The 62,278-nt window shown below is 46.9% G+C and overlaps 1 protein-coding gene across 1 annotated transcript; it reads left to right on the forward strand.

The window, feature by feature from the left end:
• Positions 1 to 28,647: 28,647 nt before the first annotated feature.
• Positions 28,648 to 37,718, forward strand: LOC149438018 (cystatin-like). Its single transcript, XM_089660336.1, has 3 exons — positions 28,648 to 28,851; positions 33,560 to 33,664; positions 37,380 to 37,718. The coding sequence occupies exons 1-3, from the start codon at positions 28,648 to 28,650 to the stop codon at positions 37,467 to 37,469; spliced, it is 399 nt and encodes a 132-aa protein (XP_089516462.1). The 3' UTR covers positions 37,470 to 37,718.
• The last annotated feature ends 24,560 nt before the right edge of the window (positions 37,719 to 62,278 follow it).

The raw sequence follows: 62,278 nt of genomic DNA on the forward strand, positions 1-62,278 counted from the left end.
CTGTACTAGGTACATTACATACTCCTGACCCCTGTACCATGTACATTACATATGTCTGATGCCTGTACTATGTACGTTACATACCACTGACCCCTGTACCATGTACATTACATACTCCTGACCCCTGTACTATGTATATTACATTCACCTGACCCCTGTACCATGTACATTACATACTGCTGACCCCTGTACCATGTACATTACATATGTCTGATGCCTGTACCATGTACATTACATACTCCTGACCCCTGTACTATGTATATTACATTCACCTGACCCCTGTACCATGTACATTACATACTGCTGACCCCTGTACCATGTACATTACATATGTCTGATGCCTGTACCATGTACATTACATACTCATGACCCCTGTACTATGTATATTACATACACCTGACCCCTGTACCATGTACATTATATATGTCTCATTCCTGTACCATGTACATTACATACTCCTGACCCCTGGACTATGTACATTACATACTCATGACCCCAGTACCATGTACATTACATACTCCTGACCCCTGTACCATGTACATTACATACTCCTGACCCCTGTATAATGTATATTACATACACCTGACCCCTGTACCATGTACATTACATATGTCTGATGCCTGTACCATGTACATTACATACTCCTGACCCCTGTACCATGTACATTACATACTCCTGACCCCTGTACCATGTACATTACATATGTCTGATTCCTGTACTATTTACATTACATACACCTGACCCCTGTACCATGTACATTACATATGTCTGATTCCTGTACTATGTACATTACATACTCCTGACCCCTGTACCATGTACATTACATATGTCTGATTCCTGTACTATTTACATTACATACTCCTGACCCCTGTACCATGTACATTACATACTCCTGACCCCTGTACCATGTACATTACATATGTCTGATTCCTGTACTATGTACATTACATACTGCTGACCCCTGTACCATGTACATTACATATGTCTGATTCCTGTACTATGTACATTACATACATTACATACTCCTGACCCCTGTACCATGTACATTACATATGTCTGATTTCTATACTATGTACATTGCATACTCCTGACCCCTGTACCATGTACATTACATACTCCTGACCCCTGTACCATGTACATTACATACTCCTGACCCCTGTACTATGTATATTACATTCACCTGACCCCTGTACCATGTACATTACATAAGTCTGATGCCTGTACCATGTACATTACATACTCCTGACCCCTGTATTATGTATATTACATACACCTGACCCCTGTACCATGTACATTATATATGTCTGATTCCTGTACTATGTACATTACATACTCCTGACCCCTGTACTATGTACATTACATACTCCTGACCCCTGTACCATGTACATTACATACTCCTGATCCCTGTACTATGTACATTACATACTCCTGACCCCGTACCATGTACATTACATACTCCTGATCCCTGTACTATGTACATTACATACTCCTGACCCCTGTACCATGTACATTACATACTCCTGACCCCTGTACTATGTATATTACATACACCTGACCCCTGTACCATGTACATTACATATGTCTGATGCCTGTACCATGCACATTACATACTCCTGACCCCTGTACCATGTACATTACATACTCCTGACCCCTGTACCATGTACATTACATATGTCTGATTCCTGTACTATGTACATTACATACTGCTGACCCCTGTACCATGTACATTACATATGTCTGATTCCTGTACTATGTACATTACATACTCCTGACCCCTGTACCATGTACATTACATATGTCTGATTCCTGTACTATTTACATTACATACTCCTGACCCCTGTACCATGTACATTACATACTCCTGACCCCTGTACCATGTACATTACATATGTCTGATTCCTGTACTATGTACATTACATACTCCTGACCCCTGTACCATGTACATTACATATGTCTGATTCCTGTACTATGTACATTACATACTCCTGACCCCTGTACGATGTACATTACATACTCCTGATCCCTGTACTATGTACATTACATACTTCTGACCCCGTACCATGTACATTACATACTCCTGCCCCCTGTACTATGTATATTACATACACCTGACCCCTGTACCATGTACATTACATATGTCTGATGCCTGTACCATGTACATTACATACTCCTGACCCCTGTACCATGTACATTACATACTCCTGACCCCTGTACCATGTACATTACATATGTCTGATTCCTGTACTATGTACATTACATACTGCTGACCCCTGTACCATGTACATTACATATGTCTGATTCCTGTACTATGTACATTACATACTCCTGACCCCTGTACCATGTACATTACATATGTCTGATTCCTATACTATTTACATTACATACTCCTGACCCCTGTACCATGTACATTACATACTCCTGACCCCTGTACCATGTACATTACATATGTCTGATTCCTGTACTATGTACATTACATACTGCTGACCCCTGTACCATGTACATTACATATGTCTGATTCCTGTACTATGTACATTACATACTCCTGACCCCTGTACCATGTACATTACATATGTCTGATTTCTATACTATGTACATTACATACTCCTGACCCCTGTACCATGTACATTACATACTGCTGACCCCTGTAATATGTAAATTATATATGCTGACCCCTGTAATATGTACATTACATACTGCTGATCCCTGTACCATGTACATTACATACTCATGACCCCTGTAATATACGTACATTACATACTCCTGACTCCTGTACCATGTACATTATATACTCCTGACCCCTGTACCATGTACATTACATATGTCTGATTCCTGTACTAGGTACATTACATACTCCTGACCCCTGTACCATGTACATTACATATGTCTGATGCCTGTACTATGTACGTTACATACTACTGACCCCTGTACCATGTACATTACATACTCCTGACCCCTGTACCATGTATATTACATTCACCTGACCCCTGTACCATGTACATTACATACTGCTGACCCCTGTACCATGTACATTACATATGTCTGATGCCTGTACCATGTACATTACATACTCATGACCCCTGTACTATGTATATTACATACACCTGACCCCTGTACCATGTACATTATATATGTCTCATTCCTGTACCATGTACATTACGTACTCCTGACCCCTGTACTATGTACATTACATACTCATGACCCCAGTACCATGTACATTACATACTCCTGACCCCTGTACCATGTACATTACATACTCCTGACCCCTGTACTATGTATATTACATACACCTGGCCCCTGTATCATGTACATTACATATGTCTGATGCCTGTACCATGTACATTACATACTCCTGACCCCTGTACCATGTACATTACATATGTCTGATTCCTGTACTATTTACATTACATACACCTGACCCCTGTACCATGTACATTACATATGTCTGATTCCTGTACTATGTACATTACATACTCCTGACCCCTGTACCATGTACATTACAGATGTCTGATTCCTGTACTATTTACATTACATACTCCTGACCCCTGTACCATGTACATTACATACTCCTGACCCCTGTACCATGTACATTACATATGTCTGATGCCTGTACCATGTACATTACATACTCCTGACCCCTGTACTATGTATATTACATACACCTGACCCCTGTACCATGTACATTATATATGTCTGATTCCTGTACTATGTACATTACATACTCCTGACCCCTGTACTATGTACATTACATACTCCTGACCCCTGTACCATGTACATTACATACTCCTGATCCCTGTACTATGTACATTACATACTCCTGACCCCGTACCATGTACATTACATACTCCTGACCCCTGTACTATGTATATTAAATACACCTGACCCCTGTACCATGTGCATTACATATGTCTGATGCCTGTACCATGTACATTACATACTCCTGACCCCTGTACCATGTACATTAAATACTCCTGACCCCTGTACCATGTACATTACATATGTCTGATTCCTGTACTATGTACATTACATACTGCTGACCCCTGTACCATGTACATTACATATGTCTAATTCCTGTACTATGTACATTACATACTCCTGACCCTGTACCATGTACATTACATATGTCTGATTCCTGTACTATTTACATTACATACTCCTGACCCCTGTACCATGTACATTACATACTCCTGACCCCTGTACCATGTACATTACATATGTCTGATTCCTGTACTATGTACATTACATACTGCTGACCCCTGTACCATGTACATTACATATGTCTGATTCCTGTACTATGTACATTACATACTCCTGACCCCTGTACGATGTACATTACATACTCCTGATCCCTGTACTATGTACATTACATACTTCTGACCCCGTACCATGTACATTACATACTCCTGCCCCCTGTACTATGTATATTACATATACCTGACCCCTGTACCATGTACATTACATATGTCTGATGCCTGTACCATGTACATTACATTCTCCTGACCCCTGTACCATGTACATTACATACTCCTGACCCCTGTACCATGTACATTACATATGTCTGATTCCTGTACTATGTACATTACATACTGCTGACCCCTGTACCATGTGCATTACATATGTCTGATTCCTGTACTATGTACATTACATACTCCTGACCCCTGTACCATGTACATTACATATGTCTGATTCCTGTACTATTTACATTACATACTCCTGACCCCTGTACCATGTACATTACATACTCCTGACCCCTGTACCATGTACATTACATATGTTTGATTCCTGTACTATGTACATTACATACTGCTGACCCCTGTACCATGTACATTACATATGTCTGATTCCTGTACTATGTACATTACATACTCCTGACCCCTGTACGATGTACATTACATACTCCTGATCCCTGTACTATGTACATTACATACTTCTGACCCCGTACCATGTACATTACATACTCCTGCCCCCTGTACTATGTATATTACATACACCTGACCCCTGTACCATGTACATTACATATGTCTGATGCCTGTACCATGTACATTACATACTCCTGACCCCTGTACCATGTACATTACATACTCCTGACCCCTGTACCATGTACATTACATACTCCTGACCCCTGTACCATGTACATTACATATGTCTGATTCCTGTACTATGTACATTACATACTGCTGACCCCTGTACCATGTACATTACATATGTCTGATTCCTGTACTATGTACATTACATACTCCTGACCCCTGTACCATGTACATTACATATGTCTGATTTCTATACTATGTACATTACATACTCCTGACCCCTGTACCATGTACATTACATACTGCTGACCCCTGTAATATGTAAATTATATATGCTGACCCCTGTAATATGTACATTACATACTGCTGATCCCTGTACCATGTACATTACATACTCATGACCCCTGTAATATACGTACATTACATACTCCTGACTCCTGTACCATGTACATTATATACTCCTGACCCCTGTACCATGTACATTACATATGTCTGATTCCTGTACTAGGTACATTACATACTCCTGACCCCTGTACCATGTACATTACATATGTCTGATGCCTGTACTATGTACGTTACATACTACTGACCCCTGTACCATGTACATTACATACTCCTGACCCCTGTACCATGTATATTACATTCACCTGACCCCTGTACCATGTACATTACATACTGCTGACCCCTGTACCATGTACATTACATATGTCTGATGCCTGTACCATGTACATTACATACTCATGACCCCTGTACTATGTATATTACATACACCTGACCCCTGTACCATGTACATTATATATGTCTCATTCCTGTACCATGTACATTACATACTCCTGACCCCTGTACTATGTACATTACATACTCATGACCCCAGTACCATGTACATTACATACTCCTGACCCCTGTATCATGTACATTACATTCTCCTGACCCCTGTACCATGTACATTACATACTCCTGACCCCTGTACCATGTAGATTACATATGTCTGATTCCTGTACTATGTACATTTCATACTGCTGACCCCTGTACCATGTACATTACATATGTCTGATTCCTGTACTATTTACATTACATACTCCTGACCCCTGTACCATGTACATTACATACTCCTGACCCTGTACCATGTACATTACATATGTCTGATTCCTGTACTATGTACATTACATACTGCTGACCCCTGTACCATGTACATTACATATGTCTGATTCCTGTACTATGTACATTACATACTCCTGACCCCTGTACCATGTACATTACATATGTCTGATTTCTATACTATGTACATTACATACTCCTGACCCCTGTACCATGTACATTACATACTGCTGACCCCTGTAATATGTAAATTACATATGCTGACCCCTGTAATATGTACATTACATACTGCTGATCCCTGTACCATGTACATTACATACTCATGACCCCTGTAATATACGTACATTACATACTCCTGACTCCTGTACCATGTACATTATATACTCCTGACCCCTGTACCATGTACATTACATATGTCTGATTCCTGTACTAGGTACATTACATACTCCTGACCCCTGTACCATGTACATTACATATGTCTGATGCCTGTACTATGTACGTTACATACTACTGACCCCTGTACCATGTACATTACATACTCCTGACCCCTGTACTATGTATATTACATTCACCTGACCCCTGTACCATGTACATTACATACTGCTGACCCCTGTACCATGTACATTACATATGTCTGATGCCTGTACCATGTACATTACATACTCATGACCCCTGTACTATGTATATTACATTCACCTGACCCCTGTACCATGTACATTACATACTGCTGACCCCTGTACCATGTACATTACATATGTCTGATGCCTGTACCATGTACATTACATACTCATGACCCCTGTACTATGTATATTACATTCATCTGACCCCTGTACCATGTACATTACATATGTCTGATGCCTGTATCATGTACATTACATACTCATGACCCCTGTACTATGTATATTACATACACCTGACCCCTGTACCATGTACATTATATATGTCTCATTCCTGTACCATGTACATTACATACTCCTGACCCCTGTGCTATGTACATTACATACTCATGACCCCAGTACCATGTACATTACATACTCCTGACCCCTGTACTATGTATATTACATACACCTGACCTCTTTACCATGTACATTACATATGTCTGATGCCTGTACCATGTACATTACATACTCCTGACTAGAGATGAGCGAATCGAAGTAGGCGAAGTGGAATTCGAGTGGAATATTGGAAAATTTTCGATTCGCGCCGAATCCGAAATATAGCCTACTTCGGACGCGCGAATCGAAATTTTTCCTAAAATGGCAGCGGACATGTGCGGCGACGGAGCGGGGATGTCTGGGAAGGCGCGCAGACAAGGCGCGCTGATCCATAATGCATTCCTTAATGACATGTGATCGCATTAGCCAATCAGCAGCCAGGCAGCCAGCACTGTGTAATGGTCGAGCTATAAATAGCGGCCATTTTAGAATTCTTCATTTGCCTCCAGTCATTCAAGAGAGGCAGACCGCTCTGTATTAGGGACAGAGTTAGGGCCACAGAAACGTTACTTAGGGACAGAGAAACGTTACTTAGGGACAGAGAAGCATTACTCAAAGACACAGAATTGTTAATGAGGGCCACAGAATCGTTACTTAGGGCCAAAGAAACGCTAGTTAGGGCCACAGAATTGTTACTCAGGGACAGACAGAATTGTTACTGAGTGCCAGAGAATTGTTACTTAGGGCCACAGAAACGTTAGTTAGGGCCACAGAATTGTTACTCAGGGACAGACACAGAATTGTTACTGAGGGCCAATGAACTGTTACTTAGGGCCACAGAAACGTTATTAGGGCCACAGAATTGTTACTCAGGGACAGACAGAATTGTTACTGAGTGCCAGAGAATTGTTACTTAGGGCCACAGAAACGTTAGTTAGGGCCACAGAATTGTTACTCAGGGACAGACACAGAATTGTTACTGAGGGCCAATGAACTGTTACTTAGGGCCACAGAAACGTTATTAGGGCCACAGAATTGTTACTCAGGGACAGACAGAATTGTTACTGAGTGCCAGAGAATTGTTACTTAGGGCCACAGAAACGTTAGTTAGGGCCACAGAATTGTTACTCAGGGACAGACACAGAATTGTTACTGAGGGCCACAGAACTGTTACTTAGGGCCACAGAAACGTTATTAGGGCCACAGAATTGTTACTCAGGGACAGACAGAATTGTTACTGAGTGCCAGAGAATTGTTACTTAGGGCCACAGAAACGTTAGTTAGGGCCACAGAATTGTTACTCAGGGACAGACACAGAATTGTTACTGAGGGCCACAGAACTGTTACTGAGGGCCACAGAAACGTTAGTTAGGGCCACAGAATTGTTACTCAGGGACAGACACAGAATTGTTACTGAGGGCCACAGAACTGTTACTTAGGGCCACAGAAATGTTAGTTAGGGCCACAGAATTGTTACTCAGGGACAGACACAGAATTGTTACTGAGGGCCACAGAATTGTTACTTAGGGCCACAGAATTGTTACTCAGGGACAGACAGAATTGTTACTGAGTGCCAGAGAATTGTTACTTAGGGCCACAGAAACGTTAGTTAGGGCCACAGAATTGTTACTCAGGGACAGACAGAATTGTTACTGAGTGCCAGAGAATTGTTACTTAGGGCCACAGAAACGTTAGTTAGGGCCACAGAATTGTTACTCAGGGACAGACACAGAATTGTTACTGAGGGCCACAGAATTGTTACTTAGGGCCACAGAAACGTTACTCAGGGACACAGAATTGTTACTGAGGGCCACAGAACTGTTACTTAGGGCCACAGAAACGTTAGTTAGGGCCACAGAATTGTTACTCAGGGACAGACACAGAATTGTTACTGAGGGCCACAGAATTGTTACTTAGGGCCACAGAAACGTTACTCAGGGACACAGAATTGTTACTGAGGGCCACAGAACCGTTACTTAGGGCCACAGAATTGTTACTCAGGGACAGACACAGAATTGTTACTCAGGGACACAGAATTGTTACTGAGGGCCACAGAACCGTTACTTAGGGCCACAGAAACGTTACTCAGGGACACAGAATTGTTACTGAGGGCCACATAACCGTTACTTAGGGCCACATAATTGTTACTCAGGGACAGACACAGAATTGTTACTGAGGGACACAGAATTGTTACTGAGGGCAACAACCGTTACTTAGGGCCACAGAATTGTTACTCAGGGACACAGAATTGTTACTGAGGGCCACAGAACCGTTACTTAGGGCCACAGAATTGTTACTCAGGGACACAGAATTGTTACTGAGGGCCACAGAACCGTTACTTAGGGCCACAGAATTGTTACTCAGGGACAGACACAGAATTGTTACTGAGGGACACAGAATTGTTACTGAGGGCCACAGAAACGTTAATCAGGGACACAGAATTGTTACTGAGGGCCACAGAACCGTTACTTAGGGCCACATAAAAGTTAATCAGGGACACAGAATTGTTACTGAGGGCCACAGAACCGTTACTTAGGGCCACAGAATTGTTACTCAGGGACAGACACAGAATTGTTACTGAGGGACACAGAATTGTTACTGAGGGACACAGAACCGTTACTTAGGGCCACAGAAACGTTAATCAGGGACACAGAATTGTTACTGAGGGCCACAGAACCGTTACTTAGGGCCACATAAACGTTAATCAGGGACACAGAATTGTTACTGAGGGCCACAGAACCGTTACTTAGGGCCACAGAATTGTTACTCACGGACAGACACAGAATTGTTTCTTGAGGGACACAGAATTGTTACTGAGGGCCACAGAACCGTTACTTAGGGCCACAGAAACGTTAATCAGGGACACAGAATTGTTACTGAGGGCCACAGAACCGTTACTTAGGGCCACGTAAACGTTAATCAGGGACAGACACAGAATTGTTACTGAGGGACACAGAATTGTTACTGAGGGACACAGAATTGTTACTGAGGGCCACAGAACCTTTACTTAGGGACACAGAATTGTTACTTAGGGACACAGAATTGTTACTGAGGGCCACAGAACCGTTACTTAGGGCCACAGATTTGTTACTTAGGGACACAGAATTGTTACTGAGGGCTACAGAACCGTTACTTAGGGCCACAGAATTGTTACTCGGACAGACACAGAATTGTTACTCAGGGACACAGAATTGTTACTGAGGGCCACAGAACTGTTAATTAGGGCCACAGAATTGTTACTCAGGGACACAGAATTGTTACTGAGGGCCACAGAACTGTTACTTAAGGCCACAGAATTGTTACTCAGGGACACTGAATTGTTACTGAGGGCCACAGAACTGTTACTTAGGGCCACAGAATTGTTACTCGGACAGACACAGAATTGTTACTCAGGGACACAGAATTGTTACTGAGGGCCACAGAACCGTTACTTAGGGCCACAGATTTGTTACTCAGGGACACAGAATTGTTACTGAGGGCCACAGAACTGTTACTTAGGGCCACAGAATTGTTACTCAGGGACACAGAATTGTTACTGAGGGCCACAGAACTGTTACTTAGGGCCACAGAAAGGTTACTCAGGGACACAGAATTGTTACTGAGGGCCACAGAACTGTTACTTAGGGCCACAGAATTGTTACTCGGACAGACACAGAATTGTTACTCAGGGACACAGAATTGTTACTGAGGGCCACAGAACCGTTACTTAGGGCCACATAAACGTTAATCAGGGACACAGAATTGTTACTGAGGGCCACAGAACCGTTACTTAGGGCCACATAATTGTTACTCAGGGACAGACACAGAATTGTTACTGAGGGACACAGAATTGTTACTGAGGGCCACAGAACCGTTACTTAGGGCCACAGAATTGTTACTCAGGGACAGACACAGAATTGTTACTCAGGGACACAGAATTGTTACTCAGGGACACAGAATCGTTGAATTAAAGAGTATGTCAGACAACATGCAGAGGAGTGGCAGAGGAGGCAATGTTTTAGGAGCGAGCAGACGTGGCAGCAGAGGAAGGGGTCGAGGCAGCACTATTCGGAGCCAGAGGCCAGTGCTCCCGGTGTCATCCAGCGGTCGTGTCTCCACCGACAACCCTGCCGTCGTCGATTGGTTGGCTCGGTCGTCTTCCTCTTCCCAGGTCACCTCTGACACCTACAGCCAACGGTCGGTGGGTACGTCAGACACAACCGTTAGTTGGCATGGCCCGGGACCAAGCCCACTGAAATCACGTGTCCTCTACCTGCCCCTGTCCTTTGGTGTTCCCTCACCAAGCGAAGTATCGCATGCTGTGGGCTCAGCCCCACTGTACAGTGAGGAAGAGCTAACAGAGGGAGGTCAGGAACGGGGAAAGACATCCGCCTTTTCAGCAGCCAGGCGAAGAAGTAGTGGCGAGGAGAGTGGCTCGGTAGCCGGTCTAGAGACAGGTCTGTCTCCTGACCCAGACGCAGCCGAGGGGGCTAGTAGTGAGGCGGAGACCCTACTTGATGATGAGGAGGTTGATCGCACTTGGCAGCCTCGTCGTCATCAGGCAATTTCTTCCGCATCATCAGGAGAAGAGGGTGGCAGCTTGGCAGCGAGCAAAACAGTCGGTGAGTTGCCCAGGAGACAGCAGCAGGGTCGCAGCAGTGTCAGTGGAGCCAAACGGCCACGGAGTAGAGCACCAGCTCCACTGCAGCCTACCACCACGGCCAGTAGTGGTGCCGGTGTGCACGGAGGAAGCAGCAGTCAGCCAGTGAGGAGTATCGGGGGCAAAGTTTCCTACTCGGCGGTGTGGCAATTTTTTGTCAAGCCGCCCGAGGAAGTAAACGTAGCCGTATGTCGACTATGTGGCCAGAAAGTCAAGCGTGGCCAGGGGGCCCATGTTGGGACTACAGCGTTGTGGCAGCATATGCAGCGTCGCCATTTGGTGGCCTGGGAAAACCGTGATAAAGATACGGCGGTTCTGCCCTCCCCAGCCCCCGCTCCATCACCCGCTCCGTTACTTGCTCCGTCACCCGACGTCAATCGCCCTCCATCAGCCAGTCAAGGCTCCAACACCTCTGCTGAGGGGAGTTGTCGCTCGTTGGCATCTTCCGCTCGTTCAGATGCTCCTTCTCCTGCTACTCCTCTTCACGGATTCCGTCAGCAGTCTTTCTTGGAATCCGTTTCCAAGAGACAACAGTTTGCGAGCACGCACCCGACGGTGCAAAAGCTGAACGTCCTCCTGTCCAAGTTGCTGGTGCTGCAGTCCCTCCCTTTCCAAGTGGTGGACTCAGCACCTTTCCGAGAAATGATGGCTTGTGCCGCGCCGCGGTGGAGAGTGCCAAGCCGTCATTTCTTCGCCAAAAAGGCAGTGCCAGCCCTGCATTCACATGTAGAAGAGATGGTGGGCCAGTCTTTGAGCATGTCGGTCTCTGCCAAAGTGCACGGCAGTGCCGACGTGTGGAGCTGTAACTACGGTCAGGGACAGTACATGTCATTTACGGCCCACTGGGTGAACGTGGTGCTGTCACAGCCGCACCAGCAACTTGGACAGGTCACGCCGCTTTTGCCTCCACGTTTGCACGTCCTTGGTCCGGCAAAGATGTCCGCCTCTACCACCTCTTCTTCCGCCGTGTCCTCAGCCGCCACCCCCGTGCCAAGTCCCATTACCCGACCGGCATATCACATGTGCAGGGCGCAACGGTGTCACGCTGTGCTGCACCTGGTATGCCTTGGCGAACGTAGTCACACAGGGGAGGAACTTCTCAGTGTAATGAACAGAGAAAGATGGCTGTCTCCGCGCAAACTCAAAATCGGAACCATGTTGACCGACAACGGAAAGAACATGTTGTCTGCTCTGCGTCAAGGAAGGTTGTGCCATGCGCCATGCATGGCTCACGTGTTCAATCTGGTTGTCAAGCGGTTCCTAAAATCCACCATCCCACTGCAAGACATCCTTAAAATGTCACGTAAACTTTGCATGCATTTCAGCCATTCCTACACCGCAAAGCACACCCTCCTTGAGCTGCAGCGGCAGAACGGAATTGCACAGCATCGCCTGATCTGCGACGTTGCAACAAGGTGGAATTCAACCCTACACATGTTAGACCGCCTTTACGAACAGCGAAAGGCCATCACCGATTTCCTGATGTTACAAGCGGATAAAGGTACTCCCCTGTGTAACTTCGATGTCAGCCATTGGCAGCTCATGCGTGACACCTGCCGCTTGCTCAGGCCCTTTGAGGAGGCCACGCTATTCGTGAGTCGGCAGGACTATGGGATGAACGACGTCATTCCTCTGTTGCACGTCCTGGAAAAAATGCTGTTAACAATGGCTGGTCAGGGTGCGGTAGACGTGGCGCACAGATCTCAACGCCACATGACCCCTGTGGGGGCAGGACAGGAAGAAGAGGAGGAGGTAGAGGAGGACATTTGTGCTCAGGAATTATTGAGTGAAATGGGTGGTTTTTCCACTCAGCGGAAAGGAGTGGAGGAGCAGGAGCATCTGGTAGAGGAGGAGGAGGAGGAGACCGAGGACCCAGACGCACCGTGGCAGTATGCTGTGGAGATGGAGGCAGGGAGTCCCTCGCATTCCTTGGCACAAATGGCCCATAGCATGCTCGGTTGCTTGCGTAGCGACAGCCGAATAATAACCATCAGACAGAGGGATGACTTTTGGCTGTCCACCTTGTTGGACCCTCGCTACCGTTCAAAAATGGTGGCCTTTTTCACACCTGCTGAGAGGGAGGCCAAAATAACGTACTATAAAAACCACCTATGTAGTCAGTTGGTCTCTGCCTTTGTGCGCCAACGTCCATCCTCAGACACTGTGGGCCCTGTGCGCTCGCGTTCCGCTGCCATGGCAGCAGGGGAGGGGAGGGGTGGGGTGGTAGGAGCAGTGGCAGCTCCACCAGCAGCGGCTGCCTCAGTCTGCAGTCGATGATGAGTAGCTTTCTTCACCAGCGCAGTGAGGAAACTACTAACCAGCCGCAGCAGCAGCAGCAGCAGCAGCAGGTGGACCTGGAGCAGGACCTCAAACAACAGGCTTGGGCCTACTTGGACAGCACCCTGCCAACCGAGGTAGACAATCCCCTTGACTACTGGGCAACGAAACTTGACCTTTGGCCCCAACTAGCTGAATTTGCCCTTGAAAGGCTGTCATGCCCGGCCAGTAGCGTGGCATCGGAGCGCGTGTTTAGTGCGGCAGGAGGTATTGTAACTCCGCGGAGGACACGACTGTCCACCCAAAGTGTGGAGAGACTCACGTTTGTGAAAATGAATCAGGCGTGGATTAGTCTGGATTTCAAACCACCAGTTCCTGACACAACTGACTAAATCCGCCATGAATCATGCCTCAAACATGTGCCACTTTCAGGTCTCCTCACACTGCTGGTGTGTTCCATTTTTTGTCATAGGGTGCTGGCAGATTACAGGCCTCCCATAGCTGCTGCCAGGCCCCTAATCTGCCATGGGCCCCTATACCGCCTCCTCATGCTGCTGCCAGGTCCACAGTCTCTTATGCCATGTGCCACTTTCAGGTCTCCTCACACTGCTGGTGTGTTCAATTTTTTGACATAGGGTGCTGGCAGATTACGGGCCTCCCATAGCTGCTGCCAGGCCCCTAATCTGCCATGGGCCCCTATATACCGCCTCCTCATGCTGCTGCCAAGTCCAGAGTCTGTCATGGGTCCCTGTACGGCCTCCCATTGCCGCTGTCTCCATCGCCACACTCTGCCATGTGCCACTTTCAGGTCTCCTCACACACTGCTGGTGTGTTGAATTTTTTGACATAGGGTGCTGGCAGATTACGGGCCTCCCATAGCTGCTGCCAGGCCCCTAATCTGCCATGGGCCCCTATATACCGCCTCCTCATGCTGCTGCCAAGTCCAGAGTCTGTCATGGGTCCCTGTACGGCCTCCCATTGCTGCTGTCTCCATCGCCACACTCTGCCATGTGCCACTTTCAGGTCTCCTCACACACTGCTGGTGTGTTGAATTTTTTGACATAGGGTGCTGGCAGATTACGGGCCTCCTATAGCTGCTGCCAGGCCCCTAATCTGCCATGGGCCCCTATATACCGCCTCCTCATGCTGCTGCCAAGTCCAGAGTCTGTCATGGGTCCCTGTACGGCCTCCCATTGCTGCTGTCTCCATCGCCACACTCTGCCATGTGCCACTTTCAGGTCTCCTCACACACTGCTGGTGTGTTGAATTTTTTGACATAGGGTGCTGGCAGATTACGGGCCTCCTATAGCTGCTGCCAGGCCCCTAATCTGCCATGGGCCCCTATATACCGCCTCCTCATGCTGCTGCCAAGTCCAGAGTCTGTCATGGGTCCCTGTACGGCCTCCCATTGCTGCTGTCTCCATCGCCACACTCTGCCATGTGCCACTTTCAGGTCTCCTCACACACTGCTGGTGTGTTGAATTTTTTGACATAGGGTGCTGGCAGATTACGGGCCTCCTATAGCTGCTGCCAGGTCCCTAATCTGCCATGGGCCCCTATATACCGCCTCCTCATGCTGCTGCCAAGTCCAGAGTCTGTCATGGGTCCCTGTACGGCCTCCCATTGCTGCTGTCTCCATCGCCACACTCTGCCATGTGCCACTTTCAGGTCTCCTCACACTGCTGGTGTGTTGAATTTTTTGACATAGGGTGCTGGCAGATTACGGGCCTCCTATAGCTGCAGCCAGGCCCCTAATCTGCCATGGGCCCCTATATACCGCCTCCTCATGCTGCTGCCAAGTCCAGAGTCTGTCATGGGTCCCTGTACGTCCTCCCATTGCTGCTGTCTCCATTGCCACACTCTGCCATGTGCCACTTTCAGGTCTCCTCACACACTGCTGGTGTGTTGAATTTTTTGACATAGGGTACTGGCAGATTACGGGCCTCCCATAGCTGCTGCCAGGCCCCTAATCTGCCATGGGCCCCTATATACCGCCTCCTCATGCTGCTGCCAAGTCCAGAGTCTGTCATGGGTCCCTGTACAGCCTCCCATTGCTGCTGTCTCCATCGCCACACTCTGCCATGTGCCACTTTCAGGTCTCCTCACACACTGCTGGTGTGTTGAATTTTTTGACATAGGGTGCTGGCAGATTACGGGCCTCCCATAGCTGCTGCCAGGCCCCTAATCTGCCATGGGCCCCTATATACCGCCTCCTCATGCTGCTGCCAAGTCCAGAGTCTGTCATGGGTCCCTGTACGGCCTCCCATTGCTGCTGTCTCCATCGCCACACTCTGCCATGTGCCACTTTCAGGTCTCCTCACACACTGCTGGTGTGTTGAATTTTTTGACATAGGGTGCTGGCAGATTACGGGCCTCCTATAGCTGCTGCCAGGCCCCTAATCTGCCATGGGCCCCTATATACCGCCTCCTCATGCTGCTGCCAAGTCCAGAGTCTGTCATGGGTCCCTGTACGGCCTAACATTGCTGCTGTCTCCATCGCCACACTCTGCCATGTGCCACTTTCAGGTCTCCTCACACTGCTGGTGTGTTGAATTTTTTGACATAGGGTGCTGGCAGATTACGGGCCTCCTATAGCTGCTGCCAGGCCCCTAATCTGCCATAGGCCCCTATATACCGCCTCCTCATGCTGCTGCCAAGTCCAGAGTCTGTCATGGGTCCCTGTACGGCCTCCCATTGCTGCTGTCTCCATCGCCACACTCTGCCATGTGCCACTTTCAGGTCTCCTCACACACTGCTGGTGTGTTGAATTTTTTGACATAGGGTGCTGGCAGATTACGGGCCTCCTATAGCTGCTGCCAGGCCCCTAATCTGCCATGGGCCCCTATATACCGCCTCCTCATGCTGCTGCCAAGTCCAGAGTCTGTCATGGGTCCCTGTACGGCCTCCCATTGCTGCTGTCTCCATCGCCACACTCTGCCATGTGCCACTTTCAGATCTCCTCACGCTGCTGGTGTGTTGAATTTTTTGACATAGGGTGCTGGCAGATTACGGGCCTCCTATAGCTGCTGCCAGGCCCCTAATCTGCCATGGGCGCCTATATACCGCCTCCTCATGCTGCTGCCAAGTCCAGAGTCTGTCATGGGTCCCTGTACGACCTCCCATTGCTGCTGTCTCCATCGCCACACTCTGCCATGCGCCACTTTCAGGTCTCCTCACACACTGCTGGTGTGTTGAATTTTTTGACATAGGGTGCTGGCAGATTACGGGCCTCCTATAGCTGCTGCCAGGCCCCTAATCTGCCATGGGCCCCTATATACCGCCTCCTCATGCTGCTGCCAAGTCCAGAGTCTGTCATGGGTCCCTGTACGGCCTCCCATTGCTGCTGTCTCCATCGCCACACTCTGCCATGTGCCACTTTCAGGTCTCCTCACACACTGCTGGTGTGTTGAATTTTTTGACATAGGGTGCTGGCAGATTACGGGCCTCCCATAGCTGCTGCCAGGCCCCTAATCTGCCATGGGCCCCTATATACCGCCTCCTCATGCCGCTGCCAAGTCTAGAGTCTGTCATGGGTCCCTGTACGGCCTCCCATTGCTGCTGTCTCCATCGCCACACTCTGCCATGTGCCACTTTCAGGTCTCCTCACACACTGCTGGTGTGTTGAATTTTTTGACATAGGGTGCTGGCAGATTACGGGCCTCCCATAGCTGCTGCCAGGCCCCTAATCTGCCATGGGCCCCTATATACCGCCTCCTCATGCTGCTGCCAGGTCCAGAGTCTGTCATGGGTCCCTGTACGGCCTCCCATTGCTGCTGTCTCCATCGCCACACTCTGCCATGTGCCACTTTCAGGTCTCCTCACACACTGCTGGTGTGTTGAATTTTTTGACATAGGGTGCTGGCAGATTACGGGCCTCCTATAGCTGCTGCCAGGCCCCTAATCTGCCATGGGCCCCTATATACCGCCTCCTCATGCTGCTGCCAAGTCCAGAGTCTGTCATGGGTCCCTGTACGGCCTCCCATTGCTGCTGTCTCCATCGCCACACTCTGCCATGTGCCACGTTCAGGTCTCCTCACACACTGCTGGTGTGTTGAATTTTTTGACATAGGGTGCTGGCAGATTACGAGCCTCCTATAGCTGCTGCCAGGCCCCTAATCTGCCATGGGCCCCTATATACCGCCTCCTCATGCTGCTGCCAAGTCCAGAGTCTGTCATGGGTCCCTGTACGGCCTCCCATTGCTGCTGTCTCCATCGCCACACTCTGCCATGTGCCACTTTCAGGTCTCCTCACACACTGCTGGTGTGTTGAATTTTTTGACATAGGGTGCTGGCAGATTACGGGCCTCCTATAGCTGCTGCCAGGCCCCTAATCTGCCATGGGCCCCTATATACCGCCTCCTCATGCTGCTGCCAAGTCCAGAGTCTGTCATGGGTCCCTGTACGGCCTCCCATTGCTGCTGTCTCCATCGCCACACTCTGCCATGTGCCACTTTCAGGTCTCCTCACACACTGCTGGTGTGTTGAATTTTTTGACATAGGGTGCTGGCAGATTACGGGCCTCCTATAGCTGCTGCCAGGCCCCTAATCTGCCATGGGCCCCTATATACCGCCTCCTCATGCTGCTGCCAAGTCCAGAGTCTGTCATGGGTCCCTGTACGGCCTCCCATTGCTGCTGTCTCCATCGCCACACTCTGCCATGTGCCACTTTCAGGTCTCCTCACACACTGCTGGTGTGTTGAATTTTTTGACATAGGGTGCTGGCAGATTACGGGCCTCCCATAGCTGCTGCCAGGCCCCTAATCTGCCATGGGCCCCTATATACCGCCTCCTCATGCTGCTGCCAAGTCCAGAGTCTGTCATGGGTCCCTGTACGGCCTCCCATTGCTGCTGTCTCCATCGCCACACTCTGCCATGTGCCACTTTCAGGTCTCCTCACACACTGCTGGTGTGTTGAATTTTTTGACATAGGGTGCTGGCAGATTACGGGCCTCCTATAGCTGCTGCCAGGCCCCTAATCTGCCATGGGCCCCTATATACCGCCTCCTCATGCTGCTGCCAAGTCCAGAGTCTGTCATGGGTCCCTGTACGGCCTCCCATTGCTGCTGTCTCCATCGCCACACTCTGCCATGTGCCACTTTCAGGTCTCCTCACACACTGCTGGTGTGTTGAATTTTTTGACATAGGGTGCTGGCAGATTACGGGCCTCCCATAGCTGCTGCCAGGCCCCTAATCTGCCATGGGCCCCTATATACCGCCTCCTCATGCTGCTGCCAAGTCCAGAGTCTGTCATGGGTCCCTGTACGGCCTCCCATTGCTGCTGTCTCCATCGCCACACTCTGCCATGTGCCACTTTCAGGTCTCCTCACACACTGCTGGTGTGTTGAATTCTTTGATATAGGGTGCTGGCAGATTACGGGCCTCCTATAGCTGCTGCCAGGCCCCTAATCTGCCATGGGCCCCTATATACCGCCTCCTCATGCTGCTGCCAAGTCCAGAGTCTGTCATGGGTCCCTGTACGGCCTCCCATTGCTGCTGTCTCCATCGCCACACTCTGCCATGTGCCACTTTCAGGTCTCCTCACACTGCTGGTGTGTTGAATTTTTTGACATAGGGTGCTGGCAGATTACGGGCCTCCTATAGCTGCTGCCAGGCCCCTAATCTGCCATGGGCCCCTATATACCGCCTCCTCATGCTGCTGCCAAGTCCAGAGTCTGTCATGGGTCCCTGTACGGCCTCCCATTGCTGCTGTCTCCATCGCCACACTCTGCCATGTGCCACTTTCAGGTCTCCTCACACACTGCTGGTGTGTTCAATTTTTTGACATAGGGTGCTGGCAGATTACGGGCCTCCTATAGCTGCTGCCAGGCCCCTAATCTGCCATGGGCCCCTATATACCGCCTCCTCATGCTGCTGCCAAGTCCAGAGTCTGTCATGGGTCCCTGTACGGCCTCCCATTGCTGCTGTCTCCATCGCCACACTCTGCCATGTGCCACTTTCAGGTCTCCTCACACACTGCTGGTGTGTTGAATTTTTTGACATAGGGTGCTGGCAGATTACGGGCCTCCTATAGCTGCTGCCAGGCCCCTAATCTGCCATGGGCCCCTATATACCGCCTCCTCATGCTGCTGCCAAGTCCAGAGTCTGTCATGGGTCCCTGTACGGCCTCCCATTGCTGCTGTCTCCATCGCCACACTCTGCCATGTGCCACTTTCAGGTCTCCTCACACACTGCTGGTGTGTTGAATTTTTTGACATAGGGTGCTGGCAGATTACGGGCCTCCCATAGCTGCTGCCAGGCCCCTAATCTGCCATGGGCCCCTATATACCGCCTCCTCATGCTGCTGCCAAGTCCAGAGTCTGTCATGGGTCCCTGTACGGCCTCCCATTGCTGCTGTCTCCATCGCCACACTCTGCCATGTGCCACTTTCAGGTCTCCTCACACACTGCTGGTGTGTTGAATTCTTTGATATAGGGTGCTGGCAGATTACGGGCCTCCTATAGCTGCTGCCAGGCCCCTAATCTGCCATGGGCCCCTATATACCGCCTCCTCATGCTGCTGCCAAGTCCAGAGTCTGTCATGGGTCCCTGTACGGCCTCCCATTGCTGCTGTCTCCATCGCCACACTCTGCCATGTGCCACTTTCAGGTCTCCTCACACTGCTGGTGTGTTGAATTTTTTGACATAGGGTGCTGGCAGATTACGGGCCTCCTATAGCTGCTGCCAGGCCCCTAATCTGCCATGGGCCCCTATATACCGCCTCCTCATGCTGCTGCCAAGTCCAGAGTCTGTCATGGGTCCCTGTACGGCCTCCCATTGCTGCTGTCTCCATCGCCACACTCTGCCATGTGCCACTTTCAGGTCTCCTCACACACTGCTGGTGTGTTGAATTTTTTGACATAGGGTGCTGGCAGATTACGGGCCTCCTATAGCTGCTGCCAGGCCCGTAATCTGCCATGGGCCCCTATATACCGCCTCCTCATGCTGCTGCCAAGTCCAGAGTCTGTCATGGGTCCCTGTACGGCCTCCCATTGCTGCTGTCTCCATCGCCACACTCTGCCATGTGCCACTTTCAGGTCTCCTCACACACTGCTGGTGTGTTCAATTTTTTGACATAGGGTGCTGGCAGATTACGGGCCTCCTATAGCTGCTGCCAGGCCCCTAATCTGCCATGGGCCCCTATATACCGCCTCCTCATGCTGCTGCCAAGTCCAGAGTCTGTCATGGGTCCCTGTACGGCCTCCCATTGCTGCTGTCTCCATCGCCACACTCTGCCATGTGCCACTTTCAGGTCTCCTCACACACTGCTGGTGTGTTGAATTTTTTGACATAGGGTGCTGGCAGATTACGGGCCTCCTATAGCTGCTGCCAGGCCCCTAATCTGCCATGGGCCCCTATATACCGCCTCCTCATGCTGCTGCCAAGTCCAGAGTCTGTCATGGGTCCCTGTACGGCCTCCCATTGCTGCTGTCTCCATCGCCACACTCTGCCATGTGCCACGTTCAGGTCTCCTCACACACTGCTGGTGTGTTGAATTTTTTGACATAGGGTGCTGGCAGATTACGGGCCTCCCATAGCTGCTGCCAGGCCCCTAATCTGCCATGGGCCCCTATATACCGCCTCCTCATGCTGCTGCCAAGTCCAGAGTCTGTCATGGGTCCCTGTACGGCCTCCCATTGCTGCTGTCTCCATCGCCATACTCTGCCATGTGCCACTTTCAGGTCTCCTCACACACTGCTGGTGTGTTGAATTTTTTGACATAGGGTGCTGGCAGATTACGGGCCTCCTATAGCTGCTGCCAGGCCCCTAATCTGCCATGGGCCCCTATATACCGCCTCCTCATGCTGCTGCCAAGTCCAGAGTCTGTCATGGGTCCCTGTACGGCCTCCCATTGCTGCTGTCTCCATCGCCACAGTCTGCCATGTGCCACTTTCAGGTCTCCTCACACACTGCTGGTGTGTTGAATTTTTTGACATAGGGTGCTGGCAGATTACGGGCCTCCCATAGCTGCTGCCAGGCCCCTAATCTGCCATGGGTCCCTATATACCGCCTCCTCATGCTGCTGCCAAGTCCAGAGTCTGTCATGGGTCCCTGTACGGCCTCCCATTGCTGCTGTCTCCATCGCCACACTCTGCCATGTGCCACTTTCAGGTCTCCTCACACTGCTGGTGTGTTGAATTTTTTGACATAGGGTGCTGGCAGATTACGGGCCTCCTATAGCTGCTGCCAGGCCCCTAATCTGCCATAGGCCCCTATATACCGCCTCCTCATGCTGCTGCCAGGTCCAGAGTCTCTCATGGGTCCCTGTACGGCCTCCCATTGCTGCTGTCTCCATCGCCACACTCTGCCATGTGCCACTTTCAGGTCTCCTCACACACTGCTGGTGTGTTCAATTTTTTGACATAGGGTGCTGGCAGATTACGGGCCTCCCATAGCTGCTGCCAGGCCCCTAATCTGCCATGGGCCCCTATATACCGCCTCCTCATGCTGCTGCCAAGTCCAGAGTCTGTCATGGGTCCCTGTATGGCCTCCCATTGCTGCTGTCTCCATCGCCACACTCTGCCATGTGCCACTTTCAGGTCTCCTCACACTGCTGGTGTGTTGAATTTTTTGACATAGGGTGCTGGCAGATTACGGGCCTCCTATAGCTGCTGCCAGGCCCGTAATCTGCCATGGGCCCCTATATACCGCCTCCTCATGCTGCTGCCAAGTCCAGAGTCTGTAATGGGTCCCTGTACGGCCTCCCATTGCTGCTGTCTCCATCGCCACACTCTGCCATGTGCCACTTTCAGGTCTCCTCACACACTGCTGGTGTGTTGAATTTTTTGACATAGGGTGCTGGCAGATTACGGGCCTCCTATAGCTGCTGCCAGGCCCCTAATCTGCCATAGGCCCCTATATACCGCCTCCTCATGCTGCTGCCAAGTCCAGAGTCTGTCATGGGTCCCTGTACGGCCTCCCATTGCTGCTGTCTCCATCGCCACACTCTGCCATGTGCCACTTTCAGGTCTCCTCACACTGCTGGTGGGTTCCATTTTTTGTCATAGGGTGCTGGCAGATTACGGGCCTCCCATAGCTGCTGCCAGGCCCTAATCTGCAATGGGCCCCCGTACCGACTCTTCATGCTGCTGCCAGGCCCGTAATCTGTCATGGGCCCCTGTTGTCGCTTGTTGGCATATTCCGCTCGTTCAGATGCTCCTTCTCCTGCTACTCCTCTTCACGGATTCCGTCAGCAGTCTTTCTTGGAATCCGTTTCCAAGAGACAACAGTTTGCGAGCACGCACCCGACGGTGTAGAAGTTGAACGTCCTCCTGTCCAAGTTGCTGCTGCCAGGCTCGTAATCTGTCATGCGCCCCTGTACCGCCTCTTCATGCTGCTGCCAGGTCCAGAGTGTGTCATGGGTCCCCGTACCGACTCCTCATGCTGCTGCCAGGCCCGTAATCTGTCATGGGCCCCTGTACCGCCTCCCCAAGCTGCTGCCAGGTCCAGAGTGTGTCATGGGTCCCTGTACGGCCTCCCATTGCTGCTGCCAGGCCCGTAATCTGCCATGGGCCCCCGTACCAACTCCTCATGCTGCTGCCAGACCCGTAATCTGTCATGGGCCCCTGTACCGCCTCCTCATGCTGCTGCCAGGTCCAGAGTGTGTCATGGGTCCCTGTACAGCCTCCCATTGCTGCTGTCTCCATCGCCACACTCTGCCATGTGCCACTTTCAGGTCTCCTCACACTGCTGGTGGGTTCCATTTTTGTCATAGGGTGCTGTATGGCCTCCCATTGCTGCTGCCTCCACCGCCACACTGTGGCTCCACACTCTGGTTTTGGCCCCGTGACTGCCCAAATGAGTGAAGTGTGCGGTGATTCTAAGATCGACGGCACTCATCTGCATGTCATACTGACTGACAGTATTATTTCTCTTCCCCAGCAGACTCCAAGGGCATTTAAATTAAAGGTACAGTGTTCTGCACTAATATGAAGTCTCTCTGAAGCCTAGAAACACCCTTTTTATAAGTTAAATTCGCAGCGAATATATTCGACTCGAATCAAAATTTTTCCACGATTTCGCCGAATCAGTCAAATCGAATTTTTGAATACTTCGCTCATCTCTACTCCTGACCCCTGTACCATGTACATTACATACTCCTGACCCCTGTACCATGTACATTACATATGTCTGATTCCTGTACTATTTACATTACATACTCCTGACCCCTGTACCATGTACATTACATATGTCTGATTCCTGTACTATTTACATTACATACTCCTGACCCCTGTACCATGTACATTACATACTCCTGACCCCTGTACCATGTACATTACATATGTCTGATTCCTGTACTATGTACTTTACATAATGCTGACCCCTGTACCATGTACATTACATATGTCTGATTTCTATACTATGTACATTGCATACTCCTGACCCCTGTACCATGTACATTACATACTCCTGACCCCTGTACCATGTACATTACATACTCCTGACCCCTGTACCATGTACATTACATACTCCTGACCCCTGTACTATGTATATTACATTCACCTGACCCCTGTACCATGTACATTACATATGTCTGATGCCTGTACCATGTACATTACATACTCCTGACCCCTGTACTATGTATATTACATACACCTGACCCCTGTTCCATGTACATTATATATGTCTGATTCCTGTACTATGTACATTACATACTCCTGACCCCGTACCATGTACATTACATACTCCTGACCCCTGTACTATGTATATTACATACACCTGACCCCTGTACTATGTATATTACATACACCTGACCCCTGTACCATGTACATTACATATGTCTGATGCCTGTACCATGTACATTACATACTCCTGACCCCTGTACCATGTACATTACATACTCCTGACCCCTGTACCATGTACATTACATATGTCTGATTCCTGTACTATGTACATTACATACTGCTGACCCCTGTACCATGTACATTACATATGTCTGATTTCTATACTATGTACATTGCATACTCCTGACCCCTGTACCATGTACATTACATACTCCTGACCCCTGTACCATGTACATTACATACTCCTGACCCCTGTACTATGTATATTACATTCACCTGACCCCTGTACCATGTACATTACATATGTCTGATGCCTGTACCATGTACATTACATACTCCTGACCCCTGTACTATATATATTACATACACCTAAACCCCTGTACCATGTACATTATATATGTCTGATTCCTGTACTATGTACATTACATACTCCTGACCCCTGTACTATGTACATTACATACTCCTAACCCCTGTACCATGTACATTACATACTCCTGATCCCTGTACTATGTACATTACATACTCCTGACCCCGTACCATGTACATTACATACTCCTGACCCCTGTACTATGTATATTACATACACCTTACCCCTGTACTATGTATATTACATACACCTGACCCCTGTACCATGTACATTACATATGTCTGATGCCTGTACCATGTACATTACATACTCCTGACCCCTGTACCATGTACATTACATACTCCTGACCCCTGTACCATGTACATTACATATGTCTGATTCCTGTACTATGTACATTACATACTGCTGACCCTTGTACCATGTACAATACATATGTCTGATTCCTGTACTATGTACATTACATACTCCTGACCCCTGTACTATGTATATTACATACTCCTGACCCCTGTACTATGTACATTACATACTCATGACCCCAGTACCATGTACATTACATACTCCTGACCCCTGTACTATGTATATTACATACACCTGACCCCTGTACCATGTACATTATATATGTCTGATTCCTGTACCATGTACATTACATACTCCTGACCCCTGTACTATGTATATTACTTTCACCTGACCCCTGTACCATGTACATTACATATGTCTGATGCCTGTACCATGTACATTACAGACTCCTGACCCCTGTACTATGTATATTACATACACCTGACCCCTGTACCATGTACATTATATATGTCTGATTCCTGTACTATGTACATTACATACTCCTGACCCCTGTACTATGTACATTACATACTCCTGACCCCTGTACCATGTACATTACATACTACTGACCCCTGTACTATGTACATTACATACTCCTGACCCCTGTACCATGTACATTACATACACCTGACCCCTGTACCATGTACATTACATATGTCTGATGCCTGTACCATGTACATTACATACTCCTGACCTCTGTACCATGTACATTACATACTCCTGACCCCTGTACCATGTACATTACATACTCCTGACCCCTGTACCATGTACATTACATATGTCTGATTCCTGTACTATTTACATTACATACTCCTGACCCCTGTACCATGTACATTACATATGTCTGATTCCTGTACTATGTACATTACATACTGCTGACCCCTGTACCATGTACATTACATATGTCTGATTCCTGTACTATGTACATTACATACTCCTGACCCCTGTACCATGTACATTACATATGTCTGATTCCTATACTATGTACATTTCATACTCCTGACCCCTGTACCATGTACATTACATACTCCTGACCCCTGTACCATGTACATTACATACTCCTGACCCCTGTACTATGTATATTACATACACCTGACCCTGTACCATTTACATTACATATGCCTGACCCCTGTACCATGTACATTACATACTCCTGACCCCTGTACCATGTACATTACATACTCCTGACCTCTGTACCATGTACATTACATACTCCTGACCCCTGTAATATGTACATTACATACTCCTGACCCCTGTACCATGTACATTACATACTCCTGACCCCTGTACTATGTACGTTACATGTGCCTGACCCATGTACCATGTACATTACATACTCTTGACCCCTTTACTATGTACATTACATACTCCTGATTGCTGTACTATGTACATTGCATACTTCTGACCCCTGTACTATCTATATTACATGTGCCTGACCCCCGTGCCATGTACAGTACATGCAGTATGTCTGACACCTGTACCATGTACATTACATACTGCTGACCCCTGTAATATGTAAATTACATATGCTGACCCCTGTAATATGTACATTACATACTGCTGATCCCTGTACCATGTACATTACATACTCATGACCCCTGTAATATACGTACATTACATACTCCTGACTCCTGTACTATGTACATTACATACTCCTGACCCCTGTACTATGTATATTACACATGCCTGACTCCTGTACTATGTACATTACACATGCCTGACCCCTGTAGCATGTACATTACATGCAGTATGTCTGACCCCTGCACACCATGTACTGTACATTACATACTGCTGACCCCTGTAATATGTACATTACATACTGCTGACTCCTGTACTATGTACATGACATACTCATGACCCCTGTACTATGTACATGGCATACTCCTGACTCCTGTACTATGTACATTACATACAGTATGTCTGACCCCTGTACCATGTACATTACATACTCCTGACCCCTGTACTATGTACATTACATACTCATGACCCCAGTACCATGTACATTACATACTCATGACCCCTGTACCATGTACATTACATACTCCTGACCCCTGTACTATGTACATTACATACTCATGACCCCAGTACCATGTACATTACATACTCATGACCCCAGTACCATGTACATTACATACTCCTGACCCCTGTACTATGTACATTACATACTCATGACCCCAGTACCATGTACATTACATACTCATGACCCCTGTACCATGTACATTACATACTCCTGACCCCTGTACCATGTACATTACATACTCCTGACCCCTGTACTATGTACATTACATACTCATGACCCCAGTACCATGTACATTACATACTCCTGACCCCTGTACTATGTACATTACATACTCATGACCCCTGTACTATGTACATTACATACTCCTGACCCCTGTACCATGTACATTACATATAGTATGTCTGACCCCTGTACCATGTACATTACATACAGTATGTCTGACCCCTGTACCATGTACATTACATACTCCTGACCCCTGTACTATGTACATTACATACGCCTGACCCCTGTTCCATATACAATACATACTGCTGACTCCTGTACTATGTACATTACATACTCATGACCCCTGTACCATGTACATTACATACTCCTGACCCCTGTACTATGTACATTACATACTCATGACCCCAGTACCATGTACATTACATACTCCTGACCTCTGTACTATGTGCATTACATACTCATGACCCCTGTACCATGTACATTACATACTCCTGACCCCTGTACCATGTACATTACATACTCCTGACTCCTGCATTCTTTAGGTTTAAGTTTAACATCCCTACATCTTGAAGTGCAATTATGCCACACACAGAACTCGGTGGGATGGGGGAATGTCGTCTATTTCTCCATACTTGTACATTTGAGGCATCCATTGGAATGTCTATGGCTAGAGTGGGGGGACCTGCCTCTAGTCACCCCTTTAATGTAAACCTGTTCATTTACTTGTCATTTGCAAAACATCGGTTCACTTTAAGGGACACACACCCGTGTTCACATTGCCAAGTCGATGAATTAACCTCCCTCCTGGTCTCCGGTCCCTGCCAAGATGACTCCTACTTTGACACGGCAGCTGGCCGGAGACAATGTATCCTGGGAGGGGCTCAGCGCTCATATATGATGGCGTTCCCCACAATGTCACAGAGTGGTGGTGACAGAGAAAACCATCATGACTGGTCTTGGAGTTCTTCTCATATTCTTGCTGTGGGCTCCCCTGCCTCTCAGGGGGTTGGTGGTAGGAGGGTGGACTCCTGCCAACAAAAACAGCAAGGAAATACAAAATGTGGCGCAATTCTGCGTCGCTCATTACAACGTGAAGAGCGATAGTATCTACCTAGCCAAGATGATTTCCTTCGAAGACGCTTTTCAGCAGGTAAGGTGTTCGCCACAGCAGGGGAAACTGTACTCACTGTATACATTCAGTCTTCTACATGGGAATATGAGAAAATGTAACCCGTCCCTTCTATGGTGGTCTTTATATGTGTTTGGTGTATTATTGGGGGGGCAATACTCAAGATTAAGGGGCCCTCTTAATATTTGTTAAAGGTGTTCGCTGCAGCAGGGGAAACTGTACTCACTGTATACATTCAGTCTTCTAAACTGGAATATAAGAATGTATAACCTGTCCCTCCTATGGTGGGACACTTTCCCCCCCTTCCAGTCCGGACACTTTCCCCCCCTTCCAGTCCGGACACTTTCCCCCCCTTCCAGTCCGGACACTTTCCCCCCCTTCCAGTCCAGACGCTCCCCCCCCCTTCCAGTCCAGACGCTCCCCCCCCCCTTCCAGTCCGGACGCTTCCCCCCCTTCCAGTCCGGACATTTTTCCCCCCTTCCAGTCCGGACACTTTCACCCCCTTCCAGTCCGGACACTTTTCCCCCCTTCCAGTCCAGGCACTTTCCCCCCCTTCCAGTCCGGACGCTTCCCCCCCTTCCAGTCCGGACACTTTCCCCCCCTTCCAGTCCGGACACTTCCCCCCCTTCCAGTCCAGACGCTTTCACCCCCTTCCAGTCCGGACACTTTCACCCCCCTTCCAGTCCGGACACTTTCACCCCCTTCCAGTCCGGACACTTCCCCCCCTTCCAGTCCGGACACTTTCCCCCCCTTCCAGTCCGGACACTTTCCCCCCCTTCCAGTCCGGACACTTTCCCCCCCTTCCAGTCCGGACACTTTACCCCCCTTCCAGTCCGGACACTTTCACCCCTTTCCAGTCCGGACACCTTCACCCCCCTTCCAGTCCGGACACTTTCCCCCCCTTCCAGTACGGACACTTTCCCCCCCTTCCAGTCCGGAAACTTTCATCCCCTTCCAGTCCGGACACTTTCCCCCCCTTCCAGTCCGGACACTTTCCCCCCCTTCCAGTCCAGACACTTTCCCCCCCTTCAAGATCGGACACTTTCCCCACCTTCCAGTCCGGACACTTTTCCCCCCTTCCAGTCCAAACACTTTCCCCCCCTTCAAGTCCGAACACTTTCCCCCCCTTCCAGTCCGGACACTTTCCCCCCCTTCCAGTCCGGACACTTTCCCCCCCTTCCAGTCCGGACACTTTCCCCCCCTTCCAGTCCGGACACTTTCCCCCCCTTCCAATTCGGACACTTTCCTCCCCTTTCCAGTCCGGACACTTTTCAGCTTTCAGCGCTATCACACTTTGAATGACAATTGCGCGGTCATGCAACACTGTACCTATATTTTTTTGAGACATATAAAACTTTATTTTGGTGGTATTGGGATTTCTATTTTATTGCTATATAAATGAAAGTCCCAAAATTTTGAAAAAAAGTGTTTTTAACATTTTGCAAATAAATAATCTTTCGTCATAAATCTTGGCCAAAATTTATTCCATTATCTTTTTAGTAAAATAAAAATAACCCAAAATTATAATTTTTCTAAATTATTTTTTTTACATTTTTATTTTATTTTTTTATATTATTATTTGTTTTTATTTTTTTTAGATAGTGACACTGTACTACTTGTGGGGGGTGATTAAGATGTTTTTTTTTTTTTACACTTCTTGCTTTTACACCCATAAAGGCTGTAAAAAGCAATCATTTCTCCTTCTCTCTGGCTGCATTCTTGCAGCCATTGAGAACTACTATGTGAGCTGCGATTGGTCACTGCATGTCACATGGTACAAGGCTGTTGTGAATAGCCCTGTACCATGTGATCTCGGTGATCATTCACAGATTTCACACGTAGTAAGCAATGATGTCAGAAGTGACACAAGCAGGGGGTGGGCAGGACATTTATAAATGGCCACCTGACCCTGCACTGCTGCTGTCCGGCTGTTTATATACATGGGCCGGATGGGAAGTGGTTAAAAAAAAATATTTAAAAAATTGTCATGCCCTTTTCTGAAAACTCTAATAATGAAAGAAAAATCTGCTTCAAGTAGTAAGTAAGGGTTTTTTTTTTTTGTTTGTTTAAAATAACAAACGTGATACTTACCTGCTCTGTGTAATGGTATTGCACAGAGCAGCCCAGATCCTCCTCTTCTCGGGTCCCCTGCTGGCGCTCTGGGCTCCTCCCCCTCACCCATTGACCCCATAGCAAGCCGCTTGCTCTGGGGACACTCGTGTGTGTGCTTGCTCAATTAGACACACAGAGCGGGGCTTGGCCTCGCCCCCCCCCCCCCCACACTCCCTCGTTACTGGCTCTGATTGATAGCCAACAGCTCCTGCTGCTATATCTGAGCCAATGAGGTGCGAGTGAATAGAAAAAAAAACCTTCTGCCTTTACAACTACTTTAACTCTCCTCTTCAATGTAATGGTAAGTAGGAGTCTTGGGGGAGGTTGCTTGCCACATTTAGCCTGCCTGTACTGTGCTGGCAGATCTCATTATCAGTTGCAAATTAGATCTACGCTGTCTGTCCTACTAGAGGGTAAAAATATATGGAGGCTTGGGTTCTGTATTGTGCAATGCACTTTCAATGGTCCCTAAATGAGAACAGTACAAGTTACTCTGCACCATACAAGCTCCCTACAGAGGTCGGTGTGTAAACCTGCTCCAAAGATACAAATAGAAGGATAAAAAATAGGTTTTCAAAAATAATTTTTAGGTATGCTGTGCGAATGGGAACACATAACAAACATATAATGGGGGTGGGGGTCTCAAATGTATCTGCAAAGGTGGAAATACACTTGATACTGGATACAGTGGGGGGATTTACTAAAACCGGAGCACTCAGAATCTGGCACAGCGGTGTATGGGAGCCAATCAGCTTCTCACTTCAGCTTGTTCAGTTTAGCAGGGACTCTGATGGGGGACATGACGTAACAGAGGAATCTAATGGGGAACCTGATGTAAGGGGGGGACTGTGATGGGGACCTGAGGTAAGGGGGGACTCTGATGGGGACCTGAGGTGAGGCGGGAGTCTGATGGGACACCTGATGTAAGGGGGAACTCTGATGGAGGCCTGATGTATTGGGGGACTCTGATGGGGACCTGATGTAAGGTGGGACTCTGATGGGGACCTGAAACAAGGGAAGCTGTAATGGGGAACCTGATGTAAGAGTGGTACTCTGATGGGGACCTGAGGCAAGGAGGGACTCTGATGGGGAACCTGATGTAAGGAGAAAATCTGATGGGGACCTGATGCAAGGTGGGCCTCTGATGGGGACCTGAGGTAAGGCGGGAGTCTGATGGGACACCTGATGTAAGGGTGAACTCTCATGGAGACCTGATGTAAGGTGGGACTCTGATGGGGACTTGCGGTAAGGGGGGACTCTGATGGGGACCTGAGGTAAGGGGAGACTCTAATGGGGACCTGATGTATTCAGGGACTCTGATGGAAAACCTGATGTAAGGGAAGCTTTATCGGGGAGCTGATGTAAGGTGGGACTCTGATGGGGACTGCTGAGGTAATAAAGGACTGTGATGGGGAACCTGATGAAGGAAGGCTCTAATGGAAACCTGATGTATGTAGGGGGCTCTGATGGGGGACCTGAGGTAAAGAGGGACTGTGATGAGGACCTAATGTAAGGAAGAACTCTGTTGGAGACCTAATGTAAGAAGGAACTCTGATGGGGACCCTGATGTAAGGGGGGGACTCTGATGGGGACAGCTGAGGTAATAAATATCTGTGATGGGGATGCGGATATATGGAGAGACAGTGATGGGATACACTCATATAAGGGAAGACTCTGATGGGGACACCAATGTAAGGAAGGACTCTGATGGGGACACTGATGTAAGGGGGACACTGATGTAAGGGGGACACTGATGTAAGGGGGACTCTGATGGGGACACTGATGTAAGGGGGACACTGATGTAAGGGGGACTCTGATGTAAGGCGGACTCTGATGGGGACACTGATGTAAGGGGGACTCTGATGGGACACTGATGTAAGGGGGACTCCGATGGGACACTGATGTAAGGAAGGACTCTGATGGGGACACTGATGTAAGGGGGACTCTGATGGGGACACTGATGTAAGGCGGACTCTGATGGGGACACTGATGTAAGGCGGACTCTGATGGAGACACTGATGTACAGGGGACTCTGATGTAAGGTGGACTCTGATGAGGACACTGATGTACAGCGGACTCTGATGGAGACACTGATGTAAGGAAGGACTCTAATGGGGACACTGATGTAAGGGGGACACTGATGTAAGGGGGACACTGATGGGGACACTGATGTAAGGAAGGACTCTGATGGGGACACTGATGTAAGGAAGGACTCTGATGGGGACACTGATGTAAGGGGGACTCTGATGGGGACACTGATGTAAGGAAGGACTCTGATGGGGACACTGATGTAAGGGGGACTCTGATGGGGACACTGATGTAAGGAAGGACTCTGATGGGGACACTGATGTAAGGAAGGACTCTGATGGGGACACTGATGTAAGGAAGGACTCTGATGGGGACACTGATGTAAGGAAGGACTCTGATGGGGACACTGATGTAAGGAAGGACTCTGATGGGGACACTGATGTAAGGGGGACACTGATGTAAGGGGGGATTCTTCCTGCCAATGAATATTTGTGAAAGATACAATGTGGCCTGTGTACTGATACATTTGCAGAGTCCCGTCTTGAACACAATGATCCATGATTCTCATGTTACCTTCATACCTCTTCAGGTGGTTTCTGGGATGAAGTATAACCTGACCATCGTGTTGGTGGGGACAGATTGTAAGAAGTACAGTCAGAGTCATCCATCGTGTTCGGTGCCGTCATCATCCAAGGTAGTCGGTTTATTATTTTCTCTGCACACATCATTATTGTCACAGAAATCTGATCTACACTAGTGATGGGCCGCCCCCCCCCCTCCCCCGTTTGGTTTGCAGTCGAACATTCGAACCTAGCGAATGTCAAACCGGGACAATTCACTAATTCCATCCACTTCTGGGTATGCGATAAGTGAGGTTCCCCCCCAACCCCATCCATACCAAGCCCTTCAGGTCTGATATGGATTTACAGAGGAACCCCCACAGCAAAAATATAAAAAAAAATGGCATGGGGGTACCCCCCAAAATCCATACCAGACCCTTATCCGAGCATGCAGCCCAGCAGGTCAGGAAAGTGGGTATGCCCCCCAAAACCGTACCGGGTCACATGCCCTCAACATGGGGGGGTGCTTTGGGGCAGACTAGGGCTCTCCCGCAAAGCACCTTGTCCCCATCTTGATGGGGACAAGGACTTCTTCCCCACAACCACGGCTGGTGGTTATGGGGGAGGGTTTTTCAGAATCTGGAAGCCTCCTTTAACAAGGGAGCCCCCAGATCCCCCCCCCCATGTGAATGAGTATGGGGTACATGGTATCCCTACCCATTCACAAAAAAAAAGTGTAGTGTAAAAAAAACTGACAGACAGACTTTGACAAGTCCTTTATTAAAAACAGAAACTTAAAAAATGTCCCTCGAAGTAGATCCAACGTCCATCGCCATGCCCGCCGCCGGTGCCGACCCGAAAAAAGAGAAACGCTCCTCACTCAACGCCGGCTCCCACCATCTGAAAGCTGCACCGGGATGACAGTTCTTAAATGCAGTCACAAGGGGGCTGGGTCACCCCGCCCCCTTGTGACGTCCTCGTGCACTGTGATTTGCCAAAGCATTGCACCTGACCTGTGGTAAGGGAGCAGTGCATTGTGGGGTATCGGGATGAAATCCTTGGACCCATTGTCAGACGCTACGCTGGTGCAGTGGGTCCTGGGTTCCTCCTGGTGCGGTGGGTCCTGGGTTCTTCCTGGTGCAGTTGGTCCTGGATTCCTCCTGGTGCAGTTGGTCCTGGGTTCCTCCTGGTGCAGAGGCTCCTGGGTCCTTCCTGGTGCGGTGGGTCCTGGGTTCTTCCTGGTGCGGTGGGTCCTGGGTTCCTCCTGGTGCGGCAGCTCCTGGGTCCTTCCTGGTGTGGCGGGTCCCAGGTTCCTCCTGGTGCAGTGGCTCCTGGGTCCTTCCTGGTGCGGTGGGTCCTGGGTTCCTCCTGGTGCGGTGGGTCCTGGGTTCCTCCTGGTGCGGTGGGTCCTGGGTTCCTCCTGGTGCGGTGGGTCCTGGGTCCTTACTGGTGCGGCGGTTCCTGGGTCCTTACTGGTGCGGCGGGTCCTGGGTTCCTCTTGGTGCAGCGGGTCCTGGGTTCCTCCTGGTGCAGCAGGTCCTGGGTTCCTCCTGGTGTGGCGGCTCCTGGGTTCCTCCTGGTGCAGTGGGTCCTGGGTTCCTCCTGGTGCAGCGGGTCCTGGGTTCCTCCTGGTGCGGCGGGTCCTGGGTTCCTCCTGGTGCGGCGGGTCCTGGTTTCCTTCTGGTACGGCGGGTCCTGGGTTCCTCCTGGTGCGGCGGGTCCTGGGTTCCTCCTGGTGCAGCGGGTCCTGGGTTCCTCCTGGTGCAGTGGGTCCTGGGTTCCTCCTGGTGCAGTGGGTTCTGGGTTCCTCCTGGTGCAGTGGGTTCCTGGGTATCTCCTGGTGCAGTGAGGCACGACAATGCCCGGCCTCATGTGGGGAGAGTATGCAGGCAGTTCCTGGAGGATGAAGGAATTGATACCATTGAATGGCCCCCACACTCGCCTAACCTAAATCCAATAGAACACCTCTGGGATATCATGTTTCGGTCCATCCGACGCCATCAGGTTGCACCTCACTGTCCAGGAGCTCAGTGATGCCCTGTTCCACATCTGGGAGGAAATCCCCCAGGGCACCATCCGTGGTCTCATTAGGAGCCTCCCCCGACGTTGTCAGGCATGCATACAAGCACGTGGGGGCCACACAGACTACTGAGGACCATTCTGAGTTGCTGCAATGACATTTCAGCAAAATGGACTCGCCTGCTGCATCATTTCTTCACTTTGATTTTCGGGGTGTCTTTGAATTCAGTCCTCTGTAGGTCGATCATTTTCATTTCCATCCAACGATGGGGCGTCCCTACATTCCTCACCCATCACCCCGTCCATGTCAGTATAGAGATCCAGCAGGAGATTCTTCCCCATTGAGATCTGATGGGTTTTCAGAGTGTTTCTTAAATTTTTTTGAGCCATGTATTTATTTTTGTAACTTTATTCTGCATATAACATTTAACAGTGTCATTTCATGAGATAATTTATGAGGGCGTATTTAGGAATTAGGGGCGGGGGCGGGGCAGGGGTGGGGTGGTTCAACTGGTGGCGAGTAACTCTGAAGGTCTGGGTAGTGGTTGTGAACTTGAAATTTTGAGCCTTGTTAAAGTCTGATTTTCCTGACTTAGGGCTCAGAATGTTTGCGGGGGCACATTCTATATGAACCTTCATCTGTAGATATGGAAGTATGAACTTCCTAGTTTAGGATTTTTAGGAGATATTTTCTATATGAACCGTCATCTGTAGATATCGAAGTATGAACTTCCTTGTTTAGGATTTTTAGGAGATATTTTCTATATGAACCGTCATCTGTAGATATCGAAGTATGAACTTCCTTGTTTAGGATTTTTGGAGATATTTTCTATATGAACCGTCATCTGTAGATATCAAAGTATGAACTTCCTTGTTTAGGATTTTTAGGAGATATTTTCTATATGAACCGTCATCTATAGATATTGAAGTATGAACTTCCTTGTTTAGGATTTTTGGAGATATTTTCTATATGAACCTTCATCTATAGATATTGAAGTATCTCCAAAAATCCTAAACAAGGAAGTTCATACTTCCATATCTCCAGATGAAGGTTCATATAGAAAATATCTCCTAAAAATCCTAAACAAGGAAGTTCATACTTCAATATCTATAGATGAAGGTTCATATAGAAAATATCTCCAAAAATCCTAAACAAGGAAGTTCATACTTCAATATCTATAGATGAAGGTTCATATAGAAAATATGAACTTCCTTGTTTAGGATTTTTGGAGATATTTTCTATATGAACCTTCACCTGTAGATGTTGAAGTATGAACTTCCTTGTTTAGGATTTTTGGAGATATTTTCTATATGAACCTTCATCTATAGATATTGAAGTATCTCCAAAAATCCTAAACAAGGAAGTTCATACTTCCATATCTCCAGATGAAGGTTCATATAGAAAATATCTCCAAAATCCTAAACAAGGAAGTTCATACTTCAATATCTATAGATGAAGGTTCATATAGAAAATGTCTCCAAAAATCCTAAACAAGGAAGTTCATACTTCGATATCTACAGATGACGGTTCATATAGAAAATATCTCCTAAAAATCCTAAACTAGGAAGTTCATACTTCCATATCTACAGATGAAGGTTCATATAGAAAATATGAACTTCCTTGTTTAGGATTTTTGGAGATATTTTCTATATGAACCTTCACCTGTAGATGTTGAAGTATGAACTTCCTTGTTTAGGATTTTTTGGAGATATGTTCTATATGAACCTTCACCTGTAGATGTTGAAGTACCAACCACCTGACTTAGGACTCAGAATTTATATACCATTTTGGTTGATTCATTAATTTTGCTGTATGTTCTTTTTTTGCAGTGTGTTATTGCCAAGTGTGTTTTCTTGGTGTATGAGGTACCTTGGAAAAATCAAAGGACAGTTGAAGACAAGAAGTGTAAATATCTATAAATACTTTTTCAAGTCTTCCGGGAAAACCATTTCCCTGTGTCTTCCTATTGGATAACGTGGCTGCTTGAATGTAATCAAAGTATTTCTTATGAATATGTTCACTTTGGTGCTGGTTAACTCCATTCCTCTTCCTAAATTTGAATGTTGCTCGTAAGTGAAAAAAGTTTGCGGGAACCTCCTATCTAGAATGTCATAACCTATTTGTTTTTTCAATACTTCCTGTAATAAATAAATTGAAAGTGTACTATATTTTGGTCCGTCAGGTTGACTGTTCCCAAGTGTTTGTTAATCCCCATTTTCTGTGGATGGAGTTACCTACGTGGCCACTTGCCCGGAGTTCCCCTAAAATTTGTGGCATTTAAATTAGCCATACATTTTGCAATCCGTGTTACTCCACCAGGGTTCTTCCTAAAGTCTCTGGTGGTTCCTTGAGCAGATAGCAATGCTGGATGGATCTACCACCTACATCGTCCACCAATGCAAGGGCGGCAACGTTCCAATAATCATCGATGTAGGGGGCATTTCTACAATGACCATTAATGTCAGAGAACACAATCATGGCTTCTGGTATAACAACACATAGTTAATGTAACATTTAGGTCCATCAGGTGACCTTTTTTCAAGGGCGTGTTATTCCTCATTTTCTGTAGTTGGAATTATCTACATGGCCGTTTGCCCAGGGTTCCCCTAAAGTTAGTGGCATTCAAACTGGTCATAAATTTTGAAATCAGTGTTTCTCCACCAGGGTTCCTCCTTGAGGTGCATAGGGATTACTTGAGAAATGGTGGATTGATCTACCACCTGCACTGACCACCAATGAAAGGGGCAACGTTCCATTAATCACCAATGTAAGAAGCACTTCTACAATGACCACTAATGTTGGAGAAGACCACAGGCATGACTCCTGTTATAACAACACATAACTGTAATGTTTAGGTCAGTTGGGTTGACATTTCTCCAGGTCATGGTAATCCTCTCTTTCTATGGATGGAGTTACTTACATGGCCGCTTACCCAGAGTTCCCTTAAAATTGGTGGCATTCAAATTGGTCATAAATTTTGCAATCAGTGTTTTTTTCACCAACATTCCTCCTAAAATTGCATAGGAGTTCAGTGAGCAATGCTGGGTTGATCTACCACCTACACTGACACTGACCTCCAATGCAAGCGGCAACTTTCCAGCAAACACCAATGCATTTGTTCAATGATCACTAATGTTAGTGGACACCACATTCATGGCTTTTGTTATAACAACACATAAAAAATGTGACATTTAAGTACATCAGGTTGACTTTTCTCAAGTGTGTGTTTAATCCTCATTTTCTGTAGCTGGAGTTACCTACATGAGTGTTTGCTCAGAATTCCCATTAAGTTAATGAAAATGTAAAGTAACACCCTCCAAGTTGGCTAGATTGTTGCTTTATTTTTTTAGACAGAGGCTAAGTAGCAGCCTTGAATGAGTCAGCTTGGGAGAAAGGTAGTGAGGTCACCTAAGGACAGGCTGGGAGGCTCTAACAGATCATGGCTTCTACAGCCCTCTTACCTTTCTAGAGAGTTGAGAACTTTCTAGAAGAGGAGGGGAGGAGGCCCAGATCTGTATGTTTGAGGGGCCTTGGCCAATCCCCTGGCAGGAGGCTGGGCATAGTGACCAGAGAAACCCTCAAATATCACAGAGCCTGGGGAGCAGAGGCAGTGTGTCGGGTGGAAGATGGAGTGAGCAGCTGGAGTTTGGAGCCTGGCAGGGGGCCTATGGAGGACATCCTGAGCAGAAGGGAAGGAGCCAGCCCAGCATAAGGCCTGAAGGCAGCCACCAAACCTTCAATCTGACAGTAAAGGACAGTGAAAGTACTCCTGCACCCCCTGGGCTGGATAAGTGGGCAGTCAGGTGGAAAACCCAACTAGCTTCTCATCTGGGACTGCTTATTTAAATTGGCAGCTTCTGGGCCCCTGAAGGCAGTTTGCTGAAGAGGAGGAATCATCCAGGGTCTGAGGAGGCACACCGAAGGGGCTTTAGAACCCCTTAAAGAGGAGCTGTTGCTATTCACATTTTTGTACATGGTTGCTAAGGAGCTCATCCTCACGTTCTACAGTGCCTCGGGCATCCCATATACCCCTAGACCACATCCCTAAGTTCTTAACTCTTTAATAGAATCACAAAACTAAGCTCAAGGACTGTTCTTTGACTCCAGTGTGCAAAGTGTGAAAAAATGCATGTTGCCTGCCTGTGCAGAGCTTAAGGGGACTCAAAAGTCAGTGACTCCTAAGGGAGTAGTGCTACAGTAACATTTAAGTCTCTTGGGTTGACATTATTTTTTTTTTTTCTGTGGATGGAGTTACTTACATGGCCACATGCCCAGAGTTTCCCTAAAGCTAGTGACATGTAAACTGGTCATACATTTTCCAATCCGTGTTTCTCCACCAGGGTTCCTCATGAGGTTCCTAGGGGTTCCTTGAGCAGTGAATGTTAATGGATTGATCCACCACCTACACTGGCCACCTATGAAAGGGGGAAACTTTCCATTAATTACCATTGTAAGTGCACTTCTACAATGTTAGAGGGTGGCGGGGTGTGCATTGCTGCTGATGGGGGGGCGCCCAATTCTCGTGTTGCCTAGAGCAGCACAAGAAATGAATACACCACTGGTAAAGGTACATGGTCAAACATATGTAGTAATAAACTTACAGAGCCTAAGGTGATGCATTATTTAAAGGCCTCTCTTGGGCCTAAAATCATAGATTAGCAATCCAGAACATTGTTTGGGCCTGTATGCGGGGAGGTGCAGCGTGGTGTGGTGGCAGTAAACACACAGGGGTTAATTTACTAAAACTGGAGAGTGCAAAATAAGGTGCACTTCTGCATAGAAACCAATCAGCTTCCAGGTTTTATTGCCAACGCTTCATTGAACAAGCTGAGGTTAGAAGCTGATTGGCTACCTTCACAGCACCAGATTCTGAGTGAATGTCAAGGTCCTACCTTTCCTCAGACCTTGTGCTGCTCCATGTGCTGGCATCCATCTTAGGTGTCTGCAAAGCATTGTGGGATCCTTTATGCTTTCAGCCCGCTGCGGCTCCTCCCCCAGGAGGTGGCGGCTTATCACATATAAGTCTGCTGTTTGTTGCTGTCCATTGCATTCGTGTCCTGTCTGTTGCACAACAGCAAGCTCCTGTTTAGCTACTCATTGCTTTCCTGGATACCGACTCAGCTTTGGCTAAGACTCCTCCTGGCTTCTGACCCCGGCTCTGGCAACCATTCTTCCTGGCTTCTGACCCCGGCTCTGGTGACCATTGTTCCTGGCTTCTGACCTCGGCTCTGGCGACCATTCTTCCTGGCTTCTGACCTCGGCTCTGGTGACCATTCTTCCTGGCTCCTGATCCCGGCTCTGGTGACCATTGTTCCTGGCTTCTGACCTCGGCTCTGGCGACCATTCTTCCTGGCTTCTGACCCCGGCTCTGGTGACCATTCTTCCTGGCTCCTGATCCCGGCTCTGGCGACGATTCTTCCTGGCTCTTGACCCCGGCTTTGGCTACGATTTCCGCTGTTGGACTTGGACACCTGTGTGTCTGGCTCCTCGCTCCCTGACAGTGAACCAGTTTTAGTAAATCCCCCCCCCAAAGAGTTAGGTTGCAGGACACGGAACTTGTATTAAAGTCAAAGTGCAGCCTCCAGAAACAGCCTGACTGGATGACACCCAACCGGGAACACTCACAGATGATGCAGCGATGTATGGTGGAGCAAGTCTCGGATGTGCCGACAGTGCCTGTCTTGAGGGGCAAAATGTGGCCTGGCCGGTCTGTACCCAAATGGGAGGATTTGTCCCTATGGTCTGCAGCAGATGTGGACATCTATGGTGATAGTACATACTATTCCTTAAAGGCAGCACTAAAAGAGAAACAGCCCCAAAGCATAACATTTCCACCTACGTGCTCGACTGTAGGGATGGTGTTCTTATTGTCATAGTCAGCATTTTTCTTCCTCCGAATACGGCGAGTCGAGTTCATGCCAAATAGGTCAATTTTGGTCTCATCTGACCACAGCATTTTCACCCAGTCCTTCTCTGAATCATTTATATGTTCATTAGCAAACTTCAGATGGGCCTGTACATGTGCTTTCTTGAGGAGGGGGACCTTGTGGGCGCTGCAGGATTTCAATCCATGGTGGCGTATTGTGTTACCAATGGTTGTTTGCTGACTGTGGTCCCAACTGCCTTGAGATCATTCACAAGCTCCTCCTGTGTAATTCTGGGCTGATCTCTTACTTTTCTCATGATCATCCTTACCCCATGAGGAAAAATCTTTCATGGAGCTCCAGACCGATGGTAATTAATGGTTATGGTGAACAATCACTCCAACAGTTGTCTCCTTCTCACCAAGATTCTTGCTGATGATATTCAACCCCTTCCAGCCTTGTGCAGGTCTACAATCTTGTCCCTGATGTCCTTTGACAGCTCTTTGGTCTTGAGCCCATGGTGGTAAGGTAATAGAGGAAAGAAATTCTGTGGTCAGGTGTCTTTTATACACATAACTAGATGTTGTTAGAAGCACCTTCTTAAATTGACAGGACTAATCTGTGTACCACATGAGCACAGAGCAAGTCTGTGGGAGCCAGAATCATTGTTGGTTGGTAGGGGATAAAATACTTATTTTACTCACTGAACTGCAACTCCATTTATAATATTTGTATCAAGTGTTTTTTTTTTTAATTTTTGGTTGGTATTCTGCCTCTATCATTTAAAATATACCTATGGTAAAAAATTACAGACCCTTCATTTCTTTGTAAGAAAGCTGCAGGGGATCAAATAATTGTTTCCCCCACTGTGTGGTTGAAGGAAAAACACTTTTTAGTTTTAGATAAAGAGGAATGAGGTTAGACCCCCTGACAGGTTTTTTTATTGCTGTCTGTGTCAGAGATTCACCCTCTCTATTTGTCCTGGTGATCCTTATCACCGAGAGCGAAAGTGTAAGAAAATCCCAAATTTTGGGTTGTCACCAGAACGGGAATAAAGTCTTAAGTCTTCCACCTAGTTCTGGTGACAGCCAGGGATTCCCTCACTTTGAAGGGTAACCCCAGCACTGGACTTTCACTTTAGCTGATGTAGCAGTTATTTCAGTCTTAGGCGCAGTATAGCACAGCTCTGTGTTAGAGTTCATCCTCCTCACCTAACATGTCTAGACTCAACCACTGACAAGTTCCAGCACAATGGACTTTCTTAAAGAGAGCTGCGTTGAGTGAATCCAGCTTAACGTCAGACTGTCCCTTTTAATCATCAGCCAATATCTACAACCATTGGTTGATCAATGTCATATTAATACCAATGCTACATCAAGAGTTTCTTGGGTTGGGTTTACTGGGTGGTTCTGCCATGCTGCCTTTAAGCATCTCCATTATGTCCACTTCCCTCCTTCTGTTGGCCTATGTGTTATCATGGCATCCCCATTATAAAAGGCACTGCCTTCAATTGAACTACCTTCTTCCAGAACTAGAGGTTTACAAGACAGTTAAAGCAGCCTGTCGGTGGCGTGTGCCTGTTATGGGTGGACCAGTCTCTAGCAGCGAGGGAGATGTTGTCAGCACTTCTGCTGGCAGTCTGTCTCCCATAGTGACGGGAGTGGACTCGCACCGCAGTGGTCCCTGTCCAGTACAGAGGTACAGAAGCTCAAGGGTCAGGTCAGGTCAGGTGTTTGTGTGGGGCCTGTGCTGGGTGCATGGTGGGGCCCACTCTGCTGCTTGGAACGGTAGTGGAGAATGCCAGACAGGTGGATGTGGACAAGGCTCAGTGGGACCCAAGAGGTAACTAGAGGACAGTTGTTGTGCAAGTGTACAAATCTGAGTATTCCTCCACAGTGGCCTCAGCCTTGACCTGGGACATTGATGAAAATGGTGCAAAAGTAAAGGTACCTCCATATGTGTAGTAGAGTGATCCTGTTACGGGGCCTAGTGTAGCCCAGAAGAACCCAGCCTAGGGTAGACCTTTTATGTCACCCATACTTGGCACCCAACAAGGAGGGGAACATGGAGGAAGTACCACCCACTTACCTACCCTTGCATGCCCATTACTACAGTTGGTATTTTTGCAAATGCATTGTTCAGGAAAACGGGGCGAGGTAAAGTGACTGCATGGGAGACTGATAGGGTCAGAATTAAAGACAGAAAACTTATGGACAGTTTCCCTTGTCATCTCCTAGGATGGGATCTATGAGATGACTTGACCAGACAAGAAATGCAACCTCTGGAACATTTTAAAAAGTAGCTCTGCTCATCGTTGGCTCGAGTCTTGTGTTTCCTGCACATCAGCAGCCACTTTCACCTGTTTTTTTTCTTATAGGTAAGTAGCCAGTGAAGACCCTCCTTCCTTGCTGATGGTCAAGTAGGGGCTAAGGGTGGAAGGGTAGAGAGTCCCTTGTTAAGTTTCTCATGTATCTACATACAGAAACTTGTCCCTTGGTGAGGTTTTGCAGAGGCGTAGCTTGAAGCTTGTGGGCTACAATGCAAAATTTGACCTGGGGCCCCCACCAGCACCCTTCACTTCCACTGCGTGCCAAGATATTCCCACCATGGAAGGCAGGTTCCCCCCCCCCTAGACCTCTGAGTTCTTAGTTTCTCCTACACAGGGTGACAGGGCAAGCCCTATCCCCAGTGGCACACTCTCTGCTCAGACCCCCTGTCCAACCCAGTACAGCCCCTCCCTCCCTACCCTACTCAGCTCTGCTCAACTGTGCATGTGCACACAAAGCAGGCAGGCCACACTCTGAGCTGCTGGGTGAAAGTGGTGGCCTTGTATGTAAAAGAGGAAACTCAGAGGACCCAGCCTGGGTGTGCTTGGGACAGGCCTGGGTGGGCCCCTATATGGATGGCCTGGGCCCTCTGAATTCACTAAATTATCTATGCAGGGTGATGCACCAAGCAATTTTCTCCAGTGACACATTGTAAAACCTAATGTAACAGGAAGGCCGCAAAAGCCCCCTTGAGCATGGGTGGGGCCACCACTGCGACTCCCGTTACCCATCAATCCATGCCCATGGTATGGAGGCAATTCTTGGCAGTTTCCTCTCTTGGCACAGCTAGAAAGTTTGACCTAGTGCCACCAGTAAGGTTTAGGGGTGACCCCTACTAGATATCACTCTTGGGGTTCAGTTCCTGCATCCCTCCTTGCGTGTGTACAATTTTCTAGATGTAGAGGGAGTAGGACTCTTGCCACTTCTGACACTGCAAGGAGGTTGGAGTCACCAAGAACATTTTGTCTTGCAGTCCTCAGCCACGGACTGAGCAGTCTGGTGGGTTAACAAAATGTGCATCCCTCATCATGGAGTCTGTCTTCGGTGAGGCTGCATACTCCAAGGAATTTGCCTATCCTCTTCTCTAAGCCTCTCTGCAAACCTGTAGGTTTTTGTACCTTTTATGGTGTATGAGTGCTTCCTGATGGGGTTCCCTGGGAATATACAGTAGTAGGCAAACTGGCTGGGCGCGTTCTTAGAACCTTTTTCTTGATTCTGTGTAGAGAAACTCATCAGTGCTTTCCCAAGGGATGGACACCATGAGAAGAGACCAGTGGCCATGGGCAATCTCCCTCTGAAAGAGAAACCAAGATGATGGTTGGTCCTGCATTGGATTCAATATGGAGACATTTAGCTTCAACCTCCTTGGAGGTAAAACACCAAATTGTTTGCGTTTTATATTCCCTGTTCTTATTTTAAAGTATTTTGAGATATGAGGTGCAGGTTTTATTCACCTCTGTCTATCCTGAGATATGGTGGTATAATTTCTAAGGAGTTTTGTTCCGCACTCCTCTTTTTTCTTCAATCCTTTTTTCTTTGTCGAAAGTTCATCAAATAGTGGGACATTCCTGTAGTTTCTTGAGCTCCCCCATATTCTAACTGCCTTCTTTTCTACTTGGATGGATCTGCACCAGAGGTGCATGGCCTTTCTGACTGCACTGGTTTGAATTTATATGGGTCCTTTTACAGGAGCGTTCAGTCGAGATCCGTATGTCAGTTTTTCAAACGAATTCAGACTGAACCACGTATGTCTTAGGGGAGGTGGATGTAAACGGATGTACACTCACCGGCCACTTTATTAGGTACAGCTTACTAGTCCCGGGTTGGACCCCCTTTTGCCTTCAGAACTGCCTTACTTTTTCTTAGCATAGGTTCAACAAGGTGTTGGAAATGTTCCTTAGAGATTTTGATCCATATTGACATGAGTTACTGTTTCCTTTCTATCATCTCAAACCAGTCTGCCCATTCTCCTCTGACATCAGCCAGGCATTTTCCTCCATACAACTGCCACTCACTGGATATTTTCTTCTTCAGACCATTCTCTGTAAACCCTAGAGTTGGCAGTGTGTGAAAATCCCAGTAGCCCAGCAGTTTTTGAAATACTCTGGCACCAACAACCATGCCACGTTCAAAGTCACTTAAATCCCTTTTCTTCCCCATTCTGATGCTCGGTTTGAATTTCAGCCATTCGTCTTCACCACATCTACATGCCTAAATGCATTAAGGTGCTGCCATGTGATTGGCTGATTAGCAATTTGTGTGACTAAACAATTGAACAGGTGTACCTAATAAAGTGGCCGGAGAGTGTATCTCAAATTTATGCCTGCCAAAAAAGAAAAAGTCTGCCTCCTTTTCCAATTTTGGGGATGGAAATGGATGGAAATGGTTACAACTGTTTACGTCCATTCCATTTATGCCTGCCACTCTTACAGCCGTTTTTAGACCAGAAACATTCTTTGTTTATACTTCCACCTTGGACTGTTTTCTTTGGGTCGCTTCACACAGGGACGCTCCACTCCATTCATCATCAGGGGATCCTTGAGCACATCCCCTTCTGAATCAGAGCAGATCAGCGGACTGTGGCAGATTCGGACTGTGTTGGATCCAGGAGTTGCCAGATATAAAGGGACTACCTCCGATTCCATCTAGGTCCAGGAAAAAGGCAAAGAACCCATGTCTTCCTGATTTTTTTTTGGGGGGGATCTAGACTGACTCAGCACCTAAATGGACACAAGTCTACATCCTCCTGCCGATAGACCTGTATGGGGCATGGTAGCTACCTTTTGGGTAATCTGCATGGATTAGAAAATAAAATTTGACTGAAAACCTGTCAGTCGGACCTGATCAGAAAACCATGTGAAACATTTCAAAAAAGTTGAAAAAACACACCACCCTCCACTCACTTCTCCATCACATCCAACAATGCCACCATCAGGCCCGCCCCGCAGGCCAGAGTACTTGGTGTCATTCTGGACTCCAACCTATCCTTCCAGCCCCAAGTCCAATCTTTAACAAACTCATGCAGACTCCACCTCCGCAACATGCAGACTCCACCTCCGCAACATCGCCAAAATCCGCATGTTCCTAATCCCAGAAACCACTAAACAGCTCATCCACTCCCTCATCATATCACGACTCGACTACTGCAACTCCCTCCTTACTGGCCTGCCTCGCCGCTGGCTATCCCCGCTTCAGTCCATCCTGAATACGGCTGCCAGACTCATTCACCTTTCCAATCGCTCCATCTCCGCCACCCCCCTCTGCCAATCCCTCCACTGGCTTCTGATTGCCCAAACGGATCAAATTCAAAATCCTAACACTGATGTACAAAGCCGTCCATCATACTGCCCCAAATTACATCACCGACCTAATATCCAAGTACCGCCCAGCACACACTCTCTGCTCCTCACAAGACCTTGTTCTCTCTAGTTCCCTGGTCTCCTCCTCCCATGCCCGCCTCCAGGACTTCTCCAGGGCGTCACCCATCCTCTGGAACTCCCTACCCCAACCCATCAGACTATCACCTACTCTCCTCTCCTTTAGGTGCACCCTGAAAATCCACCTCTTCAGGGAAGCCTACCCCACCCCCTGCTATCCTAAAAACCTTACTCCAAACCTATGCCTCCTGGTGCACTCAGGGCGTATACTTCCCTGAACCCTAAGGACCCTTCACATTGCAGCAGTTACCGCCCAATTGCACTCCTGAACGCGGATTTGCAAAAGTTCTTGAGACTTGCCTTCTACCCCATATCCCTGGCTTGGTTGACATGGATCAGGCAGGCTTCGTCCCACTCAGAGCGCCCCATGACAATACCATCCGAATCTTGAACCTAATTGACGTGGCCAGAACCTCTAAATACCCACTCATTTTACTCTCCACCGAGGCCGAGAAGGCACTTGAGCAGGTGAATTGGCAATCCATGCAGGGGACCCTGGCGTATATATCTGGCGAATAAGACAACATATAAAATGTTATAAATTAATAGTGAAGAGGTGATTATAATGAGTACCACACAATAAAATGTGAATAAATCAATAAAATGATAACAGTGAATTACTGTGAATACAAAAATTATATATAATAATCCAAAGTCCACAGAAACTGTTCCTCCTTCTTTGGAATCCACCACGTGCTGTCTAAACAGGTGCCTCAAAGTGTCCCCCACATGGATGTGCACTCACCAATAGTTGTTGCCTCCCACTTTCGTTGGTTGGCAAAACAGGCTTCAAAGAATAATTCTCCAAATATAAGCGGATTATAACCAATGGGTACAACCATCATGGAAGTAGAATGGTTCAAACTATTAAGGATGCCATATATTCCAATGCTTATGTATCATACAAGCTTGATATTCCTCAAAGATTTCATAATGCCTCAAATAAATGAATAATGTGCAAAGCAATTAAAGCCAATTATGTAGAACAAAGAATCCTCCAAATAGCCTGGGCAAGATGGCGCCTCAGATGGTTGGTAGAAGAGCACATAGGCTGAAATGTCTTGTAGGGTGTTTTCAATGTGGGAAAAGTCTGTTCTCCCTCTCCAGTGCTGTTCAGGTTTATTTAACACACTTATTTAATACATTTGTATATATCTGGCTGGCAGCACTAAGGTTACCTACCTGGGGACAACTTTGCCGGCTTGACATTGATCATAGTCGGCTTATTGGAGTGACAACATTTTTGGGAGTCTACTTTTCTCCATCCATTACGATTTTGGTGAGATTTTTTTATACTTTTTATCTTCATTTGTTTGTTTCACCTCCGGACTTATGTATTCCATAAGCTCCCCATCTTCTTATATACTTTTTTTATGTATATTACAGATACCTGTATGTGCGACCACTGGGAGATCCTTGTGGGTTCTGGTGTGCCCTCGGAGGGCCTTGAGGTCAAACCTGGTGTTTTTTTGGTAAATCTGGTGCCCCATCTAATGAGAATCTGTTATATTATATTATATACGCATCAGGGGCGGACTGACAACTCATGGGGCCCCCAGGCAATAGGGGATCATGGTCCAAACTCAAAAAAAGCCTATGAAAAAGGTACCAGGGGCATCTCATGGGGCCCCCTACTGACCCCGGGCGCTCGGGAAGTGCCCGAGTTTCCAAATGGTCAGTCCGCCCCTGATACACATCCATATTGAAATGTAAAAAAGCGCCAATGGCCTGTTTTTGCACATATTCATATCATTGCTATGTTTATACATTATATATGTTTGTCTCTATGCGTAATCTGTGTTTTGCAACATTTTAGATCTACCTTGAGCTTTTTTTCAGCGGGAACGTGGGGGAGCACAGTTCTGGCACCCCAGCACTGAATGTATGTCATGGCAAGGTGCCGGGATGTGCAGGAGGGTCTATTTATGTTGGATGCTGGGGGATCTATTGTCACTGATGGGAATCTATTTATTGCACAGGGGGCTAATTGTTGCTGAGAGGGATCTCCTGTTGAGGGATGAGTCTATTGTAGCTGGCTGCTGGAGGGTCTATTTATGCTGGCTGCTGGGAGATCTGTTGTTGCTGTTGGGGGTCTATAGATACCAGGGTGGTATTTTGTTGCTGCTGGGGGGGGTTCTATTGTTTGGCGGATCAATTGTTGCTGGCTGCAGGGGATCTACTGTATTGTACTGCTTTTCTTGTTATCACGGTAAAATGTTGGATTTGACCATGTTGGCTATTTTGCACCTAGACTTTCAGTAATGTTTCTTCCAGCTGGCTGTTGGAGGGTCTATTTATGCTGGCTGTTGGGAGATCTGTTGTTGCTGGGGGTCTATTGTTTGGGGGATCAATTGTTGCTGGCTGCAGAGGATCTACTGTATTTTACTGCTTTTCTTGTTATCATTAACACATTATTAAAATTGTAGCAAATATACTGTATGTCAATATATTTGGGAAGTGTATTTTTAAAATATATTTCAAATATATTTTTCTTCCATGTGGGGTTCCCCCAAGTTTGGGGCAAATTACTGTCTATAATATCTTAACCTGTACGTTTGTTCATTGTGTTCTGTAATAAATAAATTGGGCCTTGTGCTCAAGAGTTTGCTGCATTAATAAAAGAGAAATATGCAAACGCATGTTTGGATTGAACAGGCACATGGTAGACTTAAAGATATAAATATTTAAGGAAATTTACTAAAAAATAATTTTGTAGAGGGTTGGTGACCAACTGACATGGACACAAGATCGGTGTTTCTATCTTCGACATATGGATGGAGGAATCTCCCCTGCCTTTCTAACAGCTGGTACTCCCAATGCAGTCACTGTTCAAAGTTTTCAAATCGATATCTGTCAAGCCAAGTGGTGCCAACAGGGTCACCCACTGCTTGAATTTTGGGTGATTCAGCTGAGACTAACAATTAGTTGTGGACCTTACAACTGAGACTGACAATGGACTGAGAAAAACGTTTCTGAAGGTGCTCTGCCCTAGTAGCTCCTTGTAGACGTTTCTGAAGGGACTCTCCCCTAGTAGCTCCTTGTGAACGTTTCTGAAGGTGCTCTCCCCTAGTAGCTCCTTGTGAACATTTCTGAGGGTGCTCTCCCCTAGTAGCTCCTTGTGAACATTTCTGAGGGTGCTCTCCCCTAGTAGCTCCTTCTGAATGTTTCTGAAGGTGCTCTCTCTAAGTTGCTCCTTGTGAATGTTTCTGAAGGTGCTCTCCCCTAGGTGTTCCTTGTGAAAGTTTCTGAAGGGGCTCTCCCTTAGTAGCTCCTTCTGAACATTTCTGAAGGGACTCTCCCCTAGTAGCTCCTTGTGAACGTTTCTGAAGGGGCTCTCCCCTAGTAGCTCCTTGTGAACGTTTCTGAAGGGGCTCTCCCCTAGTAGCTCCTTGTGAACGTTTCTGAAGGGGCTCTCCCTTAGTAGCTCCTTGTGAATGTTCCTGAAGGGCTCTCCCCTAGTAGCTCCTTGTGAACGTTTCTGAAGGTGATCATCCCTAGTAGCTCCTTGTGAACGTTTCTGAAGGTGCTCTCTCTTAGTAGCATCCTTGTGAACATTTCTGAAGGTGCTCTCCCCTATTAGCTGCTTGTGAACATTTCTGAAGGTGCTCTCCCCTAGTAGCTCCTTGTGAACGTTTCTGAAGGTGCTCTCTCTAAGATGCTCCTTGTGTTACCTACTGCTGACCCCTGCAGTCTTTGTTACTCCTGACTTCTGAACTCTGTGTTACATACTATGGACATCAGCACTCCGCATTATTCCTGACTTACGATCCCTGCATTACACACCGCTAACCCCTGCACTCTTTGTTGCTCTTGACCTCTGCATTCTGGGTTGCATACTTTTGACCTCTGAACTCAGTATGACACCATACTGTCCCCTGCATTGTGCGTTACATACTACAATCTCATCATTCTGTGTTACCTACTGCTAACATCTAAACTCTGCATTGCACACCACTAACCCCTGCGCTCTACATTACATACTCATGACCTCTGAACTCTACATTACACACCACTAACCCTGCGCTCTTTGTTACATACTCATGACCTCTGAACTCTGCATTACACACCACTAACCCCTGCACTCTACATTACGTACTCATGACTTCTGCATTACAAACCAATAACCCCTGCACTGTGTATCACTCCTGACCTCTGAACTCTGCGTTAAATACTATTGATATTGACCCCTGATGTCTGTGTCACACATCACTAACCCCTGCACTCTACGTTACATACTCATGACCTCTGAACTCTACATTACACACTACTAACCCCTGCATTCTACATTACATATGCATGACCTCTGAACTCTGCATTACACACCACTAACCCTGCGCTCTGTGTTACATACTCATGACCTCTGAACTCTGCATTACACACCATTAACCCCTGCACTCTACATTACATACTCATGACCTCTGAACTCTGCATTACACACCACTAACCCCTGCGCTCTACATTACATACTCATGACCTCTGAACTCTGCATTACACACCACTAACCCCTGCGCTCTGTTTTACATGCTCATGACCTCTGAACTCTGCATTACACACCACTAACCCCTGCACTCTGTGTTACATACTCATGACCTCTGAACTCTGCATTACACACCACTAACCCCTGCACTCTGTGTTACATACTCATGACCTCTGAACTCTGCATTACACACTAGTAACCCCTGCGCTCTGTGTTACATACTCATGACCTCTGAACTCTGCATTACACACCACTAACCCCTACGCTCTATGTTACATACTCATGATCTCTGAACTCTGCATTACACACCACTAACCCCTGCGCTCTACATTACATACTCTTGACCTCTGAACTCTGCATTACACACCACTAACCCCTGCGCTCTGTGTTACATACTCATGACCTCTGAACTCTGCATTACACACTAGTAACCCCTGCGCTCTGTGTTACATACTCATGACCTCTGAACTCTGCATTACACACCACTAACCCCTACGCTCTATGTTACATACTCATGACCTCTTAACTCTGCATTAAACACCACTAACCCCTACGCTCTACGTTACATACTCATGACCTCTGAACTCTGCATTACACACCACTAACCCCTGCGCTCTACGTTACATACTCATGACCTCTGAACTCTGCATTACACACCACTAACCCCTGCGCTGTACGTTACATACTCATGACCTCTGAACTCTGCATTACACACCACTAACCCCTGCACTCTATGTTACATACTCTTGACCTCTGAACTCTGCATTACACACCACTAACCCCTGCACTCTGTGTTACATACTACAGACCCTTTAACTCTTCAAAATTCCCCTAATTTGTTAATTGGGCTTTTTCTAGGTTATCTCCTTTTTAAAAAAAAGTATACTGCACCTTGGTGACCTTTGATCTCTTCCATGTTGTTCAGCAAGCATTGCACCTCTTCTGGGAGGGGGAGGAGCCACCCCTCTGATGAATTAAGCTGTGCATGTAATCTGATTTTGAGCTATTGAGCTCTGTAGATGATAGGCTTTTTCATCAAAGTTGATACAATTTGGTTTCATCTGCTAAATATGAAAATATGCAATATTCATATGCAGTTCTTTAGGTCCTGATATTTATTGAGTCATGAAGCAATCTGGCGACGTGTATGGAAAATTCTATTAACCCCTCCCCCTCCTGAGGATTTACCCCCCTTAATGATCAGGCCTCTTTTGTCTACTCGGCGCTGCACTAATTCAACTGATAATTGCGCGGTCATGCAATGCTGCACCCAAACAAAATTTATGTCCTTTTTTTCACACAAATAGAGCTTTTTTCGGTGGTATTTGAACACCTGTGCGCTTTTTATTTTTCACGCAAGAAACAAAAAAAGACCAAACATTTTGAAGAAAAACGATATTTTTTACTTTCAGCTATAAAAAATATATAGTAAACTCAAAATTAGTTAAAAAATTTAGGCCAAAATGTATTCTGCTCCATGTTTTTGGTAAAATAAATCCCAATAAGTGTATATTGATTGTTTTGTGTGGAAGTTATAGCGTCTACAAACTATGGGATAGATACTGCAATTTACGCCATTTTTCTGCTATACAGAGCTGCGCTAGTTTAACGGCCAATTGCGCGGTCATGCAATACTGTACATAAATTAAATTTATGTCCTTTTTTCACACAAATAGAGCTTTCTTTCGGTGGTATTTGATCGCCTATGCGGTTTTTATTTTTTGCGCTATAAAAAAAAAAAGGCTGACAATTTTGAGAAAAAAAACAATATTTTGTACTTTTTGCTATAAAACATGTCCAGTAAAAAAAGTGTAAAAATCAAATTTCGTCATAAATTTTGGCCAAAATGCATTCTGCGACATGTCTTTGCTAAAAAAAACCAATACGTGTAAATTAATTGGTTTACGTGAAAGTTATAGCGATTACAAATGGCGGGAAAGATACTCAGATTTTTAATTTTTTTTATACTAATAATGGCGGCGATCAGCGACTTATGGCAGGATTGCGGGACTGCGGCGGACATTCTGACACTGGGGGGGAACTGACTTGGGGTCACTGACATCCCCAGTGACACCAATACAGTGATCAGTGCAAAAAAAAAAAACACTGACACTGTACTAATGGCACTGGGGAGGAAGGGGTTAACTTTTTTTTGCACTAAAGGGGTTACCTGTGTGGGGGGAGTGTTTTACTAGGGGGTGGGGGTGTGTACTGCAGGGAGACATGCTGATCAGGACAGAGAAACTCTTTTCTCCTGGTCTGCTTGTCAGGAGCTGTCAGGGGACTGACAGAAAGCAGAGCTACTGCAGCCCTGCTCTCTGTCACTGATTGCCGCAAATCGCCAGGACACAGCTGATAATAACCAGCTGTGACCCGGCCACTGACACCCGCGGCTGAGATCGGCGGTGAAGGTAGGGCGGCGGAGGCGGCACACCTCGCGCGCGCGCCCCCTACCTGTTTTGCAACAGCCTGTTTTAAAACGTGATTTTGCCCAGCCATGCCGCCCTGCCACCGTTTTTATACAGTGGCTGGGCGGCACCCTACCTGTTTTGCAACAGCCTGTTTTAAAACGTGATTTTGCCCAGCCGTGCCGCCCTGCCACCGTTTTTATACAGTGGCTGGGCGGCAAGTGGTTAAAGAACCCTACCATATTTTTCTACTGAAGACTGAGACTCTCATTCACCGAGTCCATAATAATTTCTCTAGAGGTCCTAAACTCCAAGTATTTAGAACTTTGGGTGATGCAACCGAAATGGAAGAGAAATATATTTTCAATATATTTAGAAAACAAAAAATGACACATGCGACATATATTTACAATATATTGTCCTACGCGAATATATTTTAACATGTATTCCAAAAATGTCAATGAAAATATATTTTCCAGATATTTTTGAACATCTAAAAAAAATGCATTTAAACATAGATTTTTAAATATACTCGTAAATGCATTCGAAATGACACTTTGATATATATATGGCAGTGTGTGTTCTGAATATATTTTTAATAATATATTCATAGATATATTGAAATATATATTTTTAAATATATTGAATACGGCCAAAATCGTAGTATTTGAAATATAGGTCAATATATTTGGGAAGAATAAATTAAGAATGTATTTTTAAAATATATTTAAAATATATTTTTCTTCCATGTGGGAAATGCTATATTTCCAATCTCATAACATTTGTAGCTTAACAGCACCACTCATAACATATATTTTTTTTATCTAGTGACACATAACTTCTAAAATTCTCTCCACGTGCTCAATAGTCCAACGACGTGAAATTAGTGCAGTCCATAAACAAAGTGCAGCTATGCAATGATTTTTGGTGGTGCAAGGATCGCGCTGTGCTCTCCTCCTCTGTTCCTCCGCTCACCAACTGGTGTTGAACCTCGATTACTGAGAGTCAAAACGCACTTGAGTAACTTTAGATATGGGTTCTTCTCACCATATTTCCTCCAATTCACAGCCGGATTCACAGATGACGATATGCAAAGAGGATCACAAACATAATTCTGTTATTTTATTGAAATTGTTTAAAATGAGGTTTAAAATCCAGTTCAACCATTAAAAAAAAAAAAAAAAAAGTTATAATCCTACACCCACAGTTGATCCAGAGGAAGACAAAAAAAAAAAACAGCAAAGAATGATCCAATTTGCTCCTGCAGGGGAAAAAAAAACTCCCGAATTCCCACTCCCCGAAGCCTCACTAAAAAAAAAAAAAGTACACTAAAGTAAATAAAAAAGAAAAACAAAAACTCCCACTATGTATGCAACCTAACAAATTACACATTTATCCACTTAATGCCAAGCCTTTTCTGCCACTTTTTGTTTCCAAGTAAAAATCAGTATTTTATAGCTAGAAAATTACTTAGAACCCCCAAACATTAAATATTTTTTCCCCACAGTGACCCTAGAGAATAAAATGTCGATCACTGCAATTTTTTATGTCACGGTATTTGCGCAGCAGTTTTTTAAACAAAATTGTTTGAAAAAAAATACACTTGAATTTTAATACAAAAAACCCCACAATATATAACCCAATTTAATTTACTAAGAAACCCCAAAACATTAAATATTTTTTTCCGCAATGACCCTAGAAAATAAAATGGCAACTGCTGCAATTTTTTTTATGTCACACGGTATTTGCGCATTTTTTTTAAACTAAATTTTTGGGGACAAAAATACACTGAATTTCCGTGTAAAAAAAACACCGCAATATATAACCTATTTTAATTTACTTACAACCCCCAAACATTAAATATTTTTTGGTAAAAAATACATTTTGCATAGTTACATAGTTAGTCTGGCCGAAAAAAAGACAAAAGTCCATCCAGTTCAATCATAAAAAAAAAAGTTATAATCCTACACCCACAGTTGATCCAAAAGAAGGCAAAAAAAACCAGCAAAGCACGATCCAATTTGCTCGTGCAGGGGAAATTCCTTCCTGATCCCCCGAGAGGCAATCGGATATTCCCTGGATCAACTTTCCCTATAAATGTTATATCCAGTTATATTCTGTGTATCCAAGAAAGAATCCAGGACTTTTCTACAGCAATCCACTGAGCTGGCCACAACCAACTCTTGAGGGAGTCTATTCCACATTCTCACAGCTCTCACTGTTCTGCACCGTTGTGGCATGGGCGGACTGACCATTTGGAAACTTAGGCACTGCCCGAGGGCCCGGGGTTAGTAGGGGTCCCCATGAGATGCCCCTGGTACCTTTTTCATAGGCTTTTTTGAGTTTGGGCAAGGACACAGGGGCCCCATGATCCCCTATTGCCTGGGGGCCCCTTGAGTTGTCAGTCCGCCCCTAATTCCACCACCATGTGACGTCACCAGAAGCCCCCGCCTAACGCCTTTTTCCCCTCCCACAGGGCATCTTCAGAAGCTCTTTCAACCTGCCAAGTGGCGTTGGCCCTGAAACCATGCAACCATAGGAGGTCAAGTCACCTACAACTCAAAGAATCCCTGCCACCTCTGGAGGAACCCTACTGTTCCATGGAACCCCTGGCCAAGAATGGCTGCTCTAAACAAAATGTGTTTCAGTGACAAGTAAATAAAAGTTGACTAGGAGTGGATGGATGATGTGCTGGAGACACGTTATCAATAGAAGAGAGACATATAAAGGTTTCCACCTTTATAAAGAAAAGTTGTCCGTTGAGGTCCGTTCTAGCACACTGCCGCCTGATCACAGCCGAGTCAGGCTCATTAGTTGTGTGATTCCATCCGCCAGCAGTTCATTCATTAGAGTCTATCCCCTCATTAAGTCTCCAACGAAGGGCGGAAACAGGAAAAATGGTATTATGATGTCTTTGCAACTTGAAAACATTTCACCAAGATCATCAAATACTCATTGTATTGCTTATTTTTAGTATTTTCTGCTTTATGATAAAATATTTTTTTATAAAATATTATATTTGTTGAGTTTGTGATTCAGGTTTTTTCAAAGATGAAGTCTCACCAGACTTTTTTCATCTTTATTCCTACCCCTAGGGGACAAAGTGCATCTCCTTGTCTGCAGTGTGGTAGGACGGCGTGCCCAACCTCCCACCCATCGCTGTCCAACCATACTACCTTCAAGGAGATGAATGCCCAATGAGCGTTGAATAGCAGCCCTCATTACACGTTCACTGTCAGCAGGCACACCAGCTCCATCATTCCGCACAGTAGGCGGTTGACCAGTGCACCCGCACCACCACCACCACCATCCAACCATACTACCCTCAAGGAGATGAATGCACAATGAGCGTTGAATAGCAGCCCTCATTACACGTTCACTGTCAGCAGGCACACCAGCTCCATCATTCCGCACAGTAAGGGGTTGACCAGTGCACCCCCCACCACCACCACCGCTGTCCAACCATACTACCCTCAAGGAGATGAATGCATAATGAGCGTTGAATAACAGCCCTCATTACACGTTTACTGGCAACAGGCACACCAGCCCCATCATTCCGCACAGTAGGGGGTTGACCAGTGCACCCGCACCACCACCACCACCGCTGTCCAACCATACTACCTTCAAGGAGATGAATGCCCAATGAGCGTTGAATAGCAGCCCTCATTACACGTTCACTGTCAGCAGGCACACCAGCTCCATCATTCCGCACAGTAGGCGGTTGACCAGTGCACCCGCACCACCACCACCATCCAACCATACTACCCTCAAGGAGATCAATGCATAATGAGCGCTAAATAACAGCCCTCATTACACGTTCACTGTCAGCAGGCACACCAGCTCCATCATGCCGCACAGTAGGCGGTTGACCAGTGCACCCGCACCACCACCACCATCCAACCATACTACCCTCAAGGAGATGAATGCACAATGAGTGTTGAATAACAGCCCTCATTACACATTTACTGGCAGCAGGCACACCAGCTCCATCATTCCACACAGTTGGGGGTTGACCAGTGCACCCGCACCACCACCATCACCACTGCTATCCAACCATACTACCCTCAAGGAGATGAATGCATAATGAGAGTTGAATAGCAGCCCTCATTACATGTTCACTGTCAGCAGGCACACCAGCCCCATCATTCTGCACAGTAGGGGGTTGACCAGTGCATCTGCACCACCACCACCACTGTCCAACCATACTACCCTCAAGGAGATGAATGCATAATGAGCGTTAAATAACAGCCCTCATTACACGTTCACTGTCAGCAGGCACACCAGCCCCATCATTCCGCACAGTAGGGGGTTGACCAGTGCACCCGCACCACCACCGCTGTCCAACCATACTACCCTCAAGGAGATGAATGCATAATGAGAGTTGAATAGCAGCCCTCATTACACGTTCACTGGCAGCAGGCACACCAGCTCCATCATTCCGCACAGTAGGGGGTTGACCAGTGCACCCGCACCACCACCACCGATGTCTGACCATGCTGCTCTCGAGGAGATAAATATGTCCCCCTTAGGAGTCGCTGAGTATTTTGGGTACCCTGTTCACTACTGAGCCCTGAGCAGAGTATTGCCCCTGCTGACACCCCCAAAATACCAAGGCCAGATGACTCCCTGGATGTAGCACAAAGGATAAACATGTTCACGCTGATTAGATACATTTTTGACTGGTATTAGTTTCACCGAGATGACAAACCAGACCAAAAAAAACAATTGGCTGAATACTTCAAATGGCAAAACACCATAAAAGTAAAGGCAATAAAATCCAATACCATCACACTATAAACTGTCCGGCAGGAGTGAAGAATTTAATGTTAGAGAGTTCCCCTAAATGAGCAAGGAGGGAAAGAAAAAACAAAACAAAATACAAACTAGCTCACTTGTGGCTCCCAGTGATTAGAGACAGGGTTCAACCCTTATGAATTTAAAGAAAAATATATCCCGTAAGGTTCTGTAAGTATGTGAAATGTTCTTCTGCCGGCGAATTGGGGCCCATACGGTGGGCCCCAAGGGATGGTAAAGTAGCCAACAGAGTTTTCCTTTAATAGGCCTGGGGGAAGGGGGGTGTGATGGGTCCATTTTAGGAAAAATTGAAAAGGAACAAAGGTTGCTTCAGCAGAAAAAGGATGGCGGGGGTGGGGGAGGAGGTAGAAGCGTGCTCCTTAAACTGAGGGGCTGAACTTGCAAGGCTAATCTGTTCCTTGGGTATTGGAACCCCGGGGTGCAATGAGTGCAAGATTCCTGCCTGACAGAGATAGTGGAAGACGTGGTTTGGTGTCCTACAGACAGGGTTCGTCAAACAGTGTAAGCCTGTACTGGTGATGGTCCTGAACCCGAGTAATGGGAAACAGCAAACTATGGCAGTGTTGTGTGGCTGAGGAACCCTCTCACCAGGTCCATTAGTGCAGCTGGGCATAGAGATGACTTTCTGGTTAGGGGGGCCATGTTTGTCCTCCATGGCTGATGGCAATGATCCAGCTAGTCTGCCTGCAGGTTCCACTCTGGTGTCTTGTGCCTCCTACCGGCCTGGCCCGATTTGGCTTGGCCCTTCGTGTATCCACTGCTCTCGTCCAGTCTCTACCCTGTCTCTCCCATCAACCCCCGCAATCCTGGGCTTTCTGCTTTTTAAATGCTCCCACTTCCTTACCAACTCTCTAGGCTGTGTAGTTCAGTTCCAGCAAATCTGAATGGGAAAATCCTGTGTAATGAATGGTGAATGACAGAACTCACTATACATTCACTGGCAGTAGGCACACCATTGGATCATTCAGCGGAGTAGAGGGAGGGGTCAGCACATAATACATGGAAATAGTAAATGAGCCTGCTAATAAACATTCCCAGCACTGAATCCCAGTGTGATGTCATGTTCTTTCATTGATGGTGTTTCTTCATATCTTGTTATTGACGGTGTCATGTCATGTTGTTGATGGTGTCAGGCCAGGTCATGTCCTTGATGGTGTGGTGCTATGTCTTGTCATTGATGGTGTCATGTCATGTAATTGATGATGTGGTGCCATTGATGGTGTCGTGTCATGCTTTGCCATTGATGGTGTCATGTCATGGATGGTGTTATGTCATGTCAGGGATGGTGTGGTGTCATGTCTTGTCATTGATAGTATGGTGTCATGTCTTGTCATTGATGGTGACATGTCATGGTGTGGTGCAATGTCTTGTCATTGATGGTGTCTTTTCATGGATGGTGTTATGTCATGTCAGTGATGGTGTGGTGTCATGTCTTGTCATTGATGGTGACATATCATGGTGTGGTGCTATGCCTTGTCATTGATGGTGACATATCATGGTGTGGTGCTATGTCTTGTCATTGATGGTGACATGTCATGGTGTGGTGCTATGTCTTGTCATTGATGATGACATGTCATGGTGTGGTGCTATGTCTTGTCATTGATGGTGTCTTTTCATGGATGGTGTTATGTCATGTCATTGATGGTGTGGTGTCATGCCTTGTCATTGATGGTGTGGTGTCATGCCTTGCCATTGATGGTGTGGGGTCATGCCTTGTCAATTGCGGTGTAATGTCATGTCATTGCTGGTGTGGTCCTATGTCTTGTCATTGCTGGTGTGGTCCTATGTCTTGTCATTGATGGTGTGGTGATATGCCTTGCCATTGATGGTGTCATGTCATTGATGGTGTGGTGTCATGCCTTGTCATTGATGGTGCCATGTCATGTCATTGATGGTGTGGTGTCATGCCTTGTCATATGTGGTGCTATGTCATGTCATTGATGGTATTATGTCATGTCATTGATGGTGTGGTATCATGCCTTGCCATTGATGGTGTGGTGCTGTGTCTTGTCATTGATGGTGTCATGTCATGGATGGTGTGGTGTCATGCCTTGTCATTGATGGTGTCATGTCATGTCATTGCTGGTGTGGTGCTATGTCTTGTCATTGATGGTGTCATGTCATGTCATTGATGGTGTTATGTCATTGATGGTGTCATGTCATGTCATGTCATTGATGGTGCTATGTCATTGATGGTGTCATGTCATTGATGGTGTCATGTCATGTTATTGCTGGTATGGTGTCATGTCTTGAAATTGGTGGTGTGATGCTTTGCTATTGATGGTGTCATGTCTTGTCATTGATAGTGTGGTGTCATGTCATCGATGATGCCATGTCTTGTCCTTGATGATGTTATGTCATTGATGGTGTCATGTCATTGCTGGTATGGTGCCATGCCTTGTCATTGATGGTGTGGTGTCATGTCATTGATGGTGTCATGTCATGTCATGTTATAGATTGTGCGATGTCAGGTCATGTCAGGGATTAATGGTGTGGATGGGGCTTAACGCCTGATTGGGCACAGTGAACTATCCCTGCTAATGCCTGCATGAGCAGATTAAGGCAGTACTACTCCTTTAGAAGTGAGCAGAACAACTCATAAATGAACTCCTTGTACAATACATCTCCCAGTAATTCACGTTCCTCATAACCATGCATAGACTCGTCCCCCCTAAAGGGATACTGCAGAGCCTGAACCCCGCTCCTCCAGCAGGCTCCACCCACTACAGGCTGCCTGTAGAAATGTACAGAAGAGGGCGGAGACGAGACCAGAAGTTAGAGCAGCAGTGGCCAGTCTTTAGTACAGGAAGGAAAAGTCACACAATGGATGACTGCACAGATCGGGAAGAAACACCCAAAGCGCTCCGCCATTCAAGACGAATACACATCACGAATGGTTGAATGGTCTGTGGTTGAACTGAATGGACTTTTGTCTTTTTTCAGCCAGACTAACTATGTAACTATGAATATACTGGCTTGTCCTGGAGTTCAGCTTTAACATTGTAGCATTATTCTTATACTAACATTCTGAATATATAATCTAATTACATTAAAATGCAATAAAAAAAATAAAATATTTTAATACTAAAATAGTGAATATGTTAATATGAATGATATTTGAACATCTTCTATAAGTGATATTAAAGGTAATCTTTTCTATAAATAATAAACATGTCATACTTCCGGTACACGCGGCATGGAATTGTGGTGACATTATGGGGTGTAATGGATAATGTTGGTTAGAACTGACATGTGTTGTTCTGTCCCAGCATGACCCCTCCACAGACAAACATCTGAATAATGAATGAGCTGTAGAGAGCTCGTCAATTTCCGGGGGTGGCCGGCCAGCACAGAGCCGTGTAATACTGCATTAGAAAAGGAGGATTTCTATGAAAGGTCC

Source organism: Staurois parvus, unplaced genomic scaffold (genome assembly GCF_062004578.1).
Source record: "Staurois parvus isolate SC_StPar_1 unplaced genomic scaffold, SC_StPar_1.0 ptg001225l, whole genome shotgun sequence".
In the NCBI taxonomy this organism is placed as follows: Eukaryota; Metazoa; Chordata; class Amphibia; order Anura; family Ranidae; genus Staurois; species Staurois parvus.

Excerpts from the sequence above, each read along its gene's own strand:
- LOC149438018 (XM_089660336.1), top strand. The coding sequence starts at position 28,648 with ATGACTGGTCTTGGAGTTCTTCTCATATTCTTGCTGTGGGCTCCCCTG. Across the intron at positions 28,852-33,559 it reads TCGAAGACGCTTTTCAGCAG|GTGGTTTCTGGGATGAAGTA; the intron begins GTAAGGTGTTCG and ends ATACCTCTTCAG. Across the intron at positions 33,665-37,379 it reads CGGTGCCGTCATCATCCAAG|TGTGTTATTGCCAAGTGTGT; the intron begins GTAGTCGGTTTA and ends CTTTTTTTGCAG.